The sequence below is a fragment of the Lytechinus pictus genome, chromosome 6 (genome assembly GCF_037042905.1).
Source record: "Lytechinus pictus isolate F3 Inbred chromosome 6, Lp3.0, whole genome shotgun sequence".
Lineage (NCBI taxonomy): Eukaryota > Metazoa > Echinodermata > Echinoidea > Temnopleuroida > Toxopneustidae > Lytechinus > Lytechinus pictus.
This window is the reverse complement of record NC_087250.1, coordinates 18,912,483-18,984,571: the sequence shown is the minus strand read 5'-3', so window position 1 is coordinate 18,984,571 and position 72,089 is coordinate 18,912,483. Positions and strand designations below refer to the sequence as shown.

The 72,089-nt window shown below is 36.3% G+C and overlaps 2 protein-coding genes across 2 annotated transcripts; one reads left to right on the top strand and one right to left on the bottom strand.

Annotated features, from left to right (window-relative positions):
* The first annotated feature begins 36,012 nt into the window (after window positions 1-36,012).
* On the top strand, window positions 36,013-56,725 carry LOC129263185 (protein TsetseEP-like). Its single transcript, XM_064100461.1, has 6 exons — window positions 36,013-36,025; window positions 36,598-37,124; window positions 37,850-38,248; window positions 41,882-41,923; window positions 48,357-48,594; window positions 50,166-56,725. Exons 1-5 carry the CDS (start codon window positions 36,013-36,015, stop codon window positions 48,552-48,554), a joined length of 1,179 nt encoding a protein of 392 aa, XP_063956531.1. The 3' UTR covers window positions 48,555-48,594; window positions 50,166-56,725.
* A 1,060-nt stretch (window positions 56,726-57,785) lies between these two features.
* LOC129262863 (transforming growth factor-beta receptor-associated protein 1-like) lies at window positions 57,786-68,759 on the bottom strand. The gene is made up of 5 exons (XM_064100460.1): window positions 68,754-68,759; window positions 67,644-67,859; window positions 65,829-65,989; window positions 64,806-64,878; window positions 57,786-61,151 (listed from the first exon to the last, which is right to left on the bottom strand). Exons 1-5 carry the CDS (start codon window positions 68,757-68,759, stop codon window positions 60,813-60,815), a joined length of 795 nt encoding a protein of 264 aa, XP_063956530.1. The 3' UTR covers window positions 57,786-60,812.
* Window positions 68,760-72,089: the final 3,330 nt, after the last annotated feature.

The window sequence follows — 72,089 nt, the reverse complement described above, 5'->3', positions numbered from 1 at the left end:
AACAGGCCATTTTCATTGTATTAGAATAAACCAATGTCGAAAATTTCTTCTTCATTTCTGTAAACAGTGATGTACAGACAGGGGGGAGGGGGCTTGGGGGCTCTTGCCCCTCCAATTTTTTCACGACCAGGAAAAAAGGAGAAGGGTGAAATATGATATTATTTTCTGAAAATGACGTCAAAATCTATTGAAAAAATGGGATTTTTGTAATAAAATGTCAATTTTTGTTCCCTCACTTCGCTTTCTCTCAACTTAAAAAAAAAATTTACGCCACGCCATGGGTGGATATCCAAGGGGGATGTGTCCCCCCTACCCAATAGTAGGGGGACACAATATCAAATGTCCCCCTACTATTTTTGGTGTTTTATTACATGCATTCAAAATCGAAATAAAACATGTATTTTGGACGAGATGAACTTACTTTTTGTTGGTGGTAACCTTTTTATATATTTTTAATTGCTTGTCAAATTTTCCAGCCCCTGGTCCCCCTACATGTACCTTTGGAGAGAGATTTCCGCCCTTGCGCCATATGGCCCCTTCAATTTTTCTCAATTTTTTTTTGGCTCGATCATTATTACACCACTGTCTGTACATAAATAAATAGATTAATGAATGAATGAATTCTAATACTCGGAGTGTTTATGATGACTCTGTCTTCTTTGGTTTACGGGGGCTGGCTTTTATTGCAGAATATTCTATTTTTGCCCTAACCCAGGCCCTCAACTTGGAAAAAAGGGCGTTCCTGGACTGACAAAATTATCACTCATTGAAAGCCCTCCGTCCACGCGTTCTGCGATGTGTTGGTATGCTAAAACGTGTACGCCCATAATAGTTTGTTTGGCTTTTCGAGGTCATGTGATCAGTATATACTGTACATTGCCCATTGCATCCAACAACACACAAGGAACCCATTTATATTACGTACAACAAAGGTAATTGATTGGCAAGCGTGCGGTAAACGTACATGCAATTTCTGTGTACGGGACTGAGGCACCTGATCTAAACGGAGAAGTTGCGAAGGATCACTAAGCGGGTCTGCGACATTTCCACCTCATTTTTCGCTATTGCTTTTTGGCGAAAGAGGAAACAAAGTGTACTTCGTGTGGAAAAATATCACAGGATTCTCTCTAGGTGGAATATAGGAGGTGTCATTTTGAGAATTTCGTCGGAAAGTTGATCGAAGAAGGGGATCTCGAACGCGAAACTGAAACAAGCTGAAACCATGGATCCGCCCGGGAAGCCGAGGTTATGTGCGTTGGAACGCGGGACCGACGGGTACGGCTTCAATCTGCATGGGGAAAAGGGACAACATGGGCAGTATATACGTGCAGTTGATGAGGGTAAGTAAATTGTGATTATTGTGAAAATGAATTGTGGGACAAGTGACTGCACTGTTTGCCAAAGTTTGAAGTGGAAGTTATGAAAGTAATGAAGCAAATACCAAGGGCAAGCCAAGGCCAGCAGAGACAGAGTCGAGAGTCAAGTCAGACTCTGATCAGAATTTTATCATATTTTCTTTATTTGGAACAGGATAGCTTGTGTGAAAACAGAAAAATCAAAGTAACAAATCAACGAAAGTTCGAGAAAAATCGGACAAATAATGAGAAAGTTATGAGCATTTGAATATAGCGATCACTAATGCTATGGAGATCCTCGCATTGGCAATGCGACAAAGATGTGTGATGTCACTCATGAACAACTCTCCCCATTACTTTAGTATATATTTCACTTAAACTGCCTCTTTTATCACATCTATCAGTGGATCATGTGTTCTTTCTACAGGAGGGCATGTAATACAGATTTTTAAAGAATACATCATGGATAAAGAGTTTGTATCACCATTAGAAAAAGCAAAAAGATACATTTTGGGGGTATTTTATAGTCCATCATACTCATAGGGAAAGTTGTTCACATGTGACATCACACATCCTTGATGCATTGCCAATAGGAGGATCTCCATAGCATTAGTGATTGTAATATTCAAATGCTCATAACTTTCTCATTATTTGTCCGATTTTTCTCAAACTTTCTTAGTTCTTATTCTTTGATTTTTCTGTTTCGACACAAGCCTACTTGTTCCAAAGGTTTCATTCCCCTTTAAACTTATGAAGGGAGGGCGAGGCGAAGGGGAGATACATGTTCTTTAGATTAGAGAAGGGCAAGAGAGATTGGAAGGGGGGGGGGTTGTTGGTGAAGCAAGGGGTATTGTATTGCAGATATTCAGGGAGTCCTTTATAGACTAACGTGACTAAATTCATGTTAATTAATAGCTAGTCAACAACTTTATTTAATGAGTTATCTTTGCAAGAGGGTGTATCCAGGAGGCTCCTAGAGAGTAAAAATCATACTAACGTGTGCTTACTCTCCACGGAGCCAGGTATTGCGTCCCATTCATGTGCGTGTACCGTGAAAAAAATTAAATTTTCGCCCCCAAGATTTCTACTTTCCTTCTAAAAGATCTAGCCCTAAGTTATAAAATGGGATACAACTTCATTTCCGACATTTATACGACATTGATTTCATTTTTAAACAAGAATTCATTTAAAAAACAAGAAAAATATTATGAAAAGACAGGGAAAACCTGCCGCGATGTTTACGTCACCATCTTGTTTCTTTTTGTTCTTTGCCAAGCTACATGACGCATACATGTACCTCCGATATGCAAAAATTATTTATACAAGATTTATTCATAGATCACCCAAAAAATGCTTCTTCTACATGTATGTAATTTCTTCATCAATTTCAATTCTGTTTCCTCATTTTATGTGACCAATATAATTCACTACATTGTCAACTGGGCTGAAATTAAAATTGTGTTAAATTTTGATGCGAGATGCCGGATGAGCTCCACATCATTGATGTGCTAGTTTTGAGATGCTAGAGCCATTATTATAATTTTCGAAAGAGAAGAAAATATCATTTAGTAATAGTTTGATATATTTTTTAATGGTCATGCTGGACCAGTAAATATGGCTTTTTCTGAAAAGTTACAGGCCCAACAGCAAGTTTTTACCGGTACGTTATGGAACCGTTGGACTGGTGTCAGTGTCGCGCTGAAACGGATAACGGATAATCACTGCCTCAAAATGTGATTGAATTTTTGTTGTAAACTCAGATCTTATGATAATGATATATTGATAAATATGGATCTACTTTTTTTTATGGATTCATTGTTTACTTTTATAGTCATCTGGATGTGAGAGTTCAGAATCAGATGTTTAGCTGATTTCAGATTTTGTTGGTTTTGATTTTCAGCTTATTTTTGGCTTTCCTCTCTACAAAAGTATAGGAGCTCTTTCTATTTCAGACATTTTTTTTAACACTCTCCAGCTTTTTTTCAGATCTTTTTATTTGTGACCACTCACACCCCTGAGTCGGCCCACCTTTGCGCTTTGAAACACCCATAAAGGGCACCCTATAAATGTTAGCATTATTATCTATTATTACAATGTACAGTAGGGAATGCAATCTTCTATTATACCATGGAGCTACATGTACATGTACATGTATTAACAGTCGCATAGCTCCATGATTATACAAACATTAACAAGCCTATGTATGTACGTACATGTACATGTTCATGTAGGAGCTTTGTTGTTGGCAAGCTAAAACCTGCACTGAATTTGAAAGATCAACCAAAATGACCCAATATCATACTCTGTAGATACATGTATAATATTATTTTTTATCATATCATACACTGTACATGTACATATTACTTTTTAATCTTAAAGGTCCACCCCAGAAAAATGTTAATTTGAAGTCAAACAAGCATAATGCTGAAAATTTCATCAAAATCAGATGTAAAATAAGAAAGATATGACATTTTAAAGTTTCACTAATTTTTCACAAAACTGATATGCATTACATGTAATTCAGTCGCATGCAAATGAGACAGTCGATGATGTCCTTCGCTCACTATTTTTTTATTTTTTTATTGTTTGAATCATTCAATATTTCATTTTTTGCATTTCATAATAAGGACCAACTTGACCAAACCATATATTATTAAACAATGCTAGTTCCACAGGTTCAGGGAGGAATATATCATTGTTTCACTTGACAATGAGGAGAAAATTAGAATATTTCATAAGATAAAAAAGAAACAGTGAGTGGATGACATCATCAGTCCCTCATTTGCATACATTGTACATGTACATGTACCGACCAAGATTGTTTTGTAAAATTAAGCAAAACTTTAAAATGTCATAACTTTCTTATTTTAAAACCGATTTTGATGAAATTTTCAGTTTTATGCTTGTATACATGTAACTGTTTTGTGAAATTAAGTAACTTTATGTTGGGGTGGACTTGTCCTTTAAGTATGTAATGTAGATGTAGGCCTACAGTACATGTCTGTAAATGATTAGCATGTGCTTCAACTATAGTTGAAAGGGAAATCATGTTAGTTAATAATAAAGGCAGATTCTGAGCAATACATGTACACATGTTTAAAGAGAAATTCCAGTAGTTGCAGTAAACACTGATTTCATTAGAAAGTCTGTAAAACCAGGCTTAATTGTCAGTATATCATCGAGGATCTAGATCTGGTACAGTTACATAAACTGAACTTTGTGAAATCTTGAAATCTACGCTGAAAAATGTTCAGACTGAACTTCCCCCAACACAGATAAGCGCACGTGGGACAGTGTATAATTATTGCTTTGAGCGTCGGGCCCGACGCTCTACCCGAATCCTGTGCTTATTTGCTGATTTCTCAGCAATTACACAATTTCTTCCAGAATCTTTTGGCACATGCGTTTTATTTAAATACAAACAGACACTTTGGTGGTCATTTCATTGGATTCTGTATGAACTCATTTTGATATCGTTACCAAAAGTAGCATTTACCTTTAAACATGTGTACATGTATAATGCTTAGAGTCTGCCTTTATTATTAACTAACATGATTTCCCTTACAATTATAGTTGAAGCACATGCTAATCATTTACAGACATACATTGTAGGCCTACAGCTACATTTCTCTTTAATCAGAATACTTGAAATGATCACCAAACCGAAACCGAATTAGAGACCATGATAGTCCTGAAGAGAGCTTGATTTGTTTAGAAAACTGGTAAGTGGTACTTAGTTTTGAAATTCATACAATAATGGATATTGAAGCCTGGCCAGAAATGAAATGTAATGGACATGTATCATTTCAACATAAGGGCTTCCTATTACTGTACATAGACACATGATTGTAGTACAGTACCTACATGTATTTTACGTGTATGTACATGTACGTGGTATTGCTGTACAAGTATAATTCAAACTCAATTAAGCATATATAGCCTTTATTATAGGGGGAGTTCCCTATTTATTGTATTGGTGCTTCCCACTAGTTCTATAGATCTATACGGACTCCATGGATCTTTCAAATCAGGGATCACACTACTGTTTATGTGAAAGTCTAAAGTCTGGCTTTGGTCCTGGAATGGATATGTCATTCAGAATATAATCTCCATTTAAAGCTAAATGAAAGTAGTTGCAGTAAAACAGTAATTTTGTGAGAAAGTCTGTAAAACCAAGGTTAAGTATGACTATAATCATCGTGGATCTAGATCTGGTACAGTTACATAAACTGAACTTTGTGAAATCATAAAATCTAAGCTGAAATACGATCACACTGAAGATCGCCAACAAAGATACATGTAGGCACACGTTGGACAGTGTATTATTATTGCTGGTATAAAGACCCGACAGATGACCGAATCCGCGCTTATTTTGCTTATTTCTCAGCAATTACACAATTTCCTCCAGAATCCTTTGGCACATATTTTTTATTCATGAATACAAACAGACACTTGAGTGGTCATTATATTAGATTCTGTAAATGTAATAAGTCATTTTGAGATCGTTACAGAACTGGAATTTACCTTTAAAGCCCAATTCTCCATGATCCTAACGTACATGTATGAGGAAACTGTAGTTTTTAGAATAGTGTAATGTACATGTATGCAGGCCGACTTGTACTGATATTACATTGTATGTACAGTGTATGTCTTTAATTTACATGTAACCAGGCCTTTTATACTGAAATGACCATACATCAGGGGTGTCAGAGTTCAGATTTTTATCTGATTTCAGATTTTTTTTTTTCAGCTTAATTTCAGCTTATTTTTGGCCTTCCTCTGTACAAAAAGTATGGTCCGCTCTTTCTATTTCAGACTTTTTCAACACTCTTCAGCTTTTTTCAGATCTTTTTATTTGTGACCACTCACACCCCTGATACATGTAATTCTGAGTCTGTTTTATATTGATTCTTCAGCAATTTGTATGGGGGGGGGGTAGGGGGTGATGTATGTAGTTCTAGATCACAGCCCATTTGCTGAGAATAAGGCGCCTTAATATGTACATGTACATGTATGTTTTTAAAGGTTCCGTTTTTTTGTCTCACCTGCATAGCAGAGTGAGACTATAGGCGCCGCTTTTCCGACGGCGACGGCGACGGCGGCGGCGGCGTCAACACCAAATCTTAACCTGAGGTTAAGTTTTTGAAATGACAGCATAACTTAGAAAGTATATGGACCTAGTTCATGAAACTTGGACATAAGGTTAATCAAGTATTACTGAACATCCTGCCTGAGTTTCATGTCACATGACCAAGGTCAAAGGTCATTTAGGGTCAATGAACTTAGACCATGTTGGGGGAATCAACATCAAAATCTTAACCTAAGGTTAAGTTTTTGAAATGTCATCATAACTTAGAAAATATATGGACCTAGTTCATGAAACTTATACATAAGGTTAATCAAGTATCACTGAACATCCTGCATGAGTTTCACATCACATGACCAAGGTCAAAGGTCATTTAGGGTCAATGAACTTTGGCCGAATTGGGGGTATCTGTTGAATTACCATCATAACTTTGAAAGTTTATGGATCTGATTCATGAAACTTGGACATAATAGTAATCAAGTATTACTGAACATCCTGTGCAAATTTCAGGTCACATGATCAAGGTCAAAGGTCATTTAGGGTCAATGAACTTTGGCCAAATTGGGGTATTTGTTGAATTACAGCCATAAATTTGAAAGTGTGTTGGTCTAGTTCATAAAACTTGGACATAATAGTAATCAAGTATCACTGAACATCCTGTGCGAGTTTCAGGTCACATGATCAAGGTCAAAGGTCATGTAAGGTCAAAGAACTTTGGCCACGTTGGGGGTATTTGTTGAATTGCCATCATATCTCTATAAGTGTATTGGTCTAGTTCATAAAACGTGGAAATTAGAGTAACCAAGTATCACTGAACATCTTGTGCGAGTTATAGTAGTTTTCAAAATCAGCACTGCTGCTATATTGAATCGCGTGATGCAGGTGAGACGGCCAGAGGCATTCCACTTGTTTTACTGATAATTGATTACTGGGACTTTTCCAGGATTGTGAAATATAGAAGTGTATAAATAAATAAATGAATAAATCTCGACCAAATCTCAGATTAAATAAAAGAAACAGAAACAAAAGCAAAACAAAACAAACATTTGCACCTCCATAGACCATGGACCTAATAGGTCCATGCATAGACCAACCCACTACTGGTAGGCCATTACAGAGTAGGCTTTCATTATTTTCTCTTTAAAGGTACAAAACATAAATTATAGATTAGGTCTTTATACTCTATCGTAAAAGCTTTATGGAAACTAAGCTAATCACATACAGCGCTACACATACAATGTGCTGTGTGTTCCCGAGTAGGATTGTATTGCTATTGTATTGCTATTGTCTTCATGAAGGTAATCCCTCTCAGGTTCCAAAATAATCACTTCTTCAAGTGGGACTTTTCAATAGTAGTGTACTACTACCAACTGGGGGTACTATAGTAGTATGACCGACTGGAACATGCTGGTTGATGCTTACATGTATGTAGATGTCTGGGACTCTGAGTTCTACATTTACCTTCATGTTTTGTCTAGTGAAGTTCAGAAAAGTAATGATGCATGTACATGTAGGACCTACAATGTACAATTTTGGGCCTATAATTAGGCAACATCAAAACATTAGTTCTTTTCATGAAGAACTTGTTTTCAAAGTGTGAAATTCCTTTTATGAAGATAGGATTCAGTGAATGAAATAAATGTGTCACAGACTCGAGAGAGTAATTTAATTATTCATGCTGCTGTACATAATAATTATTGCATTATTCATGCCAAATCAGCAGGGGTCCGTTTCATAAAACTTGTTACAATAATAACAAATTTACAATAACAGTTATAAGCTATTGAAATCCTTCAATCTGAATGGCTGATAGTAAATTTGTCATGGAAATTGTGCATTTGTTATTATAACAAGTCTGAAACGCCCCAGAACCAACACTAACACTGAGACAGAATGACAGATCTCTATTATGCTTTTCACACTGTCCTTTTTTTTTCTTAACCCCGGGAAATGGGTGGGGCTAAGGGGGGCCTTAGCCCCACCAATTTCCCGGGGTTAAGCTTAGCCCACTTCGTTTTCACACTACGTTTTAGCAAAGTGGGCAAGCACGGTAAATAGTACGGTACTATCTGGCCCTGCAAAAAAGCAGGGTTAGCCGGTTTATTGCGGTGCTAGCACCACAATTGCGGTGCTAAGAGATGCAGTGTGAAACAAAACTGGGCTAAGGAAAAGTGGGGCTAAGCAATAGCCAATCACAGAAGTCAAAATTGCATGTTAATCACGCTCTGTATGGTAAAATCATCAATATTCATGAGCTGTGGGATAGTCCGGGGTTAAGGCGTTAACCCCGGCTAAAGCAGATAGTATTGGGTTAAGAAAGACCGTGTGAATCCAAAAAAAAGATAGTATGGGGTTAAGGAGAGTCCGGGGTTAAGGATAGTCCGGGGTTAAGGATAGTATAGGGTTAAGGAAATGCAATGTGAAAAGCATATATTTGTCATTGCCATTAATAGCCGCCCCTTTCCTTCTCTGAAAGGTAATGCTAAGCTTATTCAAGCATTCCATAACACTTTGTATTCTATTCTCCGTCTGTGATTGTTCAAACAATGTACCTTCAGATCCCATTGTTTGCTATTCTCAGTTTGTGACTGGAAAGTGTATAGTGTAAAAGTACATGGAAATGCCAAACCCTGACTTTATATCCCTTTTTTTGAACTACAGATGAACCCATCTATGATTGTAGCCACCTCACCTGTCTTGAGCGAAACCTGTTTTTAGTGGCCATCAAAATTGTCTTTCATTTGCAAAGGTTTAAAGGGGAAGTTCACCCTGACAAAAAGTTTATTGTAAAAATAGCTGAAAAAAAATAATGAAAAATATTGGCAAATGTTTGAGGAAAATCCATCAAAGAATAAAAAAAGTTATAAGAATTTTGATTATTTTATTTGTGACGTCAAACGCTGGCAGCTTTCCTACAATATCGACTGGTAACAAGGGCTCCTAAATAGAAAATAAAAACAAGTCATCACAAACCATTTAAAATTATGCATTTTATTATACATTCACAAACATATGAGGCAGCTGCTCGTTCATGATGTCACAAATCCAGAACTTCAAAGTCTAATAACTTTCTTAATATTAAATGGATTTTCCTCCAACCTTCACCAATATTTTTGGTTTTTCTGCTATTTTCACAACAAACTTTTGTCAGGGTGAACTTCCCCTTTAATACAGGATGTGTTGACTGCAGGCAGAAAATCATTTTTTTTTGTGTGGGGGCTTCTTTCACAACAGTGTTTAAAGGTCAAGTCCACCCCAGAAAAATGTTTATTTCAATAAAAAGATAAAATTCAAACTAGCAAAACACTGAGAATTTCATCAAAATCGGATGTAAAATAAGAAAGTTATGACATTTTAAAGTTTTGCTTATTTTTCACAAAACAGTGATATGCACAACTCAAATGAGACAGTCGATGATGTCCCTCACTCACTATTTCTTTTGTTTTTTATTGTTTGAATTATACAATATTTCCTTTTTTTTAGATTTGACAATAAGGACCAACTTGACTGAATCATAAAGTGTAAAACAATGCTCATTCCACATGTTCAGGGAGGAATTAATCGTTGTTTCACTTGACAATGAGGAGAAAAATAGAATATTCCCTATTTCATAAAATATAAAAGAAATAGTGAGTGGATGACGTCATCAGTCTCCTCATTTGCATACCCACCATGATGTGCATATTAAACTGTTTTGTGAAATTAAGTACAACTTTAAAATTTCATAACTTTCTTATTTTACATCCGATTTTGATGAATTTTCAGTGTTATGCTAATTGGATTTTTCTCTTTTCATTCAAATCAACTTTTTGTTGGGGTGGACTTGTCCTTAAACAAGTCTGTATAAATTTGCAGCACTGGATACATTAAGGTTTCACATTGCAACAAATGGGATTTTCAGGGTGCTTGTTTTATTTTCAAGGGCTCTTTTGAACATTTCTTTGGCAAAATCTCCCGAGCCCCTGGCCTGTGTATTTTTTCCGCTGGTTTACTTGACTGTCTACACTGCAAATATGCCGGTGTTAATTTAACACCAGCTTGGTATCTTAATCGGTCCACACCAGGGAGGTTTTGAAACAACTCCAGATACGAATCAAACCGATATTGTTTTTTTCTTGTGGTGTTGCTTAAATGCCAAATTGGTGTTAGCCTGATGCCATGAACCGGTGTTGTTTCAACACCTCTCTGATGTGGACCGATATAGATACCAGGCTGGTGTTAAATTAACACTGGCGTTTTTGCAGTGTACAAAGGCCATCCATTTTAATACATTTGGTCCTTTTTTTCTGTTTCCCTTGGATGAACAGGTTTGATTGTATAAAGAAATACTTTTATTTCAATATATTTCTTAAAGTGATGACTCCTGAGAACTGAGAAGACAGAATATCTTCTTTGCTCAAAGTTCAATGTTTAAAGGAGAATGAAACTCTTGGAGCAAGTTAGCTTTTGTGAAAGCAGAAAAATCAAACAATAATATCAACAAAAGTTTGAGTAAAATAGGACTAGCAATAGAAGAGTTATGAGCATTTGAATGTCGAGATCACTAATGCTATGGAGATCCTCCCATTGGCAATGCGACCAAGATCTATGATGTCACAGATGAACAACTCTCCCCTTTTGGACACTGAAAATATACCCCAAAACATCTCTTTTTGCTCATTCTAATCATATGACAAACGATTCATCAATGATATAATGTTGTGAAACCTCTGTACTTGTCCTCTCATAAAGAGAACACCTAACCTTGTGATAGACTCTATAAAAGTGAGAATATAAGTGAAATAAGTACTAAAGTAATGAGGGAGTTGTACGTGTGTGACATCACAGATCTTGGTCGCATTGCCAATGGGAGGATCTACATGGCATTAGTGATCTCAATATTCAAATGCTCATAACTTTCTTATTATTTATTCAATCTTCCTCAAACTTTCAACAATATGTTTCTTTGATTTTTCCCTTTGATATGGATTCAGCTGGTTTCAAGGGTTTCATTCTCCTTTAACCATTTTGAAGTGTGTGGTTTTAATTCATGCATTTTTTTAGAACTTGCTTGATTGTGATAGTATTAAGACAAACTATAGTATGTATAAATGTAGAATGCTATTAAACTAGTGAAATTATATGTGGACATCATCAGGTCCAAAATGTATATTCCAAAACAAATATAAAAAAAGGTTTAAAACAGCAAAACACTTTATAAATAGAAATATTGTCAGACAGACACGCAATATTGAGCTCATACATTGGAGTCCTTGAGAACACTATGCCTTTTCTTTTCTTGGTGTCTATTCCAAATAATTTACCTGCAACAAACAAATATTCTTCATATCAAGTAACATATTACATGTATTATTAGCTTCAACTTATTATTAAGATTGTTGTAATAAATTTCTTGCTGGTACATATATTTCATTATTACTACTGTATTGGATATACATGTAAATTTAACACCTCTCTAGTGTACAGTATTATGACATAAATTGGCCTGTAGGTATAGTGTGATACATTATCTGGGTTTTTTTTCTCTCTCTTTAGAGCTATATTACACATGGTCATTTTCAAATGTGTGTGACACGACAATTGGAGAGAGTTAAGGGCTCATATCTTTAAACTTAAAGGTTATGAATCAATCATGACTACCCTATTATGTACAATGCAGGACTGGCATGGGCCACTACCAGTTTGATTTGAATGCTACAATTTGTTTAGTAGATATGATTGAAAAATGATGCGTGAGTGACACGACAAATTTTGGACATGGGTTTCTGACCATTATCACTTATGATTGGATTCGTGCCCAAGTAGCTGTCCAGGAGTACTGTGAGTACCCATACATGTACGTAAATAGTGAACCTATCTAGCACATATAGTCAGAATCAATCAAACCTTCTCTATGGAAAATGGTGCCCTCCTATATACCGTGAGTGACACGACATCCAAAACGTGAGTGACACGACAAGTGCAAAAATACAACATTTATCTCAACAATGAAAGTATTTTTTGCATGATTTACAAGAGTTTAATCCCATCAACCAAAAAACAAGCTTAATTACATAACACCTGCCTTTTCAAAGTTGATAATGTGTCATCCTAATGATTTATTCTTGGTTTATGGTCATATTTGCCCATCAACTCACATTCCCTATACCATACCGCATTATTGTCACACTCGGGCTTCTACCACTCTCCTCTTTGGAGGAGGAGGCACTTGAAGGAGGTGTTATGTGGTCTTGGCATTGACATCAACTCAAACATTCTTTTTGTGGCCTGATTTCATTCAAAACTTTAACTCTTTATCTGTATTTGACAGTTTACGGGTTTACAATTCAGCATCCACAAATGATGGAATATTTTTTCCTTGTAAGAAAGGTATTCTCAATAGTCACTCGCACCATCTGGCATGGTTTGGTAGCCAATGATGTCATTTATGACTCCTTTTTCTTGAAATATTGGATTACAATATTATCCTCCTTAAATATTTTAGGCCTTGTCCAAATAGGACTTGGCAGCTTCAATGTCTTTTTTTGTACACTGTACCAAACCACAGTTACTTGGCTGCACACTTCAGATAGATAAATCTGTGAGAAACTTTAATAGGGATCAAGTTCAACTCATCAAGCATTGGTTTTCTCCTGAACACTGCTTGTATGTGGACCCCTCCAAAGGCACTGTACCAAAATTCAGAGTTATGATTTTTTTGCAGGAATCTTGCAAGCTGTTTTTCATTGCTAATTATCATATCTGATAATAAACCAAACCACGAGTAATACATGGAAAGCCACAAGGTGAAAGACGCATAGTTAGTACCTGATTCTTGCAAAAAGCCACAGCACAGTATGTTTAGTATTACCTACATGTACAACTTCATATCATTAGCCTTTCCTTTGATGAGCCCTTGGATGTTACACTGAAATTCAATTCAGCATCCCCAACCATCAAATACTCCCCCTATACCTCTATAAATTTTTCCCACGAGGTCCAGCTCAGTTCTAACCAGGGTACCCCCCAAGAAAAATTGATCTACATGAAAACAAGGCAACTCACCAAAGTTGCTTAAATGCAAATTTTTGGTCTTGGTTGGGACTTGTTGGTACCTACCTAATTTACTCTATCAATTTTTGTGTGTAATGCAAATCTGCTCCGAACCCACATTGGCCCGCTCACGGTAGTTTGCTGTGTAGACCCTAGTTCATCACTAGGGGTATGAATGGTGGCCGAACAAAGAATGATTTTGAACCAGGCATGTGCTCTTTAAATCTCAGTGTATTCTCACCTGAGATGTTCTTGCAAAAAATTTGTTTATTTCATGTCCTCGAACACATGCTTTGTGGCAAAAAAGGTTAATTTCAATTAATCAGAAGGAAAGAGGTTTTTCTGATTTTGAAAGAATGTTTGGTGTTCACAGAGATTTCTTCATACTCTTTTCTACCATAAGAATATTTTATCTATTTCTGCAAATTTCAAAATAAGATCCCTGACCTTGTTACAAGTAGCTTTAAACCTTTCTTAATTAGTAAAACAAAGAAATAACATTCCTAAAAAGATAGGTGAATGTTCTGCTCATTTCTGTAAATGGAGACAGGGAATGTTCAAGTCATACCTGACTAACTTGAACCATCGCCAAATCTTTATGCACTATAAATATGTTCATTACTATGTATAGTGGTTTTCTCTTGATATATTCATAATTTTGTGTTGATTGATTATGTTATATTCTTTTATCTCAGTACATCATTAAATATGAATTAGGATCCGAGTCTTCACACGAATGGAAAGTTATCAAGATTTTTGAAACTGAGGAAACCATGGAGAGGAAAGAAAATAGATGAACTCAACGTCAAATTCAATATTTCCATTGATAGGGGTGAAGTTGGGAAAATGGAAAAAAATATTAGCCTTTCATAGGCCTAAATGATGTCAGGAACAACATTTTGACTCCATCCCTGAATTTATCTTGTAAAATGCTTTAAAAATTATTCGATGTCCTTTTTTATACACAAAATGAGACCGTGAGTGACACGACATTTCATGAGTGACACGACATTGTGAGTGACACGACACAACTTTAACAGTTAATTATAGCTTAACCTTAACACTTTGGACCAAGTTACTTTATATACAATAAGGTATGGGAAAACTGTATTTGCTCCTGTACTGGGATAAATTAATTTTCAGAATACACATAACTAGAAAACTTTTTGTCTTTTAAACGTGAGTGACACGACATCCAGTTTTGAAAACTTTAAAGATCTACTTTTTTTCAGAAAAACACTTCAGATAATTTTTTTTTCTTATTTAGGAGTTAGATACAATACAGAACTTGTATCTTACCAACAAATACGCTTCTAATACAAATTTTATATTGTGATAGGCAATATGTGAATTTTAATGCAAAAATCAGCATTTTGTAACATTAAATTTCCCTTGCACTAAATTCACTGTATTTCCAGACAAAATTAATAATTTTATGTAACTGAAATGAAAAAACATACTTTGAGATGTCTAGTTTCAAAAACCATTGAAGCCTACTGATTTTGAGCAAGTTTTAATTTTCACCCCCATGTCCACTTATGTTTGAAAATGACCACATGTAAAGCACATAAATGTATAATTGCTGGTGGTAGTCTGCAGGCACAGTAAGAGTGCGAATTATAATGCAGGGTGTGAATAGTCTGCAAGCACAGACCCTGATTGAAACTTTGATCAACAAGTGTGTCTCCATGCAAAGCCTAGCACATGCGAAACTGTTGTTTCAATTCAGCGAGAGGGCCTCGAGTACACAAGGCATGAGTAGGCTGCACATTCAGACCCTTAACTCAAGTGAAGGGTTTGCACAGCAGACTACATATACAGTAGGGTCTGAAGTACATGTATACACATGTAGGAGACTAGATACACTCATTTACAGTACATGAAAGATAGGTACTGTGGCTACTTTTGACACTCCCACAGAGTTTTGAGTCTTTCCACCCTGCATGTACACGTACATGTAGACATTTTGTTCAAATTTGAGTCTGTGATTGCAGACTAGGCCTACAACCTTCCTGCCTGCTAGTACAGTGTACTGTACAGTATGTCTGCTGATTTGATATTTTTAATGGGTCTGTCACATCTGGGTCCCTTTTCTTAAATTAAAAGGACAAGTCCACCCCAACAAAAAGTTGATTTGAATAAAGAGAGAAAAATCCAACAAGCATAACACTGAAAATTTCATCAAAATCGGATGTAAAATAAGAAAGTTATGACATTTTGAAGTTTCGCTTTATTTCACAAAACATGTACATCCTGGTGGATATGCTAATCATAAATGAGGGGACTGACGACATCACCCACTCACTATTTCTTTTGTATTTCATCATATGAAATATGAAATATTTTGATTTTCGACATGTTTGTACCTGTTTAATTAAACCTAATTTCTTATGATAAAATACAAAAGAACAAGTGGGGATATGACATCATCAGTTGCTCATTGAATATTCATGAAGACACACCGACTTGTAGAACTGTTTCACCAGAATAATGCAAAATTTTAAAATATCATTGTTGTTCCTTGAGTGCAATTTTGATCAAATTTTCAGTGTTTTGTTTGTCTGATTTTTCTGTATCTGTTCAAATCATAGCCTGGAGTACCCCTTTAATGGACAATGAAGCCATGGGAACAGGTTCAGCTTGCGCGAAAACAGAAAAAAATCAAATAAACAAATCAATCAAAATCCAAGAAAAAAAATTGAACAAATTGAACTAAATGGTAAGAAAGTTATGAGCATCAGAAAGTTGAGATCACTTGTGATGTGGACAGTTGTCATCCTCAAATTGGCAATGCAACCAACATGTGCTACATACATCACATGGGGTGTGTTCAATGTCGGTTTCCAAATTTTAACGGCCACATGAAATGTGATTGAAAACGTGATTACAAAATGCAGATATGAGAAACAAAGGATGTATTCAGTATCCACCATTCCCGGTCGTAAAAGTAAACGTCTTTCAAATCATGATTCCGAGAAAAATTTAAACGTAGAAAAAGATGCATTTGTAAACGCGATCAGCTCAAATTTTTACGACCTTGAGCATTGTGAATGCGACATTGAACACAAACGAGTTTTGAAACGTTTTTTAATTTGCTCTCGCAGTGGAAGCCTACATGTACACAAACAGGTGCCAGAACTGACCTTTCTTGTGATGAGTCAAACTGCGCACTAAAGCCACGCTAACGAAAGCGGCAAATTTATTGACGATCAACATACATAAACAGCTTTGTATTTTCCTCCAATAGCTAAAAAAAATGGATTGACAAAAAATAGTGCATTAGATGTTTATTGCTTCAACTTCAAATAATATAAGGGAGACACGTATGAAATAATGATACAAAATATTATTTCATGTACATGTAAGAAGAGTAAAGTAGGGATGTGTGACATCAGCCCACATATTCATGATGACGTGCAGTCATGCATATAACTTTTCTCAAAATATTGCAACTATAAAAATTCAATAAATTTGTTATTTGTAATAAGATTTTTGATGAAATTTTTAGCATATTGCTCTGTGAAGTTTACTCTGTTTATTTAGATCAATATATAAATTTTCAGCCCGGAGTATCCCTTTAATACAGTCCATGTATATTCCATGTGACCTCACCTGACAAAAAGCAGACCTGGATATTATTTGAAGATACCCTAGTTGTAATATCATTAATATTCAAAGACACCTGAGGCTCATAGAGTAGTTGGGGGCTGGTGAAAGGGTATTAACAAACGGAAGAGAATAAAAAAAAGAGACAATGAATGATAAGTAGCCCTTTTTAATAGGATATCACAACATCCCTACATGTAGATCCTTGTTTAATTCTGATTTCGCTCCTGTATTTGACAGTCAATTTCAACTTTTTTCAAACCCATTTTTCTTTTATTTAAAAAATATATATCTCAAAGTGAGTTATAGCAAATTAGCAATACATGTTTAACTAAAAAAAGATGGGGTTTTCAAGTACATACACAAGTAGTGCTAGGGACAAGGATACATACATGTACAGTGGACATGTTTTTTTTTCCGAAGGGAGAGGAACTTTGTATCCAATTCTGAAGGTGGCTTCAATCAAAAGCCCTTTTTACTTTGAGAGGAAGATTTCATGAATGATAATTTGTCTATTGACTATAAGCCAATGAGATGTAAGGAATTCGGTAGCTTATAACAATAACAAATAGCGAAAATCAGCAAAGAGGATCTCCTCAATCCCCATCATCAGTTGATGTGTTTTTTTTTCTCAAAATCTTTCATTTTAACTAATATTTTTCATGAAATTCTCCTTAGAAATGGAAGCAGTCTGGCTAACACCAGCAGATCCATCGCAAGCACCCTATCTCATTACAGAAATATCCCATTTCAATGTTATTATCATAGACGCTGCAGGATGGTCCTAAAAACTCCTAATACCTTGGCTGTCTCATAAGCTTGTCCAGTGCACTGTGAAATCGATGATACGCTGTGGGATGAAAGTGCTTTAAAAGTACCTGTTCACATCTGAAAAAGCATCTGAAAAAGAAGCCTATCAAAATGGTTTATTTCCAATTCGTCCAATTGCCAACTCGTCTATTATCATTTTGTCTATCATCAGTTCGTCTACTCACCACATGGTCTACTTTCATTTTATAGTCTAATGCCATTCCGTCTAATACTCAGTTGGTCCAATAGCCATTTAGTACATTTACCATTTGGTCTAATTAAACTATTAAAGGTTTTAATTGAATGAAAAGAAAATGGGTATTAGACGAAATGGTGATTCAACAAAGTGATGTTGGACCAAATGGTTATTGGACCAAATGGTTGTTACACAAAATATTAATGGACGGAAATGGCATTAGATCTACTGAAGTTGGACCATGTGGTGAGTGGACAAGTTGGCAGTGGACGAATTGGCAATTTACATACATTTGTGTAGCTCATAAAAATAAGCTTTAAGGTAGGATGCTCGTTGTTCACTGTGAAATTGGTGATACCACAGCTCGAGTCTGTTCACATCTGAAATTCAATTCTAATTTAATGAAGGGATATAACTTAAGCATATTATATGAGTATTGGTTTGGGTTGGCTGTCCATTGCACTGTGAAATTGATGAAATTGGTGATACCATGGAAGTAGAAAGAATGGTGATACCATGGCTCAAACAATACCTGTTCACATCTCAAAAGAAATATCAAATTAAGGAAGGAAGACAACTATTTCTATATGTAGGCCTATTATATTAGTATTGGTCGTCCATTTTGCTGTGAAATAGGCATGATGGGGCTGAAAATACAGGTCTGTTCACATCTGAAAACAAACTTTATGCTCAGGGCTAAATATATATGATAGACACGCAGCTTGACATGATGATGGTCATCCGTTGCAATGTGAAATGTTGATACCTTTAGGCTAAAAGTGTGTAGAGGATACCTGTTCACATCTGAAAAGTAAACCGTAAGGAAGGGGCTCAATATAAGTGATATGATTAGAAAAGTTGAGGTTGGCTGTCCATCCAGGATATTATGTTGTTGGCAAAAATCGTGTATGTAGACTGAAATTCTAAAGAATGCCAGTTCACATCTGAAAAACAAACCTATCATTGGGTGAGTTCAATGTTGAAATTGGCTGTCCCGTACTCTGTGAAGAGTTAAGACCAAAGAGCCTAAATCACAAATAGGGCCGACCAGTTTGTATGCACTCTTTCTACTATCATATGCTTTTCACATTGCATTTCCTTAACCCCATACTATCCTTAACGGTTAACCCCGGACTATCCTTAACCCCATACTTTATTGTTTTGGATTCACACTGTCTTTCTTAACCCCATACTATCTGCCTAGCCGGGGTTAACGCCTTTATAACCCCGGACTATCCCACAGCTCATGAATATTGATGATTTTACCATTCAGAGCGTGATTAACGTGCAATTTCGACTTCTGTGATTGGCTATTGCTTAGCCCCACTTTTCCTTAGCCCAGTTTCGTTTCACACTGCATCTCTTAGCACCGCAATTGTGCTAGCACCACAATAAGCCGACTAACCCTGCTTTTTTGCAGGGCCAGATAGTACCGTACTATTTACCGTGCTAGCCCACTTTGCTAAAACGTAGAGTGAAAACAAAGTGGGCTAAGCTTAACCCCAGGAAATTGGTGGGGCTAAGGCCCCCCCTTAGCCCCACCAATTTCCTGGGGTTAAGGAAAAAAAGTACAGTGTGAAAAGCATATTTGTCAGATCTCTTGAAATGACCATGGGGGGTATTCTGAAAAGTCTCGTAAGTTTCCACTTAAGTTTCCTCATAAGTTACCCATTTAATGGAGCGCTAATGTACCTCCAAATTCGTATTCTGAAAACTCTATTAGCGCTCAATTAACTCCCTTTAGGCCACGCCCCTACTGAGCCGAATTAGCCAATCAAATGCGCTCTTACAACGTAAAATTTTCTCCCAGCGCGTAGTGTCTCTTCACTTTGCTGGCTTGCAGCGCAGCGCCCGGCTGCTGCAGGTGGACTGCACCACGATATTGATACAAAATTTTTTTGCTGAAAAATAATGCTAAAAGCATTTGCATCAGAGATTAACAGGAGGGTCATTATGTTGTTGAAGCTAACTGTTGTCTTTTCCCTTTCTCTCATTTATTGTACCTTTGTGATTTTCTCTTTTTTTTCGAACGCGTTCTGATGTAGCTTTCTTTGTTTTGTATTTTTAACAATATTTTATTTGCCTCTGTCTCGGGGTCATGATGGGGGGGGGGGGTTCTTCTTTAACTTAATTCCTACTTATTTTAAAAATAACATACTTTTCATTTTTATGAGAAATCTTCTTCAACAAAATGCTGATTTGAATAAAATGATTTTAACAATCAAACTAGCATAATCGTTAAAAAAGCCAAAATTTAATTGAAATTGGATGTACAAATGTTATGATATTTAAGATTTTATAGGTGGGGAAAACGATGGCATCCCTCACTATTTTTTTTCTTTTGTACCAAAGGGGTCAATGCTTATTTTTTCATTGTCGGAAACAAGGTTTGATTCCTACCTGAACATTGCTGCATCTATTGTTACTTGGCAATCTCATTATTGTCAAAATAATGTGCAAAAATACTTTATGATGCTTATAATAAAAGAAAATATAGAAAAATAATAGTCATATTTCCCCTATAAGTACACAATTTCTGTTTTCTTTTTCCTTCTTTTCTAATTTCTTTATTACCAAATATAGCCCCCATTCCTTATTTTACTTGTATAAATTGTGAATATTTTTTGATCAAATTTAAGCCTGAAACATATTGTTTAAAAGTCCGCCAAGTTTGGACACCCATACCACCTTCTTTCCCTTTATTCCCTTTGTATACCTTTCTCCTTTATTCTCTTGCTTCCTCCTAAATTTGGTCGCAGTATCAAACCGATTTGATGGTATTTATACGAAATGAAAGCCACATTTAGCAAGAGAAAATGAGACTTAATGGACCTCTTATCACCATTATCTTTCCCCACTGGAAAGTCCGCTAATTGAGCGCTAAGAGACTTTTCAGAATACCAAAAGTCTCGTAACTACTCAATTAAGTCTTCGCGCGGTCATAACGCGTACTGTTGCAAGTGCGCGCAACGCAACCCTGCCAAATAAGGAAAGGGGCACTTAAGTGACTTTTCAGAATACCAAAATGCTAATTGAGCGCTAATTGACCGCTAATTGAGCTTTCAGAATACCGCCCCATGTAATTGTGATTTTTTGGCATGGCCAGTCCCCCCCCCCAACAAACCCAAAACAATTTCATAAACCCAGTGAACAGATACACCCTTCACATGTATTGCTCCTTTATAGTGCATCGACTGAGGGACTCTGAAACCTTTGGCAGCCTCACCGTATAGTGCCCTGGGGATACTAAAGGAAGATTGTGATGGTTAGCAATTGAGAATCGAATGATTAATTGATGAGAGGGGGGGGGGGGGGGGGCTTGTTTCTTAATCTCGTAGCTTGTTCTCCAAGCCAATGGATGCTGTGTCTTTGGCTCAATGGATGAGTCTCTTGACTTTGAACCACACATGGTTCGAACCCCATGCACGGCACTCACGTCCTTAGGCAAGGCATTTATTTACATTTGCCACTCTCCACCCAGCTGTACGTGCGTAGTAAATTGGTTCCTGACATGAAGGAGTCCCTTGAATGCTCAAACACCTGATCAGGGTAGCCGTGCTAAATACATGTACAGTAAAGCCGGCTACATTGTATTAAAGGGCTACTCGGGGCTGAAAGTAATTGCATCTATACAATAAATATAGTAAAATTCACCAGGCAAAGTGCTGAAAATTTTCATCAAAATCTATTTGTCTGATTCATCAGTTAAAATCATATTATTTTCAGCCTTGGGTACCCCTTTTAGCACTACAGTATACAGTATGTACATCCAAATGTTGCATATTACTACGACTGCTGCTGCTGATTTATTTTAACAAACCCCTCAATAACTAAAAAATAATTCTTGGAGTTGGTATGTATTAAAACTTGCAAGGAATAATTTAATTCTTAATACAGTCCTTTCAAGAGGATGTGCATTGTGCAAAATCTTATTGGGACTTTAAAGGTAAAAGACAGTAGTTGCAGCAAACAATTGTTTCAAGAGAAGTCAAGGTTAATTGTCAAAATATCATACATCTAGATCTGGTACATGTACATTTTAATGTAAACTTTTAGTACTTATCTTTGTAAAAGCATGAAATCTTAGCTCAAAATGGATAATTCTGATGATCACTAACTCAGAAAAGCATATGTGGGACAGTGTATTAATTTTGCTTCGAAAAATGCCAGACATTTGAAGGAATTTTGTGCTTATTTTGCTCATTTTTTAGCAATTACGCATTTTCTTCCAGAGCTATTTGGCACATATTTCTTATTCATGCATACAAACACTTTGTTGGTCATTTCATTGGATTCTGTTCGAACTCGTTTTGAGATCATTACCACAACTGGTATATAAATAAAAACTCATGTTCATAATTCAGTGTTGAAAAGGAAGCTAGCAATAAGGTGCACTGTTCAAAACCTTGACCTTTACAGGCAGCGTAAAGAAGATCTGGTCAGTCAAGTGTGAAAGGGTATTATCCACAGTGCACTGGAAGTGTTCACACTGTAATATATTCCAGTTTGTAGGCATCTTTACAAACCTGACATTTTGTAAATCATATCCAAAGCATTGGTAAATGGTCAGTGATAAGAATACTAGAGTATATACTGGAAATGTATTGACCCTTGTACATTCCAATCATACAGAAATAGAGTGACCATTGATTTTTTTACTGGTCATTGATTATCTACAATGGTCAAGGATATGAATACTTGAGACAGTAGTGAGTAGGCCTGAATATTGTATTTCAATCTTACAAGGGTGAATAAAGTGACCATTGGTTTTTCTATCGGTGATTGAAATTAAAATTTTGAATTGTGGCCTTAATCTGAATACTGTACACGTATGGGTTTGCTTTCCTGGGTTCCTACCGTAAATTGAAGCGTACTTAATACTCTGGCTTCCTTTAATACAGAGACACAATATGATGTAAGTATGGAGGCATATACATGTAGATGTATATGTATATGTACAGTGTTGAAATGTGCAACTACATTTCTTTCCCCCAGAAACCAATTCCAAAAAATTCTTTGAATTATTCATTGGTATTTCTTGGAAAATTGTAAATTGCAGATTATGATACATTAGACTGCTGCAGTAGGCATATTGTCCAGAAATAATGGAATTCAGTACTTCACTTATTCTTGCCCCTCTTGAAAAAGCTGAAAACAAGATTAGTCTTAAATAGTCATAATGCGAGAGTCAAATGTACAAAAGTTTAGCATGTGAATTTTGATTCTTGTACATACATCATGAGTACATGTAGATACCCATTATGTCACAGGTTTTCTCAGATTTTCCTTGGGTTTTAAGTTTTCTAGAGGTTAGAATTATTTTTTGAAAAGCCAATATTTCCCGGGATTCAAGAAATTTCCCTCAAAGTGGTAATACTGATGATAGGCCTACATGTATACAATGTATCCTCAGATGCAAAGAGCTCAGAACTTGAACTGAAGTTTGCCATGGTATTTGTAATACATGTAGGTTTATGAGTTTTCCAACATTTCTTTTTTATGTCTGGCAGGTCTCTGTCAACAACTTTTGTCTTATGTACATGCAGGTGAATTTGACTGGGCCTAAAATGCTGTCTGCATTCTCGCTAACTTCTGTGAATGGAACAATGGCCTGACCATTGATTTAATTATAAGACGTCGAAGGCTGCTTGATTTCTTAACATGACTTTTCCAATAGCTTTTAAAAATTGGCATCATGCGGTGCCGTGCAGATTCGCTTTTCAATGGGTTCGCTTTATGAATTGAAATCAATATTGAATTCTTTGCTCACTGGAGCGAGCGTGGGTTTGGAATCACAGTTTTTATAGCATGACTGTTTGCAGGGGAAAATTTTGTGTTAAAGAAATACTGACATGTTTGTATACTTTGGCCCCTAAATGGGTATTTCTATGACTTGTAAGGACAGTTCCTTTATATCTATTCTATTTCTATTTATTGGCATACATTAAGCCCCACCAGACCTGCAGAGGGAGATAATAACAAAGAACCTTATTAATAAAACTGATCCTAACAGTATGTACTCCAAATGATATGGAATCGTTCTTGTCATGGTACTGGTAGTGATGGTACAATATAGTACATGTACAGGTATGTACATTGTACATGTACATTTATCCTCTTCACAGTATGCAAAAATGGGTGAAATTCAGCTGATGATAGAATGACTATGCTACCCTCCTTTAATAAATGCTGTTCAATCAAACGGACTGTGAACAGTGGTGCTCAAAAGTTAGTGAACCCCATCAGAAAATGAACATATCTAAAGTGTTCAAATTCTGCTTTGTTTTAGATATTTTACTTGTGCAATCAGGTGATAAAATATTACATTCAATAAAGTTTGTTTCTCCGGGCTTGCTGAAAATTGTAGTGTTGTTTACGTACGGTACTCTGCATGAAGGAGTGCATTTTGTGGTGGGGCCTGCTGCCTGCATAAATACCTCATTCACTCTGCCAGTAGGCTACTGTTCAATGATGTTTCATGAAGCAAAGATGTTTGTTGCTTTGTTCCATGTTTCTCTTTGAAATTCACAATTTTCTTCATGAAACATTGACTCCCCCTGGGGATTTTCTTCCAATTCATCTAATGCCAATTCGTCCAATTGGATCGTTGTGGCCCAGTGGATTAGTCTTCTGACTTTGAAACAGAGGGTCGTAAGTTCGAATCCCAGCCATGGCGTAAGTTCCTTCAGCAAGAAATTCATCCACATTGTGCTGCACTCAACCCAGGTGAGGTGAATGGGTACCTGGCAGGAATTTATTCCTTGAAATGCCACCGCGCTGTAAAAGGCTGCGGGGCTAAGGCCAGGGTAATAATATCCAAGTCCTTCGGAAGCGCATAGGGACGTTATGGCATAATGTGATATGCGCTATACAAGAACTGCGTTATTATTATTATGATTACCAACTCATCTACTATCATTTGGTCTACCATCAGTTTGTCCACTATCCACATGGTCTAATGGCCAAATTCGCCCACTCACCATTTTGTCTAATAACCAGTTGGCCCAATAGCCATTTAGTTCATATACCATTTGTTCTAATTGGACTAAGTGTTTATTTTTCAAACTGAATGAAAATAAAATGGATATTAGACCAACTGGTTATGAGACGAAATGGTCATAGACAAAATGGTGATAAAAGAAGTGATGATTGGACCAAATGGTTGTTTGACGAAATGTTGATGGACGGAATGGCATTAGACTAAAAATGAAAGTAGACCATGTGGTGAGTGGACGAGTTGGCAGTAGACGAATTGGCAATTTACCCCCCCCCCCCGGGAGGTTTTCATAAAAAAGTGTATTCAGAGATTTCACTGACCATTTTGTTTTGAGCCAATTTCGGATAATTTGCAGTACAATCACCATGTACACGCACAGGTGTAGCTTTAATATAATGATAAACATAGTCAAGAAAACTACTTGTTGCTTCAAAAGTTCATGAAGGGGAGCTTTTCATAAAAAAGATCAGTCTGTGATTGTCACTGACACCAGTCACCTGTTATAAGCTATTGAAATCCAGGCATCTGATTGGCTCATGAACAACAAATGACTAAAAATCACTGACTGTAACTGTATGAACCTCCCCCACCCCATATCTCTCATTCACTTTTTGATTGACACCCACTTGCTGAGTAGTCTGCAGGCACAGACTCCTTGGTTTCCGCCATTCGCATACATGTAATATGTTATGCAGAGTCTGAAGTAGTGAGACTAGATTCACTATGTACTGTGGCGGGTTCTACCATATTTGGTAGAATCCGAGAGTTTGGCGTCTAGTCTTTACTCTAGACATGGTACAGTATGTAATTGGTCAAAGTGTCAAATGTGAGTCTGTGCTTGCAGACTACTTGCTGACTGACTGATGCATTTGAGGGCTGGTCTTTATGACACAGAATTAGACACAAAAGTACATTTTGTTTTCTATATTTCTGACCTTCCCGAGTGCCAGAATGACAAAGTCCTGTTTGTTCTGCTCAATTACACCCCGTTGGCTCTGTAGACACAGTAGTTTGATATGAGAACAAAATGTATTTTAATTCCCATTATCCCTTGTTGGAAGAATAATTGTGTAGTTGATACATGTACATGTAGTTTGATTAAGGAAACGTTTGAAAGAAATATGGGATGATATTGTTTCCTTATAATCATATGATGATCTCCCCCTTTATATTAAAGCTAAATGAACGTAGTTGCAGTAAAACACTGATTTCGTGAGAAAGTCTGTAAAACCAAGGTAAAGTATTGATATATCATCGTGGATCTAGATCTGGTACAGTTACATAAACTGAACTTTGTGAAATCATAATATCTAGCTAAAAAACGATCACACTGAAGATCGCCAACACAGATAGGCACACGTTGGACAGTGTATTATTATTGCTGGAATAAAGACCCGACGGAAGTGACCGAATCCGCGTTTATTTTGTTTATTTCTCAGCAATTACACAATTTCTTCCAGAATCCTTTGGCACATATTTTTTATTCATACAAACAGACACTTTGGTGATCATTATATTAAATTCTGTAAAAAGTCATTTTGAGATCGTTCCCACAACTGGAACTTATCTTTAAACTTGAAATAAAGAAATTGATAATTATCAATACCTTGATGATACCTGATTTAAACTGATTATTTTACAAATGAAACTTAACTCCACTGAATCTCTATAATGACTATACATGTAGATCTATTTTTATTAATACTGCAAGTTTAAGTTCCTCCATTGACTGACCAAAATTGAAAGTAAAGTAGATTACAGTATACATGTATGTCTATGATGATAGCGCAGTTCTTGTATAGTGCATACTATAGTGCATCCCAATCACATTACCCGGTATGTCATAACGTCCCTATGCGCTTTATAGGACTTGGATATTATTACCCTTGCTTTTTAAATAGCCCTGCAGCCTTTTACAGCGTGGTGGCATTTCAAGGTATAAATTCCTGCCAGGTACCCATTCATCTCACCTGGGTTGAGCGCAGCACAACGTGGATGAATTTCTTGCTGAAGGAAATTACGCCATGGCTGGGATTCGAACCCACGACCCTCTGTTTCAAAGTCAGAAGACTAATCCACTGGGCCACAAATCTCCACATGTGTCACTTACAAAAGTTGATTGTGTTTTGTTGTGAAAAAATATAACTGTATGTGTTATATTTCTTTATTTTGTTATTTGTAATTGTGTTTTATACATGTTGTATTTTTTTATTTTTAACACTTTTTATTCAGTGTAGGCTACATGTATGGATATCATTTTATGTGCAGTGTACGTACCGCATAATAATACTTTGGTTTAACCCACCAAATTAATGAGAAATATAGAGGTACCATAGGCTATGTATATCATACATGTATTATTTTAAAGTACATAGAGTCACTAGAGTGTACTTTTACATACTGTATGTCCGAAGGCATGATATTGAATCGGTTGAAGCGCTTCTCACTTTCCTTTGATGGGTTGTCCCAGCCCTGACCATGATCACACGGTTCATACCATAATCTGCTTTATAAACCAGATTGAATTTCCTGCGATGATTTCCTGTTCATTTTCAGCCCTCCCATCTTCTCATCTCCGCAGCAGACGGGTCATCTTTTTTGTTCTTTCAGGGATCGCATCACTTGGGTAGATCAAAGCTGATGTACTCCAGTCAAAAGGGATTTGGTAGCATTGCGGAAGCTTTATTTTATTACCTGTAATTTACAGTGTACCAGGGACAGTAATATCATTTGCTCCTAATACTACATTTAGCCTGTTCTGATAATGATGACTATTATGATGATGGTGTCGTGACGATTTGGATGATGGGGATGATGATGATGACTGTAGATGATAAATGATGGTGATAAAATGATGACGATGATGATGATGGTGGTGGTGGTGGTGGTGATGGAGATGAATGAAGAGGATAATTATATGTGTATCCCGTAACTATAACTCTTTCATAATTCAAAACAATGCCAGAACATGCAATTATAATGTCCACTCTTCAAATATAAGTTCAAAGAGAATTTATCTAGAGATCAAGAACAAATTTATATTAAAGGAAAGAGTGAAAGAAAAATCAAAGGAAAGGGAAGAGAAGACATGATATAAAATTTAAAATGGGATGAGATGAATGGAGTCAAGAAAATAAGGGAGGAAGGGGGGGGGGGTTAAAAACAAGGGAACATGGTCAACATACACGTATGTACATGGAGAAAAGTCATTTTTAGTCATAATCAGAAAGGCATTTTTAACACACACACAAAAGTACAATAGTGGTCTAATTGTTGTTTCATGTAGGCATGTACCTGTACAATTGTATGTTGATTGTGGAGGTTGTAATTGTTTGTTTTGGTGTGTTTATACACAATTGCTGTCTTTGTAGCTAAATTTGTGTTTTTATAGGAGTAAAGGCACATCAATGACTCCTGGCTTGTAATATATAATTACACACACATGCATGAAGGCACATGTCATGGGGAGAGTTTCATGAGAAGTTTAGTCAGTGATTATCACTGTCTAATTAACTCTCAGCCAATCAGATGCAAGGATTTCAGTAGCTTGTAACACCTTGTTTCATGAACCTTGTTGATCTGTAACTCACTGTTCTTTGGCAATGTGAATGACCCTTAGACTTTAGTTGAAGTAGGCATATTATGGTGGCGTTATGGCTCATTTAATGTGAATGAATGCGCTATTCATCGAAAATCTTCCGGGTCTCGGTGTTGAAATTATAGGTCTATTCGGATTCAACTTTATCAGAGTCACTCATTGCTTTCCCATGGCCTGGCATAGGAAACAAGATGGAAAAACAAATTGTCTTTTAATATCCATTGAATAAAATATTTGAATTTGGAATATTTTGTAACATGAATAATTATTCTTTAATATAGGCCTGTATTGTACTGTTTACATGTGTATGGCAGAAAAAACAGTCTCATACATTTTATAATGGCAAAGACCGATATTCAAATTACTGTTCCCGAACATTAACAATGCATGAATGTTCTGAGTATTAATGCATGATCTGAAAACACAAACTTGTACTGTTGAAGGTTTGTGTCACAATATAGTTAAAGGAAACCAAAACCCAAGAAGAGAAGCAATTTTACTAGAAAGAGTAAAACAAGAGGAACAATTTTAAACAAGTTTAACAAAAATTAAAGGAACCAGAACTTTAGACCAGAGTTTGAATCAAACCCGAATACGGGGCAACATGCAAGTACTGTACATATATACATTTATGATGTGCTATATTTCATTTTTGTCCTAATATATGCCTCGTAATCCTTAGGGCCGTCCGTGCTTCGTTCGATTAGTATCACGCCAAGAGTCGTAATGACTGTAAATTACATTGCATGCAGAGACATTCTGCTCCAAAACTTTTATTGACCTTTCAAAACTCCTAATGGGGAGGATATTAGAGGCCAATTAATCATATTTTTATGAATAGTGAAAGATCCGCATGCATTTATAACTCAAAGGGGGAAATGTTACCAAACAATAATATTGGTTTTATGGTAGTGCAAGCATATTAAAATGGAGACTGGTAAAAGGGAAAGACACAGTGTACTATGTATGTAGCATACATTGAGAAGATAGCACGTTGTTTAAGCCTGGTACTCTAACAAAGAGTTGTTCTAACTTTTAAACTATTGTTTTTCATAACTTGTTGTAATAAAAAAAACTTTGAACAATATATGTTCAAACAATGTGCTTGCTATTTTAAACAGTGTTTTAACGGTAAATTGCCAATTCGTCCACTGCCAACTTGTCCACTCACCACATGGTCTACCTTCATTTAGTCTGATGCCATTCCGTCCATCAACATTTCGTCTAACAACCATTTGGCCCAACAACCATTTGGTCCAATCATCACTTCGTCTAATCACCATTTCGTCTATTACCATTTCATCTAATAACCAGTTGGTCTAATACCCATTTTCTTTACATTCATTTTGCACAATTAACACTTTAGTTTCCATATACCAAATGGTATATGGACTAACTGGCTATTGGACCAACTGGTTATTAGACGGAATGGCATTAGACGAAATGAAAGTAGACCATGTGGTGAGTAGACGAACTGATGATAGACCAAATGGTAGTACAGTAGTCCACTAGTAGACGAGTTGGCAATTGGACAAATTGCAAATAAAACGTTTTTTAAAACTTAAGTGTTTCTTTAAGTAATAAGTTCAGGGATAAAGATGCTTATAAAGTTTTTTAAAAAACCTGTGATCAAAAATAGTTGTGGATGTTTTAATGTTTCTGACCTACATGTATACATGTATAATGATATGGATGATAAAGAATTCCAACTTCAAAGTTGCAAAGGTTTTTTCTTCAAAATACGCAGAGTGAAAAAAGTCAAATACAGAGTAGGCACTAGGCCCATACTTTTGATTTTTCTTACACTCTCAATTCCAAGAATTTAAATTATTCAGATCGGCTGTGAATAGTGACCAGCCATATTTCAAATTTCATTTTAAATCTTCAGGATTATAAGTTCAAATCTTTTAGATTTATATTTAAATCAACGCGGTTTAAATCTCAATCTAATATTCGGCAGGGTACTATATGCACAGGCATCACAGCCGATCTGGATTTATTTAAAATCCTTGGAATTTATAGTGTACATCCAGATCATGGATCCCAATACTCCATGATGATAAACTAACTTGTTGAGACTAAACAATAAGCCAGTTCGTAGTTCCATTTTGCGCATGATCAGAAGATTCTGCGCATGATCAGAGAAAGGTCATTTGTACTAAAGTGGCATGGTGGTTTAAAATTTAATAAGATAAGCATCAACTTTGGTGTCTTGATTATTCATATATTCTGTTCAATTGTGTTTTTCATTTGCATCCACAAAGAACAAAAATGTGTCCACGACTGGTATTTCACTGCAGTTTGCCAAGTACATTGTACAACATGCTAATATGCATTCAAAGTAGAAATGCAACAAATACCTTCATGGAGTCTTCAATGGTGTGCTTTTCTAGTCATATAATTCAATTTCTTCATCCTGCTATGTAAGGCATGCATATCCTGCTTTGAAATCTGCCTATCATAATGAAATAAATGAAAGGTCATTTGATTTTAAAATTGTCCCTGATGTAACTACGAACTGGTCTATTGCCAAGTGATTAGCAAGTTAGAAACGTCTTTGAACTTTGACCTTGTCTTGTTGAATCAAAGGCGTGTAAAGGTACATTAGGTGGTTTCAGACCGCCTCGAAGTTCGCCAGTTCCAGGTATTCTCTGATCGGGAAATTTACCCCGATCAGAAAATACCAGGTATTTTGGCGGTCTGAAAGCAAACTACGCGTAATATCCCCGAAAGAAAATACCCGATAAATAGTAGGTACTTGGCGAAATTACGAGAAATTTCGCGGGGATTTTTCCAAGGTCGTGGGTATTTTGGCGGTCTGAAAGCAAATTACGGGAACTTTTAGCCCAGCGTGTCGTTGGGTACGGCGCCGTGCATGGGTTGCTGCTGGGCTAGTGATTTTGAATTTCGCGCCTTGCTGCTTATCAGACCATACTGCGCATGCTCGTAACTTCAGGAACTTATCCCGAAGGGTATGTTTCAGGGCGGTGTGAATGCAGGAATAATTAATGGGTATTTTTCAGCCTAAAAAAGTTCTCGTAATTTAACGGGGATTCTTGTGATCGAGGCGGTTTGAAACCACCTATTGTGTATTTGTTCTGTGACTTGAAATTTAGACTTCTATTGTGAGCGATTAACCATGTATGAATAAGCGAAAATACAGCAATACAATGTGAAAGCCTACATAAACATATTTGCAAATGATTGATGTGTAGTGATCATTTATATTGGTATTGTAAGAACATTCTAATGGGGACTGGAGTGAGCAAGGGTGTGTTCAGTGTCGGTTTCCAAATTTAAACGGAAACATGGATCATGATTGAAAACTCAATTATGAAACATAGAACACAAATACGATCAGCGGCGCACTGTTCAGTGTCGAAAATATAAAGCCGTTTATATTCTGATTGTCTTTAAATTTCCCGCTTTGGTTTAATAGCGCAGTTTGACCCATCACAATATAGGTCCGTTCTTGCACCTGTTTGTGTAGGCTTCCTCTGCGAGATTAAATTTAAACACGTTTCAAAACTCAATTGTGTTCAATGTCGCATTCGCGATGCTCAATGTCATAAAATTTGAGCTGATCGCGTTTACAAACGCATCTCTTTCAATTTCAATTTTCCTCTGAATCTTGATTTGAAAGACGTTTACTTTTACGACCGGGAATAGGGGACTTTGAACACACCCTTTGTTTCTCATTATATCCATGTTTTGTAACCAAGTTTTGAACCATGATTCATGTTGCTGTTTATATTTCGAAACCGACAATGAACACACCCCAAGAGAACGAGGGGTGTATGCAGAAGGAGGTCAATGTGTGGCCACATGCAAGCAACAGTGTAGTTCATTGAATGGAACATGCTAAACTTTGAAAAAAATATAAAACAGATTTTTAATATGCTCTTACACCTCTATGCCGTAATTCTTAAAATGAAAATGATGTTTCACCAATGCATGCATAATCGGCAGCGAATCAGAGATACCTGTACATCATACTACAGCTCCCCTGGTCAAAGTAGTCAACAGTTTTACACTTTTGTAAAAAAAAGTTTACCTACATCAATCAATACATGTTGTACTGTACATACATTTAAAGGTCAAGTCCACCCCAGAAAAAAGTTGATTTAAATAAATAGAGAAATATCAAACATGGTTAACGCTGAAAACTTAATCAAAATCGGATGTAAAATAAGAAATTTATGACATTTTAAAGTTTCGCTTATTTTTCACAAAACAGTTCTATGCTCAACTCAGTGATATGCAAATGAGAGAGTCGATGATGTCACCCACTCACTATTTCTTTTGTTTTTTATTGTTTGAATAATACAATATTTCAAATTTTATTAATTCGACAATTAGGACCCCCTTGCTTGAACCACAAAATGTTAAAATAATGGAATTACATGTGTTCAGGGAGGAATGAAACTTTGTTTCATATGACAATAACGAGAAAATAAAAATATTTCACATTTTATATAATAAAATACAAAAGAAATAGTGAGTGGATGATGTCATCGGTCCCCTCATTTGCATGGCGACCAGGATGTGCATATAACTGTTTTGAAAAATTAAGTGAAACTTTAAAATGTTATAACTTTCTTATTTTACATCCAATTTTGATGAAATTTTCAGTGTTATGCTTGTTTGATTTTTCTCTTTCTATTCAAATCAGCTTTTTGTTGGGGTGGACTTGTCCTTTAACATACATGTACCCCCCAAACACATCATTCGTTTTTTGACCTTCAAACTACTGGTGCAGTACGTGTATACATATTGGGCCTATCCTGTTTACAATTTCAATAGTAGGATGAGGGTCGAAGGTCCTGTTTGTTTTTATTTGTTTATTTGTAGCAGAATATCAAATAAACGACTATCACCACATTGAGCCTACATTGTAAAAAACGCCTATTAGTTTGTAATCCTTATAGAGAAAGCACTTTGTTCTCATACATTTACAATGGGACAGTGTGGTAAATTACAAGGGTGATGAACATTACAGGGTGGATGGATTGTTGGTAAGAACAAGGCAATTGTTCTGGAAAGATTACAATTGCGTTTTGTTTGTTCAAATCACAATTCACAATGTTAATCACATATGAATTTATACAAAAGTTGTAGGCTTACATAATAGGCTGTGCAAGGTTAATACTGTAACTTACAAGGAAACCCTTCTGTCAACCCCGAATAAATAAAAAATGAGGGCACAACCTAGCTGCCATATGGGGGCAAAATTTCAAAAATTTGCAAGCTAGCAAAATGCACATATTTTGACCGTTTTAAAATACAAATCTAATTTTGTGATAAGTTATTAATATTCAGAATATTATATATGTAAATGTACAATATCATATTTCACCTTTATTCTCATCTCCTTTCTCTTTTTCATGACTTCTATTTTCTATTTTGTCTTAATCATGGAACTTTTTTTTTTTGGGGGGGGGGGTGCTTGGGGACTTGGAGTCCTGTAAAACCACCCCCTCCATCTACACGGCAATTGCCTGTGCATGTTGTATGTAGACCCTATTTTAGTTCAGTGTGTAGTGAGAATACACATTCAGTATGAACAAGGCCATTGTGAGCTTGGTATTCATTACACAAGTCAGTGCAATGAGATCCAAGTCAAACAGTATTCATTACTTGCTGAAGGGGCTGTGTTCTCACTTTGGGGATTAAACACAATACTGCATTGTTATGAAGAGAAATCCATCCCTTGACCTACTTGCGCTTCGTGCAAATACGGATTAAAGAGGAAGTTCACTCTGACACCAAGTTAATTCTAGTAACAGAAAAAAATGTAATGGTGGCAAATGATAATTCATTTGCCTAAACCTGGTTTTGAATATTTATTGGAAAATAAATCATGCACTTGCGGATGCCAATAAGTTTAATTCAATTCATTAATTTTTGTTACCACATGTACTAAAGTTGTACATCAAACAAACATTTGCCATCGATAATAAATGTACATGTTTATTTTGTACAAAATTTACTGTGTAGTCACGAGGAGTTTACCCTGCTACATTAATGGAACATTTGAAGCCTTTGATAATTTGGTAGAGTGACATTAATTGCAGGTATTGATATTGTATATTAGCACTAATAATGGCACAAAAGACGTTATAATAAAGATGGGAATGGATTTTGAGTGTACACACACACCTGCACTCAAGTGTGCTCATTTGCACACATGAAACGCTACCTCTATTACCGTGTTTACACTTAATCGGCATTTGAATCAGCTCGCGGTTCTGAACCGCGAGCCGATTCAGCATCGGCTTTTTCATAGCGTGTAAACGCGAGCAACTTGAATGGGCTCGCGGTTCAGAACCGGCAATTTGCACCACCAAAGTAGTAGGTTCTGAACCGCGAGCCGATGCAGAATCGGCTTTTTATTACGTGTAAACAGAAAGCCGATTCTGCACCGGCAATTTGTGCGCATTTCAATTACTTTACCATTGTGACGTAATTGTAAGCGCACTGATCCAGCGTTGTCTTTATTATGACGTATATTGTAGGTATGCGTATCATTTCAGGTTTTTGCATCGTCTCGCGGTTCCTAACTGCGAGCTGTAACAACGTGTAAACGCAATCCAAATGCCGATTCTGCATCGGCATTTGGTTCTGAACCAATTGCCGATTAAGTGTAAACATGGTATATGTTGTACAGTACATGTACATTGTATATGTATGTCGGCCTCGGCCTACATATAGAGTTTAGGTTTTCACCTACAGATCATTTCCGACAATATGTAGATGTGTTTTTATGGGGACCTATTTATATACTGTACGACTACAGTGTGTTTAGATAAAATTGAAAGAATCTCTATTCTCTAGGACAGACTATCCAAGTATACGGTACAAACATACAATATATTCTGGAAATTAATTATTGGCAATGATTGCAAAGGAATTCCAATAAAATTCCTGAAGTTGTGGTTTTCTTTTTATTTGTGCTTATGCCTTTTTTCCTCTCAAATTTAAACTTATTTACATATTAATGAACTGGCAGGCTCCTTACAGAGTACTACATAATTTTGAAAATCCTGTTTTTGGACACTTTATACCTTTTTTTAATTATCACTTGTAGACTCTGTCCATGTATATTGACACAGCTTTGGTTGATGGTTATTTCCCTATTGACATTGCACTAATAAAGCCAGCAATTAAAACTGCACCTCACCCAAACTTGTCATACAATGTATATTGAATCTGGTCAATGGGGGGGGGGGGTATAATTGTTATACTGTAATTACATAGGGATACAAAACTAGAGAAAAATCTCATCACCAGCATGACGCTGAAATTCTCATTAAAAATTAAATATGAAATGAAATGGGACCCACAGGTATCTGTAATCATCTCCCCTTGATCTTCTCTCTTCTCTCTCCCCAGGGTCCAGTTTCATGAAAACTTGTCAACATTTGCAAGATTTCTATAACAAATTAACTATCAGCCAATCAGGGTGAAGGAAAGTTTCATGAAACAGACCCCAGGCCTCAAATTTATCCAGGGTCATCCAAAGCCATGCCCTCAGAAACAGGCTTGCTGCCCTTCCAAATATTTTTATATCAAAGGCCAAAATAAGTGCCCTTTTTGCCTGTGGCCTTGGTGTCATATGGTAATCCAGTGAATGTGTCCCATTGAAAGTATATTTTACTATTGATGCTCTCTTTTAATGGCTTTGGATGCTCTCTAAAGCGAGCACCACTTTCCCTTTTCCTTTATTAAAGTGGCCTTTTTGAAAAGTGGCCTTGCCCCTTTGAATCCTGTAATAATTTGAGCCCCGTTCCTCTATCTCTGTTCTTTTGTCTGTCTCATGTTTTCTATGGATCTTGTCTGAAGCCAAGCACAATCACATTCTACACTCATGATTACCTTCTTTCCAATATATCTTTGTTTCAATCTTCTGTCCTTCAGGATCACCAGCCGAACTAGCCGGCCTGCAAACAGGAGACAGAGTCATCGAAGTAGATGGCACCAACATCGAACGCGAAACACACACACAGGTTGTTGCCCGCATCAAGGCCGGCGGCGGCTCCACCAGCCTACTCGTCGTTGATAGAGAACTTGATGCATACTGCAGACGGAATGGCATCACAATAAAAGAGAGTATGGCGGAAAGGGGCGTGCAGGAGTCGCCACGGTTAAACGGTGACCACCTAGAAGTTCAGGGGGAGGTGCACATTATGAATGGGAATGCCAAGGATATGATGGGTGACCATGATGTCATTGAGGTAAATGTGGAAGCTCAGGAGGAATCGGCACCAGATAGACAAGAGGAGATAGAAGAGGAGCATCAGTATTCTGAGATTCAAAGACGGGAGGAGGAAGAGGAGGTCGTAGAGGAGCAATCAGAAAATGAAGAAATAGAAGATGAAGAGAGGAGAGAAGTAGAAGTCGAAGTAGTCCAGGCAGAAGAGGTCAATGTGGAAGAAAGCATTCCAGTAAGTAGATTATAGTATAAATGGGGTTCCACAAGGATGTTTTTGTGCACCTTTGAGTTTCTTTGTAAGCTGTAGTTATTGAGGATAGTCTTTTTTTTGTGTGTGCCAAAGCCTGAATTTAGGCCTTGGTAAATTGTTTCTAAGTCATTGGAATGTGTGCAAGCTTTTACCCAAGGAATTCTCCCCTAAAGCCAACTACTTTACACTTCAGATTCTGTGTTCTCATCTGGTGTTGGTCACAATATTTTGTCAGGCAAAAATCATGAAATTTTCATGGGTCATATCTATTCATAATTGCCTGGTTGCCACCCAAGTGTGCCAGCACTTCAAGGAATTGATATTCTTCTTGCCAGGATTGCATAGATCTACTGCACTTTGGTTGATTCCATGACATTTGCTACAGCAACAATCGCTCCAGTCTAAATTCTACACACTAATCGAATGACCAACTTCAACCGTGGGTTTATCACTATACCCTACTCTTAACCTATCATAAAACCCTATTGCAACCCTAACCCTAGCCCTATATCCTAGACAAAATTAAACCCGGAACAATTGTCGCAGGAGCAAATGTTGTGTCACCCTTTGGTCAAGTGCAATGTTGCTTTAAAAAAAAATTAATGTCACATCTGGGGATTAGAGTCAGACCATATGCATTTCAACTTGAAAGTGTCAAGAAAAATAAGTTTTATTTTCAATGAATTTCTTATGACCTTGATGATCAGGCTCCACCCATAGATCGTGATGAAGAGCCAGAAGTCAACATTCCTGAGCCAGAACCTGAACCAATCTTAGAAGCAGCCACCGTTCCTGATGTGGAATCTGCCCCACCCTTTGATGACGAAACAGACACCCCTGCTTTCACAGAGGAGGAGCCAGAGCGCCAACCGACACCTGAACCGGTCAGAGAGCCAACGCCGGAACCAGTTCGAGAGCCAACGCCAGAGCCTGTTCGAGAGCCTACGCCTGAGCCTGTTCGAGAGCCAACGCCTGAGCCTGTTCGAGAGCCAACACCAGAACCAGTCCGAGAGCCGACACCGGAACCGGTCCGAGAGCCGACACCGGAACCGGTTCGAGAGCCGACACCAGAACCAGAGCCCAAGCCCTCTCATCAACCTACCAGGGTATGTATACATTCTTTGGTTCATACTTTTATGTTTGCTGAAATCAAGAGCACTATCTGAACTTGATCTATTCACCATTTCTTGAAAGATTCTATGGTTCCGTATCTTTTACGTCAGTGACCAATGCTTCAAAGTTTTGGTACCTATTTCATATAGACAATAAATGTATATTTGTCATTCTTGTAACTTCAATAGAAACCTTGATTGTGATTGGCTGCTGAGCCCTGTTACCATGATGGTAGTTACAAGTTTTATATAGTTAAACCTTTCATGAAGCAGGCCCCTGGACTTTGAGCAAAGCTTGAAGATCTTAATTCAGACCTAACCCTACAAATCCTACATTATCCAAACGAATACACATTTAATATAGCCCCTTACAAAGCACTGCACACACACACACACACACTTCTGCATGTTTTGGCCACTAAAACAATAATTCACCACCTCAGAATGATAAGCTTTTATTAAAGTCCATGTAATCCATTGTCCTCATGATAGCAAATAGACAGGGTTCCCAGCCCATCAGGGAAATCAGGGAAAATTATTTTACTTTTTTCCAGTCAGGGAAAAATCAGGGAATTTGACAAGAAATACCTCAAATCAGGGAAAAATGCCTCAAATGAGGGAAAAATCATGGAATTTTGATCGGCCCTAAAGTCGAACAGTCAGACGGCAGGTCCCAAGAAAGTGGCTTCTTTCATCCAAGTGATATTCATAATTTGAGATGTTTTGCATATTTAATGAGCTTGATGCGGACCAAAACACCTCTTTTCATTCGGTCATTGCTGCTCTACTTGTGCATCGAATTTCATGAATTTGGTATCATTGTAAAGAAGAAGAATCATTCTTTCAGGTCATGTGTTTGAATTTATTCAAAGATTTTGTAATATAGGTTAAAATTTTGATCTAAAATATGCTACAAAATAATTATTTTCACCTGACAAAAGCTGCTATTTTCACACTTTATTTTTGTTTGAGCCCAAATGATTTTTAGATCATAATAAAGCTGAATATGTATGCTTTAAAATGATATAGGTTTTAAAATAAGAATTGGTTTAATCGGGTCAAGATCACACTTTTCATTTGCCAAGTACATAAAGCAGCTTGAAAACAAGAATACTGCACTCTGATTGGTCAAAGAGACCACACACTGGCAAATTCCAATGGTTCCAGTGCCTGGGTTCATGGGAAGGTCACACTTCCCATGTGGTAATCTCCTCAAATACCCTGCGCCTGTTGTTCTGTGAACCTTATCCAGCCAATCAGAACTCTGGATTTCATGCAACTACAAAATTTCAGAAATCTCGTCTTGTACCTTTGTGGGAAAAGTGTGATCTTGACCCGATTAAAAGGTGCCGCATATCAAGAGTGGCATTGTGAGAAAGTACAGAAGTTCAGCTTTATGGTGATATAGATATCATTGAGGCTCAAAATAAAAAGTTTTGCACAATTTGCAAAAGAAAACAGAGGAAGAAAATCTAGTTTTGAGGCACATTTTCAGGCCAGAAATTTACTTTTTTAGGCCAGAAATTTACTTTTTTAACAAAATATTGTATATAAAATAAATGACCAATATGAAAGAGTAACATTTACTCTATCTGATGGTGCAATAATATTTCATTTAACTTGAGGTTAAAACAGGTAAATTCTTAGAGAAAGAAAATCTCACGAATTACGAGATTTTGCAAGGAGAAGGATTCAGCCACGAGATGATTTGGATGAATCTGGCCTTTTTGCTCATTAGCATAGGGACCTGCGGTCTGACTGCGAAAGCATGATAGTTGGTCAGACTCTGTTATATTTTGTTGAATATTGAAACAACATCCATTGAATGACTGGTTATTGTGATAATAATTAGTTTCACATTATTGTTTTTATACTGAAAATCCAAGTAATTCACTGCAACAACTTAGAAACACATGCGAAAGTGGGAATGGGTTTAAATAATTATCAGGGAATTTTTAAACTTCATCAGGGAACAATCAGGGAATTTTGTTTTCTTGAAAAGCTGGGAACCCGGATAGATGCGATTTTTGGCTTCCTTGAACTGGTCAACCATGGACCTATTAGAAATGGACATTCAATGCGTTGAGTCAGAAAATGCTTTTCAATCAAAATGCTTTCAATTTCGAGCAGCAAAATCGAAAAACAGATGATTTTGTGACATGAAATGCTTTATTATTTGATCCGCACACTTCCACACACATATAATGACCCCAATAACATGAAGAGATAAACAATCTATAATAATAATAATCCGCTTTTATATAGCGCTTAATACATCGGAACGACGTGTCTATAAAATAAAGCACTATACAGATATATTAATACCCCGGTCATCAGATTCAATCAGTCATTCCTGCACACAATGTGTGCACATCCTCCACTCCATGGGGAGTATTCCAGTCAGTCGCCGGTGAGGCGCACACAGTACTGGCCAGGTTACAATGACTTTCACATCCTACCAGGTACCCATTTAGCACCTGGGTCGAGAGTGGCAAACTGTGGATTAACGCCTTGCCAAAGGACGCCAGACCGTGGTGGGATTCGAACACACGACCCTCTGTTTACAAGGCGAGAGTCAGAACCACTACACCACGGCTCCTCCACGATCTCTACGATGTCTCTACTATGTCTACACGATGTGAGCCATGTATCTCTGGAATATTAGGAGGAAACTTGGAAAAATTGAATTATTATTAATCAACAATCAATCACAATATTGCCTCTATCTTAAAATATGCATACATTTTCCCAAATAAAACACATGGAACTAAGCTTCCCAAAGGTAAGCCAGGACTGCACATTGATTTTCCAGGATTTAAGAGATTTATCATCAGCTACGCATAGAGTTTGTGAAGTATCAATATTTAAAAACGAACTGCTTCTTTCAACACATGGCTTATTTGACGGCGGACCTCACCATGAACAAAGAAGCTGAATATGAAGAGAATAATATTCGGAGGACAATGTCAGTTGCATGCCAGTGAATGCATTAAAGGACAAATCCACCCCAACAAAAAGTTGATTTGAATAAAAAGAGAAAAATCCAAAAAGAATAACACTGAAAATTTCATTGAAATCGGATGTGAAATAAGAAAGTTATGACACTTTAAAGTTTTGCTTAATTTCACTAAACAGTTCTATTCACATCCTGGTTGGTATGCAAATGAGGAGATTGTTGACGTCATCCACTCACTATTTCTTTTGTATTTTATTATATGAAATATGAAATATTAAAATTTTCTCCTCATTGCCAAGTGAAACAACGATTAATTCCTCCCTGAACTTGTGTAGCTAGCATTGTACAATACTATATGGTTCAGTCAAGTTGGTCCTAATTGTAAAATCTGCAAAAACTGAAAAATTGTATAATTCAAATAATTAAAAATAAAAGAAATAGTGAGTGATGGACATCATCGACTGGCTCATTTGCATGTCACTGAGTTGTGCATATCACTGTTTTATGAAAAACAAACAAAACTTTCAAATTCATAACTTTCTTATTTTACATCCGATTTTGATTAAGTTTTCAGCGTTATGCTAGTTTGATTTTTCTCTATGTATTCAAATCAACCTTTTTTAGGAGTGGACTTGACCTTTAACTAACCAATGAATGTCCATCTCTCATAGGTCCAAGGGTCAACAGAGGATGCCACCTTGACTACAGTACAGGTAGATGATTCCATAGTTTTCCAGCTAAGGACATTTCACCTACACATCACAATGTATCACCATCAAGGACACTGGCCCGTATTCTGAAGTCGGGTTTAACTTAAACTCAGGATTAAAGTTGTGGTTTAAGTATGGCGAGCCAATTGTTACATAAATCACTAACAGTAGAGATATCATACTTCAGCTCATTTGACTCTCAAATCATTCATAATTGTCTAGGAAGTATAAAAAGATTATTGGCTTCACCATCGATGAATCAGGAAAGAGCACAGTAAACATAAGAAACATACAACTGAATAACAAATTTGATACTTTTGGCTTCCCATACTTAAACCACAACTTTTAAACCTGAGTTTAACTTAAACCCGACTCCAGAATACGGGCCACTGTTGCACAAAAGTTACTATAATCATAAAACTTTGCCATCCAATGGTAACTACCATGGTAACATGGCTCATCAGCCAATTAAAATTAAGGATTCCATGAAAGATACCATTGGATGGCAAAGTTACCATAATGGTAACTTTGGTAAATACGTCTACTGCCAACTCGTCCACTCCCCACATGGTCTACCTTCATTTTAATAGTCTAATGCCATTCCGTCCATCAACGCTTCGTCTAACAACCATTTGGTCCAGTCATCACTTCATCTAATCACCAGTTGTCTATGACCATTTCGTCTCGTAACCAGTTGGTCTAATATCCATTTTATTTTCATTCATTTCGCCCAATTAACACTTAGTCCAATTAGACCAAGTGGTATATGGACTAAATGGCTACTGGTTATCAGACAAAATGGTGTGTGGATGAAATGGCAATTAGACCAAATGGATAGTGGACGAACTGATGGTAGACGAGTTGGCAATCAGACAAATTGGCAGTATACCATTTGAAAATAAACCGGTAACTTTTATGCAACAGGGACCTGTAACATCAACTTAAGCGATTGATCCTGGTTCTGAATTGATTGTAGTTGTATGATCAATCGTAGGATTCAGCTTCATGATCAGTCATTACATGTATGTTTTAGAGTCCAGCTCTCATACATGTATAATTCCATGAAATCACTTCATATTGAGCTGCTTCAAGTTGGAGTTTGGATCAGGGTGACCAGGCTTCCAGGATTTCAAGGGACAATCCCGTATTTCAGTAATTGGTCCCCCGCCCCGTATGACCCTGCCCGGGATGCCCTTTAGTCCCATATTTCAGGACTTTGAACACATTTGTGTGAGAATATTCAAGCATTAATTTTTTTTCTCGTATGCATAGTAGGAAAAAATGTGAAATATGATATCGACTATCTATCATGTCGAAGTCTAACATTTTTGTCTAAATAATAGGTCAAAATTTTTACTCGCATCTTTCGTTCGCTTGCAGCTGTTTAGAAATTTTTGCCCCTTATGCCATGTTTAACCCTCTGAAAAAGTTTTGGATCACTACGCGACTGATTTGACTTGACATGTCTTTATTTCGACTTTCCAAATCTGGTCACCCTGGTTTGGATAGCAAACATTCCAAGTTTACCAGTTATTCCTACTGGATCAAATTGAGCAGGAGATGCATGTTGGCATGCCTTGAAATTGGCGAGCGCCATCGTTGATAAAAAAAATCAGTCAAATGCTATCCCATTGTAACAATGCATCGTGTTTGCGTTTGATTTGTCATTCATAATACATGGTCCTTGTAACCCTTGTATCCTTTATAGCTCGATAGCTCTTTTCTCCTATGAGCTATGAATAAAATATTACATTTTCATTTTATGTTTCACTGTTCTGACATTGCATTCTTTGATGAGACTTAGAAGTCTTGACGTCCCTGATAAAAGAAGAAACACATTTCCGTCTATAATTCATCCTTATTAGTTATTGTGCCTACTCAAAATTATCACTATGATTGAGCTTGCTTAAATTGTAATAACTGCATGACAATTCTGGTTCCTTTTTCCATACTGTACATGTTTACAAATTGGGAGAAACATGAGGGCTTCATCTAACAAAGCATTGCGATTGATCTGATCAATCTCGACTTTGGAATTCCATAGATGCAGAGCTGCCAAGTAGTACGATTTTTCCGTATTTAGTACGTTTTTGCAACCAAAATACGGCAGTACGTTTTTTCTTTAAAAAATATGTTTTTTGTATTTTTTTTTTAATTTTTTTTTACCAAATCGAAGTTTATTGAGAAAAATCATCTCTTTATGTCTCTATTTCATAAAACGTACACAAATATGGTTATTAGATCAATGTAATTTCAGGTAACTTGTTTTTTTTTCAATCATTTTGTAAAAATCAGGGTGAGATATACACAAGTTTCAATGTTTTTTTTTTCATCTTCAAGAGCAGTGCACATTTTAGTTTGCATGCAGCTTGAGCGCCGTGATGGGCAAGTGCGCCAAGCATTTTACTATGAAATACACTTTTTTGGGGAAAAATACAAAATATTTATCTCACACGGTAAAATACTGATTTTGGGGGATAAGTATACTGAAAATGCAAAATACAACTTGGCAGCTCTGTAGATGCGATTGATCAGGGCCGCGTTTCACAAAGAGTTACGGTTGATCCAATCAATCGTAACTTTATGGAAATCCATCAGTGTCATAACTTTTTCTACAGGAACTTTGCAAAATGTCTTTTGTAAACAAAGGCGAACTCACAAAAATGTCAAGAAAACAATGATTTTATGTAAATATGCATCATATCTAGGAAATATTTTGAACAAAAATGCATTTTAGATGTTGACGTTGCTGGCTTTCTATAGTTGAGATTGATCAAATCAATCGCAACTCTTTATAAGACTGGGCCCTGATTAATATCATCTATGGGAAGCCATGGATGTCATAATTCTTTGTACATGCGAATGTACATGTACACACTGTCCTCTTGGAAATATATGAGAAGCACCCTGAACATGTGTGAAAGATGATGTAAGAACTAGAATAAGAAAAACGTACAAACGACTCGCACAAACATAATATTCGGTTAAGTGGATTTTCGTAGTTCAGATCCATCAGAATAAATCTCAATTTCTTTGTTATATGGGGCTCTCATATAGATGCTCATACTGCAGCATGCTCTTTCATTTCTGATTGTTTTCTTAATATTGTTAACTTAATATTCATGTATATTTAATTTAAGTTTAAAGGTAATATATTGATTTTTTTCTCCCTTTCTCTACTCTTTCCCTTTATATACATACTGTGCATGCATCATTCAGTGTTGTTGTTCCTTTAAAAAGAAGAAATTCCTCACCCGAAGACCGGTTATTAAGGCTATATTCATCACACTGACTGTCATCGTATTAGCTTCATTGTTGTCAAAAATCATGTTTATGAAAGATTTTCTAGAACACACTTCAACACACACTATGGATGATCACCATGAATAACATGATAATGATCCCGTACCATAAAGACTTTCATTTTAATAACAAAGGCACAGTTTCTGTCCCAAGTTTACTATCAGCCAATCAAATTGAAGGTTTTCAGTAGCTTTTAACTACTGTTATTGCACATTTGTTATTACAGACTCATTGTGTTCAGAAAAAGATATAGTAGAGAAATGGAACCAGATTACAATTGCATGAATTTGGATAGTATTCTTTCAGAAAATGTAGTCATACTTTTGGATTGAGAGAAATAATCCATTTCATTCATGTATTCATTGTATGTGTGTGGTTCTGCCGGCCTGGAATCCCCATTAATTTATTTGTATTTTGTACGATATTTGTGTATTCATGTATTCATGCGTTGTTTGTATGCTTGTCATTTTAGGCTCCATACCAAAAGTTTGATTGAGCGTCTTTCACTCGGGAAACCCACAACCATCTTTATATTTTTTGTTTCAATGAAGAGTAAATAAAAACAGTGAAATTTACATGAATGTATGTAATTTAGAATGATCCATACATTATTGAATCATGGGTGATCCTCTTTTTCATCATCATCTTAGACAAATCAGTGGGCAATGGGGACAGCTGCTTTGAAACGATGCTAGTCTGCGAGCACAGACTCAAATTTTGCACTTTAACCAGACTACCATGTCTAGAATGAAGACTAGACTCCAAACTCTCTGTCTGTGTTAGATGCAGTGCAAAGTGAAGCTAGTCTCACTAATTCAGACTCTGCAATATGCACCATGCAAATTGCAAAAACCAAAGTTTAAGGTCTGTGCCTGCAGACTAAGAAGTTGCAGAGTACCCATTTACACTGTACCTGTTCCAAATTGTTGTTTTATTTTTGATAAAAATGGGAATGAGCAATTTGAAGAACTTGCAGAATTTCTGCATGAAACTTGTACATGTACATTGTATGTGTACATGGCACTGACTATAATTGATGTGGTTATGATTAAAAGCCATCGGAGGCCCGTAACACAAAGCTTAGCAATCATCGTATAAAATTTTTCTACGATTGATTGCATTGACTACAATGTACAATCAATCGTGAAAATCAAGCGTACGATCAATCACTATCCTTTGTTTTACAGGACCAAGGACTATCAATCAGATTTATTTGTTTATTAATAATTTGGTTTTGAGGTGGGATTACAATGTAGTCTCTTCATTATTGTTTTTGTGTCTTTTAATTTGATACAAAGTTGGTTTATGGGTAAACACAGCTTCGTTTACAAGGAAACAAATAAATTTCCATATTCATTTTGATTATTAGTTTACCAAGGTTATTTGTTTGGAACATTTTAGTGATCCGCATACATGTATGTGTGACAAGCGAGTATGACATTGTTGGTCCAGCAGTTTTATTTGCGTATCATTTGTGAACACGATTCAATGAATTCTTTGCGGTATAGAAAAGGGAAATTTCATGGTTCCCCTTTATCGGTATTCATACTGTAGCTCATAAATAGAAAATAATTATATTGGTTTATTATTGTACTGTATGTGTATTCATGATGAAGGGAAGAGGTATATTTCTGAAGGTATGATTTTCTGGGAAACATTTTATTTTTATTTGGGTGTGAAAAATACACAAATTATATCAATAGATACAGTATTAAAGGGGAATGAAACCTTTGGAACAAGTAGGCTTGTGTCGAAACAGAAAAATCAAAGAATAATAAACAAAGAAAGTTTGAGAAAAATTGGACAAATAATGAGTAAGTTATGAGCATTTGAATATTGTAATCACTAATGCTATGGAGATCTTCCCATTGGCAATGCAACAAGGATGTGTAATGTCACATGTGAACAACTTTCCCTTTGATGGACTATAAAATACCCCTAAAATGTTTCTTTTTGCTTTTTCTTATGATGATACAAACTCTTTATCCATGATGTATTCTTTAAAAATCTGTATTACATGCCCTCCTATAGAAAGAATATATGCTCTACTGATAGATGTGAAATAAGGGGCAGTTTAAGTGAAATATATACTAAAGTAATGGGAGAGTTGTTCATTGTAAGTGACATCACACATCTTTGTCGCATTGCCAATGTGAGGATCTCCATATCATTAGTGATTTATTCAAATGCTCATAACTTTCTCATTATTTGTCCAATTTTTCTCAAACTTTCGTTGATCTGTTTCTTTGATTTTTCTGTTTTCACACAACCTATCTTGTTCCAAAGATTTCATTCTCCTTTAAAGTTAATAGTAAAAGACCCTCCCTGTCTCCATTCCTATGTGAAATGTCATGGTTCAAATGGTGGTGGTGGATTTGGGTGGTAATTTCTTTTTGGGTAGGGGTAGAGATTTATGAAAAGCTGAAGTTTTTTACCCCCGAGCTTGCTATTACTACGGTTGGAAGAGGTATAGGTAAGTTTAACATCCTTCCACCCCCCCCCCCCCATTTAGCCCCGAAAGCAAATGATGAAAGAAGAAGCTCCGAGTACCGGACAAATGTGCAAATTAACCGGAGAAAGTACGGATTAATTTTCAGAGTATAATTGATGAACAACAACTACAATAATAATTTAATAATAGTTATGGTATTAATGATACAGAATGATCATGGTATTATTACTCCTACACTACTACTACTAGTACTACTGCTACTACTACTACTACTACTACTACTCCTACTATTACTACTACTACTACTACTACTACTACTACTACTGGTACTACTACTTCTACTGCTGCTTCTGCTGCTGCTGCTGCTGCTACTACTACTACTACTACTACTACTACTACTACTACTACTACTACTACTACTACTACTACTACTACTACTACTACTACTACTACTACTACTTCTACTACTACTACTTCAGCTACTACTTCTAATATTACCACTACAACTACTACTACTACTACTACTATTTCTACTACTCCTATCATTATTGCTACATGTACTACAACTCATAATAATGATGCTGATACTGGTGATGATGCTGGTGTCACCATATATTATTGACTGATTACGTTAAAACACTTCAAATAATTTTATTATTATTTTTTTCTTCTCCCGTGTAGACTGAGTCTATGCCTCCAGCCAGACCCGCCGCCCCACCCACCACGAGGCAAGCTAGTCTGAACATCGATAGCAACAAGTCCGGGCTGGAGCTGTCTACGATGGAAAAGGCAAGGATACTGGCCGCAGGAAGGAAGAAGAAGAAGCAGGCGTCGGCCAAAAACTGGGAGGATAAATTTGCAGCGTTCAACAATCTATAGGGCGCCGGTTTGCAGTGGTTTCAATTGTACTCTGTAACAGGTTAGCACTTGAAGTATTCCAAGGTTTACCAAAGTGATGGTGTCACAAAGAAAACTCTTTTCTGCATTTCAGTGATTTACGCATCATATATTGGCAGAGCATGATAAGAAACCTCCACTACCAAATTTTGGTTGGATTTGGTCCATGGCGCCCAAGATGGTCCTGTATTCCTACATAGCCCCATTGAAATTAGTGCCAATAGGCCTGGTGGGTGTTTCATAAGTTGTTTGTATAAAGTTACAAGAAAATTTGCAAGTGACCGGTGAGCCTCTCTTAGGAGCTAAATCCACACTATTGAAAATTTGGTTCACATAATTTACCTCAAGAAAGGATCAACAGGCATTTGTAAAGTTGCTCGTAACTTATAATATAATATAGGGTATTTATATTGCGCACATATCCACCTTGTTAGGTGCTCAAGGCGCTCCTATTTTACCCGGCTAAGCTAGGCGTTCATAGTGCAAACAGCTTTTTTTTAAGGAATTACTTCCTACCGGTACCCATTTACCTCACCTAGGTTGAGTGCAGCACATTGTGGATCAGTTTCTTGCCGAAGGAAATTACGCCATGGCTGGGATTCGAACCCACGACCCTCTGTTTCAAAGTCCGAAGACTAATCCACTGGGCCACAACGCTCCACTTATACACTATACTTCTTTCACATTTCCCCTACAGCGAGTCAAAAACGGCCATTATAACATTTTTTGTACCAGCTACATATTGTAGGTTATTTGAATAAAAATGAATAAGACTATACTTTGGTCACAATTCCCCTACAGCGAGTCAAAAACGGCCGTTATAACATTTTTTGTACCAGCTACATATTGTAGGTTGTTTGAATAAAAATGAATAAGACGGCTTTTTTCGACTCGCCCTATGGCCGCCGTAGGGGAAATGTGACTGAGGTATTACGAACAGCTTTATGAAACACACACTCGGCTCTCAACCATGACAATTCATACTGGTTTATATGGGGTCTATTGTGTAATTGATTCGGGCATAACTCTGGCCATCATGATCCAATGTAAGGTTTCCCATCATGATCTACTGACATATAAATGAAAGTGCTGAAATGCACAAAAGATAATTGACAATGTCACATGTTGGTACTTACTCTCTTCTAAAAAAACATTTTCGAGGGGATATATTATTCATAAATGAAATTCATGAAATAAATTTTCACTTGGGATTACCTGTGAAAGCGATGTCATGTTGGAGAGCATGCCTAGTTATTTTGGCAAGATATTCTACAGATATTTTCAAGTTTTATAGAATTCATTTTTTTTCAGACCCCCAAACTAGTATGACTTACCACCAATATATCATATTTTGATAATTCTCAGCTTCTCTCAGGATTTCATATTCCTATTTTTGTTTAGTTTCATACTGTACACTCCAAAGGGAGATGCCTCTTTCCTTCATGTACATTTAAGCAAAAATCACCCCTAATAATAGAGAGGGTTAGATTACTTTGATAATTATATTTATGTACAGCATTTCACTATTTTGCATACATGTACTGTATGCCTTTATCTTTTCCTTTTTATTTTGTTTCATTGATTTCTTGATAGTATATATATAGGTGTATAACTTCATGCTTCCAATAATCCACTATGTGCTCACCACCGACTCTGCCTGCATCTTTTCCTGATAAGTCATGTGATCACTTGGTCACATGATCAGCTAAGGTCACCTGATGTGAAACCCAAGTCATGTGATCATCCCAGTTCATCTGATGTGAAATCAAGTCACATGATCATCCCAGGTCACCTGATGAGAAAGCCAAGTCATGTGATTATCCCAGGTCACCTGATGTGAAAGCCAAGTCATATGGTCATCCCAGGGCCTCTGATGAAAATCAAGTCATATTTCATTACGCTTAATGTGACAATCTAGTCACATACTTATCCCAGGTCACCTGATGTGAATATCAAGTCATGTGACAGTCTCAGATCACCAGCCATGAAAATCAAGTCATGTGATTATCCATGGTCACCTGATGGGAAAATCAAGTCATGTTTTCATCCCAGTTCATCTGATGTGAATATCAAGTCATGTTTTCATCCCAGTTCATCTGATATGGAAACCAAATCATGTGATCATCCATGGTCACCTGATGTGAAAATCAAGTCACATGGTCATCCCTGGTCACCTGATGTGAAAGCCAAGTCTTTTGATTGGTTGAAGCTGCATTTGAATGCATTATTTCATTCTCCTTAGGCTCCCAGATGACAAACGATCAATGTTACAGATCCATGATTTGCTATACTCTAGAACATTTCCCTTTGATAAAAAGCGCCCTCTTTTGTCAGAAGACCAGGTTCCTGTTCCATAAAGACTTGGTATAATAACAAATGCACAATTTCTATAACAAATTTACCATCAGCCAATCAGACAGAAGGATTTCAGTAGCTTTTAACTGTTATTGCAAATTTGTTACTAAAACAAGTTTTATGAAATGGGGGCCCAGTATATCATATTCAGATTACAACAGATAGGATTACAACTAGTACATATTATACATAATATCACAGTACTTACATGTAAAAGCATATGTTACTTGGTGTGAATTCTATATTTATAGTTGAGAACTATTTTACAGCGTATTTTATTCAAAGAAGATGTCAGAAATACACATCTATTTAGTTTTATTATGTAGAACTATGTATAAATGACTAGACTAGGGGTCAAATCCTTGTGAGGACATTCATAAGGCTTGTCTATGAAGGTGTATGTGTAGCGTGTAGCTCCCCTCTGTTTTACATGCATTTAAAGTGGTTACGAGGTGATTACTATTATATTATTACCAGATTAGATCATCCACTTGCAAATCTATTCAAGCTTTTCTTGTTGAGTGATACACTTTGCTGCTTTAGCCTTCATGTCAAAATTCTTGAATTAAATGCCCCGTACTTGGTCTGAACTTGGGTTTAATGTAAACCCTGGCCTAAAGTTCTGGTTGAAGTATGGATAGCCAATTGAGACAGAAATCTTCAACAGTACAGGCTCGATTCGCCAGCTCATCTCGTACTCCGGTCATTCATAACTATCTAGGAACGATTACTGAATTTGCTTTTCTTCGCCATTGTAGCATGAAGAAAGAGCACAATGAACATTAGAAAACAAACATTGTTAAACAAAATTTTGAAACTTTTTGGCTTTCCATAATTTTAGCACTGGGTTGGACCGCAGGCTATAAAGTTAAACTGGACGTAAGAATAATGGCCTTACCGTAGTCTGTGTACTGTATTTAATTTCATTGGCCCATATTCTGAAGTCAGATTTAACGTAGAACATGGTCGAACTCTGTGCTGAAGTTATGGAAAGCCAAAAATGTCAACATTTTCCTTACATTGTATGTTTCATATGTTTACTGTGCTCTTTCCTAACTCGTGAATGGTGAAGAAGCTATCATAATTATCCCTCCGAAATGAAAGAAAAATGAGCTGATAATGTTAAGCTCTACAGTCAGAGATTTCCTTCACAATTGGCTATCCTTAGTTATACCTTAATTTGAAACCACGGTCTGAATTAAACCCAGTTCAGAATGTGGGCCATAGTTTCCTATAACTTTCACTCTCTATGCTATTGAAATGTACATAAACCTTTGTGTAAAAGAAACCAGCAATGAAATAGATACGATTCTGTGTCAAAATAGCATTCCTTTCAATTTTCACCTCAATTTTTGTTTGAAATTCTAGTTTCCTTTAGTCTTTCCGAACCATTTGTTACATATCTACTTCGAGGAACGATGGCCTTCACATCGGTTTTTGTTTGATGTAATTCTAGTATGCTTTAGTTATTCTTTCTGTGCCATTTACATGTATATTGTCCAGTAATTGATCGACTTAGGTGGTTGTTTGACATAAAAAAGTCGGCTTATACACTGAACTTATACACGTAAGTCTGTGGGGGAAAGTTGGGACTTTTCTTTTCTTTCGATTAATACAAGTTTTCGAGTTGCACAAGGTCGACTTAAGCAGAGTCTACTCTATCTACAAATCTGCATAAAAAATGATGACTTTGTGTTTGTATTTGCCGCCACAGGTGATCGCATGCTGTTTGCATTTGGTGTAATTAGGAACTTGCATGAAACTGTAGAGGGCGCTACTGTAATATTTGCTCCCATGACTTTGGAAATGATACCTCTACTCAACAGACTTTGCTTCTGTTTGCCTAAAATTCTAACAACTTACTGAATTTTATGATTATCAGAATACAGGGGTAGTAAGCTCTCCTCAAATTTCATCGGTTTTTGACATTTTTGGGGGGGAATATTATCAGCCTATGAAATTAAGAAGTTAGGCATTTATATATTACAAATATATATGTTTTGCTTGACTTCTGAATGTTTTATAAAAAGTATTTGTGAAAAATCAAAAAATGCAGTTCTTTGTTTAGTTCCCCATACCCTTTTACTCAAGCAATAGTATAGCCATTTAGAAGGACATAGACTGCACTGTATATATGACATTTAGAACACAGTTTAAGCAATAGAAAAATATAATATTTACAGTCTATAGATGTAAAAACTATATTAAAACAATAAAATTCTTGAAATATATGTGTTAAATGTACGATTAAGTGTGATTTTTGATGCATGTAATTGTTTTGATTACAAAACAGAGTTGTATATGACAATACGAAGTTATAATTAATTATAGATATTTTTCTACAAATTCAAACTACTATGGATCATGAATAAGTACTATTTTTTCACCTTTGTTTTTTTGTTTCTTCCCTGCAGCCTTTATTAGTGTTAGATGAAATAATTTGAATGATTTCTTAATAATTAATTGCAGTACTCTGATATGTACTCACCTTTTTCTATCATGTATATGCAGATAGATCAGTTTTGTTGAAGCAGTAAATGTATCCAATATAATATAACATGTAACTTGTCCAATACAATATAAAGTGTGTTCTCATGTTTGATTTGAAAGGAAAGAAAAAGAAATAAAGTAAATGCATTAAATCTTACTATTTTGGAAACTTTGACATAATAGGTATTGAAATTACCGTGGAAACCTTGAATTCAATTGGCTTCATAGCACTGTTACCATGGTAATTACATGTACTATTATGGTAAAAGTAGCATAATGGTGAGTTTAGAATGCAACAGATGCTGAGTTTATATTGATGGTGCATTAAGAAATTATTATATATCTATTAGTAAAGGAGGGGGAGAAAACAATGATACTGGAATTAATTTTAATACATGTATGTTGATGCGTGGATATGTTAATTACCAAAGGCCTAAAATCACATTTTGTGTTGACAAAGGCATTGCACCAAATACAGTCATCATGAAGTGTCCAAATATACCACAGTAGGAAAAAAAAAAATCTTTTGAGTATTTGAACTACACTGTCGAATGTCTACAATCTTACAACATTGGTTTTATTCAGTTCCTTTGGTATTGTAATCTCATGGTATCAAACGGATTTAAAGTCAGTCACAAATAAAAATATGAATATGTATTGCACAAAATTTAATGGTAATATCCTCTGAATTCCTCCTTGTAAAAGCTGTGAGGAATGGATGTACTAGTACACGTAAGTTTATGAATTCTGACCGCTATTATGTAGTCCCTCTCGTAGCCGATGGGAAGATATTTGGGGGATATTACATTCCCGTGGCATAGCAAGTACTATTGCCCCCATTATTTGCTTTCAGAAATAGAGGGCGTCCTATCTCTGTAAATTTACGATTTCAGATTTGCATCGAGGGGTATTGTGTGGTGTAGTTCTTCCACAGGAATTGGCGTGTGATTAGTCATAAATTTCGCTGGCTTCTGATCACAGGGCTTTCAAGTGATTGGTCTTTTTGTCAGGGCCCTCAAGATTTTAACCCTTTCCGAAACGAAAGGTTGTGCAGATACAATGGCTGCATGTATTTGTAACAATGTGACTTACAATACGCTTTACAATCCGACTGTGCATATTTTCTGTGCAAGTCACATTTCTTGCTCTCTCAATATGATATATACATCATCTTTATAGGAATCATCATTACATTTGCCTTTGAAAATGAATATGTATGCATGATTAATTATTGTGTGTGAATGCAGTTTTATAAAAGGTGTCTTATTTCTTAAGTACTAATCATCAATCGCTACATCGATCATAAAATCGTGAATCCATATTGTGATATTTCATATAATTAAGACTATTGTACCAAGCTATGGAACAAGGTTTTGGTTCCGAGAATAGGTTACATTTCTGCAGAAAACCTGGAATAGGGATCGAAGTATGGTTTGCAGGCGGCATAAGTCTGTAGGTTGGAATTCATAAAGATGGTTTAAATTTAGACCGTGAACAATTCAGATTTTGTGAAAAAGGTACACTTTAATTTAGTGTTTTGACTTGGAATGAGCCATTGATTTTGGTTTAAAAAAAGTAGATGTGCTAGATTTACACTCCTGATCATGAATATTTGGATAATTGTGCTTTATTATTATGGTGCGAAATAATGGCAATTAAACATGAATTTCAGTGTTTTTTTTGTTTCAATAATTTTATATAAATCATTCTTTCTATTTGTAAAAATACCAGCATTTTGAATAAAAATTCAACATGGTTATCAATACTTAATGAGGAATAATTTCAAGCACAAGCATGTTCTATGCTTGTTGCTTGAAATATTGCTTCATTTATACATGTACGTATGATCGTTGTTTTTATTGGGACAGACATTTCACGCTTATTTTTCCAAAATGTTTTAGTTTGTTTGCTTTTGTTTAAGGGTGGCAATTATAGGAGGAAATTATTCATACGCAAAACCTGTATGTAAGTAAATAAAAATATTTATATATGAATTTATTGTTGGAGTGACCAAAAAGAAAAATTTTCGTGTGAAGAGTTTTCGTCATATTTAGCTAAATCCACTTTTTAATTTTTATTCAATTTGAGCCGTTAGATGTACATTCGGCATAGTTATTATTTGCTTTTACTCTTATCCTTGGAAGAATTTTTTTTTTCATTTTCTAAGTATTGAGAGTTTTTACATGATTGACTTTCTAATCTCACTATTTCATTAAAGGGGAATGAAACCTTTGGAACAAGTGTGCTTGTGTGGAAACAGAAAAATCAAAGAATAAGATCAACTGATCTTTGAATCTACTGATAGATGTGATAAAAGAGGCAGATTAAGTGAAATATATTGAAAAGTCATGGGAAAGTTGTTCACATGTGACATCACACATTTTTGTCGCATTGCCTATGGGAGGATCTACATTACGATAATGATCTGAACCTCAAATGCTCAACTTTCTTACTATCCAACTTTTCTCAAACTTTTGTTGATCTGTTTCTTAAATTTGTCTGTTTATGCACAAGCTATCTTGTTCCAAAGGTTTTATTTTCCTTTAATAACTGCTCACTAGCCAGCAAGAAAAATAGAAAATCATAAATTTTATTGCAATTATTCACAATATGCGATCTGTTTTAGGCCTTCCTTTTAAATGAAGTTTTTGTTTTCTCATGAACATGATGAATGACAGCTTAACCTTTTTTGCATGTACGTGTATGTATTTCTCAAATAGTCTTTAAAAAACTTAATGTCTTATACATGTGCTAGCATACTTACATGTATACCCAGATTGATGCATTGGTATTGTATATTTTATCTACACAATATCCATTAGATTTATAGTCTCTATAGCAGTTCATATTGGTGCATCAGGTCTTTGCATATATATCAGAAAATAGATGATTTCCACTTTTTATGTACAGTGATTAGTTTGACAAAAAGAGATTATGGCTGTAAATAACTTCTGAAAAATCTTATAAATGCATTTATTTTGTTATTATATAATGAAAGAAATAGTTTGTATGATTAACCTTGTATTTAGGCTATCTGAGGTTTGTAATTTTGTTGGGAAAATTTTTCATTTTTTCATTTGCTGATGACTTTTGCTGTTGTACACTTCTACATGTACTTGGCCCTTTTTAATTGCACATCAAATGAATGCATTTAACATATTGATGCATATGTACAGAATACATCACCATGAAATAGTGAATTTACCTTCAATAATTCTATCATTTTCTTTGATATTTTATCATCTTTAGGTTCTTCAATTGCTTCCTTTTCATTGCTATGATAATAAAATAAAATATATGAATCAAAACTTTTGATTATGGTGTGGTTTGTTATTGATTGTGGTGTGTGCGGACTAAATGGCCGACCCCCAAAAGAGCTCCAAAGTTAGTGAACCCCACCACAAAATGCACTCCTTCATGCCGAGTGTTGAATATAGACGACAACACTACAATGCTCACCTGACTTCCCAGTGAAATATCTAAAACATGGCAGAACTTATAACACTTTAACTCTTGAGGTGCCATATTATAATTTTTTGTCGAAATTAGTCGATTTTCTGTTTGAAGTTTAGGAAAATATGTTCAAGCCTTGCCTTGTGTAATTGACTGGAAATTAATCAACATACACAACACAAGAGGCTTTGTTGTTTTGAAAAAAGAGAAAATTGCACAAAAATGTGTCAGTGGCACGCTAAGGGTGAAATAAGTACATTTTCTGGTAGGGTTCATTAACTTTTGAGCACCACTGTATGTGAAACATTCTTGATATGATCTGTTGCTGTGAAATAATTGCGATACTCCCAATTTATCATGGCTTTTAATATAAAGTCAAAGGAAAATATGGGCCAGGTGTACAAAAAAAAGGGTTGATTATTTCATGGTATTTTCCTCGGAGAGAGTGTATGCATGGTAGATGTCATCCTTAAAGGGGAATCCAGCCCAAATAAAAAAAATCATCTGATGAAAAAAAATGAGACAAGTAAATGGAAAGTTTTGATAAAATCGGACAAACTATGAGAAAGTTCTGAATTTTTAATATAAAGTGACAGGTTATGTCACAGAATTTTCCTCAGGGAGGTGTATGTATGTTGGATATCATCCTTTATATAAATAGCGCCATCTATCTAGAAATTCAGAGGCGCTCTATTTTTATTACCCTGGATTTAGCTTTGCTTCCCAAGGTCAAGATATATTTTTCAGATTAAGAGCAACTCTTCAATGGACAAGGCTCAGTGATTTCTTCATAACAAGTTGCCATGGGATGATGAATCAATGCTATGGCAGATATATGCTTATTCTTGCTCTCTGAAAATGCCATTTGAGAGAGAGGAAATACAAAAAAAAAATCAGACACTTGAAAAAAATACATATAGTCTTTGTCATTTATTTAGACATAATTCTTTAAATGAAGTATTCCTCCACATTCTGTAAAGAACCCCATATTCCCAAGTAGTATAAATATATGTATTAACATCTAAACATAAGATACATTTCTATGTATGAGTTGCATGGAAAACAAAATAATTGAACAATAAATTTAGGACCCAAATTAACAAAAGAGGTTACACTAAGAGGGTACAAAACCCACTCATATATTTTCAAGTTCACTAACTGTGACCTGCCTTCCCCAAACCAACAAGTAGTCGACCAAAATGAATATCGAGATATTTATGGAGCTTGAAAAATTCACTTCCTAAGCTTTAAAAATGATATATAATTTGTTAACATTGACCAACAATAACCATCACAAGTACTTGATTGAATGCAGAGGAAACTCAGCGAGAGTTGCAAAAGATAGGGAGAAAACAAGGTTTGAAGTTTGGGGTTCACTCAAGCATAAGATCTCCACACTGTAATCTTGGAAACTTCCAAAGTGTCCAAAAATCTCTTGTATCCTTTCTTTTATTCAATTTCATTACCTCAAATTTTTTAAGTATGAAGAAGAAAAATTGCTCTTGCAGCTAAGCATATTTTTGGTATTTGGAGACTGAATTACTATTTTCGCTTTTTGCAGAAAACCTTACCTGGCGACTTATTGGTTGTGGGATGGTAGGTTACAAATGATGTGCACGAGTTCCCCAAGTGCGCACCTGCACATCCTCCATTATTGGATTATTATCAGTGTTAACACACTTAAAAAAAACTATGCAGCCGTTTAAACGTCTTTTGTGAATTTGGGTCTTAGATATTAAATATGAATAAGTTGGTAATCTACACCGCTTTCCCATCCATTAAGTACATCTTTTTAATCCCCCAATATATTTCTTTCCTATTCCAGTATATATTAACCCTTTGAACCCTGAATTGTTTAGGATGGTCATGACCCTTACCCTGCATTATTTGCAGATATCAAGATTATCGGCAAATGAAGAAAAACATGACATTTGAAATAAATGATCTCCTATTCTCATGATTCAAGTCCAACCATGCCAGCAGCACCTTACTCCGCTGGTACCGGTACCTGACCTGGCCCAGACCTGCCAACCTCTGGGAATGAAAAATTGTATTCTGTGATAAAAATGTGTATTTTTCCCCAAAAAGTGTATTTCATAATAAAATGTGTGGCACACTCGCTCATCGCTGCGCTCAAGCTGCATGCAAGCTAAAATGCGCACTGCTCTTGCAGATGAAAAAAACAAACATTTAAACATGTTTTTTACGTACTGCCGTATTTTGGTTGCAAAAACGTACTAAATACGCCAAAAACATACTGGTTGGCAGGTCTGCTGGCCCAGCTGATGTTGTGCAGCTTATCGTACAAACAATAATCTCAAATTTTGTCTCAAAATCATTGGTTTGACGGAATTAATATTTATAAATAGCTTACGCATAGTCCATATACGACTTGCCATGTATTATCGCACGAGCCTCCTTTGTAGGGTAGTATATTTGGGTCATTTTTTGTGCTAAAACCTTACAAATGAAAGCCAATCGTTGACGAAATTACAAATTGAAGTTATCCACTGAATATCTCTAAAATGACATTTTTAGAAGGTCACCTGATATCTAAAACTCTTGCTTTTTTAATCACATGACTTGAAGCCGGTATTCCGGCTTTTAGGGTACATGCGCGTTCGTGGTTCAGGTTCAAAGGGTTAAGAGGAAAAGAAAATAAACAATGGGCTCAAAGGTTTTTTTTCTCATTTGAAAAAAAAAACCCATACATGTATGTATTTCAAAACATATAGAAATCTGTTAAGTGTTTCATGGAACAATGTCAGTTATTTTTCAATGAAAAAAAATTGCTCTGAGCAAGTCAGATGCAAAAATGTTGGAAGGTTTAATAGCAAGTAAAAATCATTGACTGTATTTTTTTAAAGTCCATTTTTGATCATATGATTTCCCATCACCAGGCCTGCTTATTCGGTGGTTTCACAATACGGTGCACCATCTATTGGTTGCAACGTACAGGCCAATTTCCAACTATGGGGTCAACAGGTGGAGGCAGCGCAAGGTGCTAGTGTACTGTAATGTGACTGCGATGCTTCAAAAACGAAAACCATATGGCAAAAGCAGAGGAAGAATTCACCAAAAACGGTCTAAATATGCAGCAAATTTCTCTCCCACCTATTGGATCCTGGTAAGCAGCATAATATCATGCACGCCAGCCAAGCCACGTCGGCCACCGCAGCATAATCACATACATGCACTAGTGCGTGCTCAACAGATGTCGACTTTTTACCATGATGCATTGCAAATTTTGGCCTGTCCCTTACAACCGATAAGTGGCGCACCGTATTGTGAATCCACCGAATTATCAGACTTTGACTTTCAAGTCAAAGGTAGTTGGTTATTCTTGATAACACATTTAAATATACCGGTACTAAAAAATAACGCGTTTTATAATTTATGAAAATAGTCTGGTCAAGAAACTTGTAAATACACACATTTTTCACTAAAATGCATGTATCAATTGCACTTTGATGTGATTACTGTTAATAATATTTACATAAAGAAACTTACATCTGGTCATCTAGAATGCCAATTTTCAATGTTCATAACATTGGAATTTTGTAAATTTTATCTATAATAAGCCTATACCAATATCTAAATTTATACATAGAACTAAGAAAGGACATATTGGTTGTTGAAGTCCAATATTGAACTAGAAAATATGATATACTTTCGGCAGTTTGTGTTGAGCTCTGGTGTTGAATAATATCTGCTGACCCAAGCATCTTATCGGCAATTTTTGCTGACAAATTTGTTCCAAGTCAATATGATGCAGGAATTTTAAAAGCTTTGAACAGTTTTAAAAGCTTAAAAGAGTTCTTTTAAAAGCTTAAAACAGTGAAAACTCCTGACCATTTGTGCAAAATAAAATCCTCCTAACCTACAAAGTGGAACATTCAGAGTTCACAGTCTCACAGAGCACTTGTATCGGGTCAACCTTCATCACGTCGACTCCTTCCGCGTACTGAACAGCCTTCCCGTCACCGGACACACCGCTTTATTCCTCGCGCACTGCGTATGCGTGATGACCCCGTTCGGATACCGCACAAACGTTGGCTCGCTGAACGGCCTCTGGCAGACTTGACACGTCTGATCCTCGTTCATTGGAATGAGGCAGCGGCTGTTGTGGACGATCTCGCTTCGTAGGTGTAGGTTCTCGCTCCGGGTCAGGGTGTGTTCCACGCGGGACATTCGGCTGCCGTGAGTGCTGGAGCGGATCGCCTCGGAGAGGAAGCGAGAGATGAGACCGACGGACCAGGTCTCGGGTAAAAGTTGCAGAACCTGAAACAATTTTTAAAATAATACAATCAAATTAGAGAAATTAATGTACTTGCAACAGGAGAACTGTGCTATCTTTCAATCTTACAGATAAATGCCAGTTGTGACGATAGCAAAATGTGTTTGCACAGAATCCCATCAAATGACAACCCAAGATTCTCTCTGTATAAATGAAAAAAAATAGTTGCCAAAGACTCATGGAAAATAAAGTTTAACTGCGGAGAAATTAGCAAAACAAGTATGAAATTGTAATTAATGGTAAAACTTAAAGGTTTTTTATGTTGTAGTTGCTCTTTATGCCTTGAATTTTTGGTCTCAGAGAGATCATAGCCTGCATTGATCTAAAACTTATGGTTTTTAATCTGCATTTGCCATTTTACCTGCATGAAACCACAAATGTAGTGCATACTTTCCAAGTTCTCACCTGAATTTTTTAACATTGTAATTAAAAAAAGTTGGATATGGCTTAAAATGTTTGAATTGTTTACAATATATACAATCTGTACAATCATACAATCAATAACACAAGATCTTGTCAATGTATGTATGCAAGCAAGTCACATAATGATAATAAGTTTATGATGAGCCATGATGCTATTAAACTAATGCTTGTGAAACCCTCAATTTTCCAGTATACATATAATTTGAAGATGCTAACTATTTTTTGTATCAATCTAAAATTGAGTTTAAACAGAATCAAATAAAATGACTACCCAAGTATTGTGGGTATGAATAAAAAGAATGTGTCCCAAATTATTCTTGTAAAAATGTATAATTGCCGAAGAAAAAATCAACAAAAATAAGCATGGCATTCCAGCAAAGTGTTGGGTCTTTTTCCAATAAAACAGGTTTTTATTTCATATCATACACATCACAACTGTTGGCACGCACACACACATTCATATAACCTACATGTAGTACTGAATTGGAATAGTGGCATGCATATTGGGAGAATTTACCAGAAACATTGCTTGTGTAGATAAATAGCTTGGTCTTAAAATGTACCTCTCATAACCATCAATAATTTAGAGAATAAATACATGTATGCCTATAACCTCATATGTATAGACAGGCCTCTACAAAAAAAAAATTCATCACTTGCCCTGTTGGGCAAGTGATAAAAAAATTCACTTGCCCGATAGAAAAAACTGCTTGCCCGATTTTTTTTCAAAAATTCTTTTGCTCTTAAGTATTCTTTTCTGTCCTGGCTGAACTCGATTTACTGGCGCTGCCCATGGCATTTCTTGACTCTTGTTCAAGTTGTTCTGGTCGCCGATCACGACGACAAAAGTCGCCTATTTTAGTCTGATGACTCATTGTTTATTTGGTTTGAAGTTGAAGCCGAGTCCTGGCCAGGGTGACCAGATTTCACAAAATGAAATACGGGACAATCGACAAAAAAAAAGATCAAGAAAGAAGGCTACACAGTGTTAGACTTGTGAAAAAAGTACAGAATTGGAAGGGAGGGTGAACGAAAGAATGAAGGAGAGAAAGAAAAGAGATGAATTGAGAAGAAAGAAAGAAAAAATGAAGGGGAAAATGAAGGAAATAATAAAAATATAAGAAACTTCTAATAAAAGGATGAGAGAATAAAAATAGATAAAAAGGTTTCTGTCATTCTTTGAATTGAATATAGAAAGAAAAAAAAAAGAAAAGGGAAGATGTATAAATGTGTGAAAGTCAAAACAAAGAAGAGAAAAACAAAGAAGAGAAAGTAAGAAAAAAGGAGGAGGAAAGAAAATTTTCCTTCATTCTTGGAAAGAAAGAAACAAAGAAAGAAGAAAACAGGAAGGAAGGAAGAAAGGGAAAGAAAGTATTTAGGGAAAAGAATGAGGACAAAATGATATATAATGAAAGAAAGGAGGGAAGAATGAAGGGAGGCCAGAATGAAAAAAAAAGAAATAATGGAAGGAGAGATAGAACGTAAATAAAAATGAGTGGAAGGGAGAAGGTATGAAGGAAACAAAAAAAAGGAAATGTAATAAAGAAGGCAAGTAGGAGAAAGAAGGAAAGAAAGAAAATGAACAGAGAGAGAGAGAAAGGATCAGGAAAATAAAAATAGATACATGTATGTAACAAAAAAGGGCAAGAAGGAAAAATTAAGATAGAAGGATAGAAAAGAAAGAAAGAGGAAAAAGTTCAAACTTTAAGCAAATAAAAACAATCCAATCATATAACAAAAATCCTAATGATATTTGGTGGTTTTTTATATATTTTTAAAATAAAAAAAAAACTAAAATGTTTTAGAAATGAATAAAATACGGGACGTCTGGTCCTGGCCGAGTCAGTCCGAAGCTTGCATGCATTCAGCGCGATCTAGCTCGAGACTCGGCTGGCTTGATCGCTCGTGTACGTCCGTACATGCGCTCAGAGGGCGACAGAGGGGTTTCCCCAGCTAGCTTCGTTGATTAGTAGCGCATGCGCACATTGTAGTTTAGAAAGTAAGATGGCAGCCTCCAACGAACGGGACCGCTGGCGATAAATTGGCGCCTTTTGTCGGTAAATTGGCGCTGATTTGACATGTTTCCACTGTTTTTTTACTGGTATGACATTGTATGAGAGATAATTGGCCGATAATTGCAATTTATCAAAAAATTATTAAACTTTACTGTCAATTCATCTTTTTCATTTTCAAAACAACCACTTGCCCGATCGGGCAATTGACTTTGAGAAATGCTTGCCCGCACGTCATTTTCACTTGCCCCGGGCAAGTGGGTTTGTCGCGCCCTGTATAGAAACTAAAATTTCTCTACAGGAAAGAACTTGTTTACAGCTACTTGATTTCATAACTATTGCAGTATGAATGTAATGAGTAGTGATTTAAGGTGTCACCGTTAAAGTGGGTTTATATTACAAGACTACGTTGTCGAGATTGATGCGTTATGGGTTAGGATACTGGCCAGGTGGGAGTTTCATAAAGTTGTTCGTAAGTTAAGAGCGACTTTAAGAATGACTGGTGATCCTTTCTTACGCACTTCGTAATCACCAATGAACATTAATGGTGAATATAATTTACCAAAAGAAAGGATCACCAGTCGCTTGTAACTTAAAAAGCTTTATGGAATGGCCCCACGATATGAGTAGCTGATGAGGACTCGAGGTGGCTCCTGGTTCGTATTTGCTTTAAAGACTTTCTCATGATATCAATATTCGCCGTAACTACAGGTTCTAAGCTTTAAAAGCATTTCCCAAACATCTCTAAGCTGAAATTAATTGATTAGAGCATGATTATGCATCAAAAAGGTTCTGCTATAAATTTGGCAAAAAACAAAAGGTCCTTTTTCTTTTCAAACCAGGATTTCGTTTTCATTTGTAATTGTTAGCAATGATATAAAGAATATTTATACAAAAAAAATTTGCATTCTAGAAGCTTTTTTTAGTGAATTAGAGCAATAAGTATGATTTATGCAAAAATTAGCAGAATTCATATAAAAAAATAAATATTTCTTTTGGAAAAATTAACCATACAGCCTTGTAGATGACATCTCACACTATTATCATGCCAATTTTCACGGCATTCTCGCGATTGGCAGCCGAGATCTCAAGGGGTATTGATTCAACCCTCCCCCGGTTTTCTAACACCAAAAAAGCCCGGCCTGGTATAGCGTTAAAAGCATTTCCCAAACCTCTATAAATCATCATGATGAGTGAACTTACCCTGACTGTGTCAAAATCAGCGTCCGGACTGTTCAGTAGATTCATAGCAGGAGCAAGAAGAGAATCCTTTTTACTGCATTAACAAAAAGAAATAAAATGGAAATGAAAGATTTTATTGTTTCAAATAGAAATCTGAAATAGAGATACTCAGGAATTTCATTTTGGTCAATTGATCGTGGGCCCGGCGGTCACTAAGCAGCGCCTACACATGTATATCCCTTCAGTGCTGAACACAAAACAGGTAAGCAGCAGCTCCCATCTTATAATGCCTTTTAGTCTGATGCAACCGGTACATTAACTCCTGGTTGTTACACGGATGCTCTACCAACTCAGCCAACACAAGGGTTAAAATAATGATAGTAATAATATAAAACATTTATAAAGTGCTTAATACAATGCTTCTAAGTGCTGCATACTACAGTATTAAGCTGATTTTACCACAGCTACCCTGAATAGGTGCTCAAGCCTCCTTGGAATTGCTTCCTACCATTTACCCATTTAGTACGCCTGGGGGGAGTGTGTGGAATAGGAGATAGGCGGCTTGCTAAAAGGAAAGGAGTGATGCAGAAGGACTATTTATTTTTCAAAGATTTTCACGCCAATACTTTATCATTTGACATCAACATGTCACCGAATACTATATGAGCTCTGTGTTGTATACTTGTGTGTGTATATTTAAACATACTCACATTTTCTAATGCAGATTTTCATCATTCACGATTGCTTTATCATATGTTTTAAACGTGTCACTGGAATATATATAAGGTTTCAGTTGTATACTTATGTGTGTAAATAAAACAATTTACTATAAAAAAAAAGACTTTTACAACTGGCAATTGCTTTGCCATATATTTTGACTGTGGCACAAAATATTACATACATATTAAGCTCTCCATTGTATACTTGTGCATGTATATGTAAACACTTGCATTTTCATTCTTCTCCCACTTTTGAAGAATGCAAAATCTGCATTCTAGGAAACAGAGGCATTTGGACTAGGCCCTTGGTGATGCTAGTACTCACCCTTCCATCGGGTCCAGGTACACAGTGAGTAGGAGCTGGAACAGTCTCCTCCTGTAGGCCTGGTCCTGGTCCTTGGAATTAACCACACAGTAGTTCTCTGCTGCTCCGTAGTCCTGGAGTTTGTGAACCAGGATCCGAAGAGCTTTGTCGTGCTCCTCGAGCTGAACGGTCAGAAAAGACGAGCAAAATAACAATAAACACATTGTAATGATGAAAATGATAGTGACAACATGATTATCATCATGATTATGATGATTTGGTACCTGCTTCATAGTGAGATATACCTGGGCCCGGTCTTACAAAGAGTTACAATTGATCCGATCAATTGCAACTATGGACGGCCAGCAACGTCAACATCTATTATACATGTTTGTTCAAAACATTTTTTAGCTATGATGTATATTCATGCATTCATTGTTTTCTTGAAAATTCATTGCGCTTCTCTTTGCATACAAAGGACATGGTGCAAATTTTTCGTAGAAAAAATTTATGACACTGATGGATTTCCATAGAGTTATGATTGATCGGATCAATCGTAACTCTTTATAAGACGGGGCCCATGATGTAACTTTGCTATTATGGTAACTACCACTGGAACAGAGCTCATCGACCAATCACAATCATTTCAACAATACACAATGCCAAGTCTATGGAGTCATTCAAAGTCAACCTTAAGACACATATCTATTCTCATCATATTTCAAATAACACTCCCCCCCTCCTTCTGAGTAATAATTCCCTCTGCGCCTCTGATTAGGAAACTAGATAGAAGGTGCACTCTAAACGCTATATACTATTATTATTATTATTATTACACTTTCCTCATTTAAGAAATCTCTCAAAACATACCTATTCTCATTTTCTGTACGGTTTCCATATAATGTTCATAATTTGACAGTTATTTTTCTTGTGTTTTATACTGCCAATTCATGTTTCTGCTATTCTTTCTTTCTTTCTTTAATGCGCTTTGTATCTGATGGCGCTAGTATAAATGAAGTGAATTTTAATTATTTACGTTTCAAAGGTAGTTGCCATAATGGCGATGTTACCATACTTGTAACTCTTTACCAAATGGGCCCCTGATGAGAATTGCAACTTGTTTGAAGGTGAGGGGGAAAGCAGGAAAGTGATGATGATAGGGATGATTATAGAAAAGTGATGATTACACTGATGATGATGGTGATGATGATGATGAAGATGATGACACTGATGATGATGATGATGATGATGATGAAGATGATGACACTGATGATGATGATGATGGTGATGATGACACTGATGATGATGACACTGATGATGATGATGATGAAAATGACATTGATGATGATGATGATGATGACACAGATGATGATGATGACACTGATGATGATGATGATGGCACTGATGATGATGATACTGATGATGACACTGATGATGATGACACTGATGATGATGAAGCAGTCCAAAAGCTCTCTCAGCTATGCCTCATAATAGAATTATTCCAAGGTACCTTGTGCTATAATTTATACGAGTGCCCTCACTGACATGCATCATTTTTGTATATATCTTTCCATAGAGTACTATACATTCTACACACGTAGTGCCCATAATTCTTACGCCCTCACTGATGTGTATTTACATGTATTTGAATATTCATAACTTTCTATACAGTATTGGGCATTCTGTATACATAGTGTGCATAATTCTTACTAAAGCCCTTGATGTGTAATATTTGCATTATATAGTACATTTCTATGGAGTATTGGATATTCTGCATATACGCAGTGCGTATAATTGTTACTAATGCCCTTGATGACGTGCATTATTTGTTATTACCTTTCCATAGAGTATTGCACATTCTGCGTACATATCCGTCTCCTTGACCTTCCCCAGGATGAGCTGGACCCGATAGATGGAAGAGTCCTGGAGTAAATGCCGCAGCTTGGACCGAGCCAGGTCCAGGTCTAATCGAGGTACTGTGTCTGGACTAGCCTTCATCTTCAGGACCTGGTCCAAGTACAGCACGGCTAGATGAGTGTGGTACTTCTCTTTCTGTAAGAAGGACAAAAAACAATGACATTAGGCTAAGTATAAATCCAACCAGTTGAGGTGAATTAGTATCAGGCACTATTAATTCCAAAAATGCACCAAGCGCCTTTAAACACCTGGACCCTGTTGCACAAAACTGGTGCCAGAGTTTTCTTTTTACAGCAAAAAGCAGGAACTACAGATAAAGAAAAATGTCCATTGGCAAGGCGTCAATCCACACTTTGCCACTCTCCACCCAGGTGTTAAATAGGTACCTGGTAGGATGTAAAAATCTATATGGGCAATTCCATGCTAAAAAAATCAGCCGTTTTCACAACGCTTTTCAACCTGTTGTCCAAACAAACGAGGAGCTTCAATTTGTCTGGTGGTAATATGAAAGTACTACTGGATAGTCGTGTAAAAATATAACAACCAAAAAACATATGTTTTCCATTGGTGAATTAGGGGTGAAAATATTGCGCATCGTACAGGACATTTGCGGGTCCCGTACGACACACATCATTTTCACCTTTAATTCACCCGTACTCAATCATTTTTGGTTGGGTACTACCCACTTTAACTTTATCATTGACAAAAAGAAAGTTTTATTGCCCATGGAATCACCCACACATGCAGTATGCCTGGCAATTGAGTCTTAGAACTCTTGTTGGAATGATCCCAAGGGAGTGGAGAGAGTGCAGAAACTCATCTATTATACAGAGATCTACGAATATCATATACATTTTCCCATGCAAAATATTGAGTCTCTACAGACTACACATCTTGCATAATAAACTTGTAATGCTTGAGAATCAAGTACAAGTCAAAATTCACAGTAGGCCTATAGCTAATAGTTCTAGTTTAACTATATACTATAGCTATAGGTTCTAGAGATGTTGAAATGAATTTGACAAATACCGGCATGTACACACATTGTATACTGGGGGAAGAAGGGGGGGGGGGGTACTAGAATTATAACATGATACCTATGTGCCGCGCCAACTCGAAAAAAGAGGGCTCTGGAACTAGATCTTGGTCTTAAAATTAGGGTCTCCGGAGCGGCTCTTGGATCAACGATTGCTAAAAATGCAATGCTCTGGAATGGACTGCATAAAACACGGGGGTCTCCGGAAATCATTAGATCGTTGGCGAATTCGGTAAAGAACGCGAGCACGTACGTCTTGCTAGATTCATACTATGGATTCGGGCCAGCGTAAGCTAGCTGCGGGCGCGTGGAGCTTCGGCGGGCAGACACAAGGGCTCGCCGCTCTGACCGACTGAATAGATCATGACAGGCACTCTCTGGAGCGAGAAATTACAAATTTGAGGGTCCCTGGAATGGGCAAAATTGGGAATCTCTATATATGGCTGCCTAAATTAGTGATGCTCTGGAATGGAAATTTAGGCTGAAAAAGGGGATCTCAACCGCGGCACATGCATATCATACATTTATACTGAGTACCCCCCACCCCAGGATCGTATACAAAGGAAACTGAAAATCTGTATTTGGCAATACCTATTGTGAATGTGTATTGATTACTCATAGAAGGAAAACTCAAAGACCAAAAAGATGTATATGAAATGTCTCCCTCTCTAACTGTAATTTTGGAAGTGTGACTAAAATCCTAAGCTCTGAACAGTCACAGATTTCAAAGACGTCATAAAACGAGATTAATAGAAGTTCAATAAAACTTTCCTTGGCTTCAAGCTGAATGGTACCAAAAATTATTAATATATTTTTTCAAAGTCAAGATAAGAAGTTTAATCGCCCATTATATTTGAGCATTTTTAATTTAAAATATATGAAATTGAAAGAAATGTCAACTATAGATCTCCTAGCTTGAAATGAACCCTATTTTCAAAGTTTTACATTGTGTTGGTGGGTATAGGCCTACAGTCAGTGAAAATAAGATATTTCAGACATAGATGACTAAAAATTAATTTGTTACTTGATGCCTGCATGGTTGTCATTACGTCAAACCCTTGTTTGGGAGACGACCGCTGCTCAGATCTGAACTGGGGTTTTATATCCGTTTCGAATAGCCTCATGAGAGGATCCAAGATATTTCATTTCCAAGCACTATCAACCTCTGTATCGCCCGATATACAAAAGTTTCACCTCCGAAGGCAAGCCTGAGCATTGAGCCAGGGTTAGACAACGCCCAGCAGCTGTGATATTAAGTAAGAGCAGCTCTGCCTGTAGTAGGCACTTCGGAATGAAATTATTGTATTTTATATGTAATCAGGTTTTCAAAGGCATATTGTATTTACATTGTAGAAATCCAATGTTGATTTGTTTTCGATTTCGAACGAAGTAAATCAGACCCGAAGTAAGGAAACTATTAAAGAGAATAAAAATGACGTCATGCGCTGGTGAGCAGCTTGCTGGAATCGTCACGCTGCGTATGTAAAAAAGAAAGATAGCAAGCCGAAGGAAGGAAGAACAACATTGAGAAACAAAAAGAAATGTAAAGGAAAAGTACAAGGAAATGAAAGGAGAATCAAAACATAAAAGGAGATATATATAGAGAGAGAGACAGAAAGAGAGAATCTTTAGGTGTAGAAAAGGGTTAAAGGTGGAAGAGAGAATAAATGAGGAAAGAAATTAAGAAAAGAAAGAAAAAAAAAAAAGAAAGCCGAAAGAAGGCCGGAGACAGATACACGCATCCAGTTTCGTACATGTATACGCTTTGCGTGTGCATGGCCGCCTGATGTGACCATGGTTAAGTTCTTTTTCGGACCCATCAAGGTCAAGAAACACATGTTTAGATACTTAAATAACTGGGGTGATTTTATTAGGTTTTTTATGCTTCGAAACTGGTGGGTGTTTCATAAAGCTGTTCGTAAGTTAAGAACAACTTTAAGAACGACTGGTTATCTTTTCTTGTGGAAAATGGTATATTCATTGGCAATGGTTAAGCGCGTAAGAAAGGTTCACCAGTCATTCTTAAAGTCGCTCTCAACTTACAAACAGCTTTATGAAACGGCCCCCAGGGGTATATCTCCTCTAATAATGATTTCGTGTCATGTCAATTAAAAACAAATACATTTTAAATATGTTCCCATTATATATTCCATATATTCATTATCAATAAAAAAAAGATCATTATATTACAGAAGTGAGCCTCTTTGTACCAACTGGCTCATTTTTTTACCATGTCCTCGTATTAATAAAAACATTTTGTGTCAGATCTGAACTCGTGGTGTTTTGGGAGCAGTGGCTTCATAAAGACATGCAACAACATGTAGGCTAATATATTTCCGCCTTCATGCACTACTAACAATTAAATAAAGCAGTAATTTTTATTTCGCCCAAGTTGCTAAGTTGATAACAAAATAAAAAAAAGCCCCATCAGATAACTTGCTATCCATAACCCCTCAACCATGACCCCCGTATTGTCTAATGGAACCTTCCACCCACAGCTATCCTTGACATGGGACAAAGGCATCTACCACGGACCGGTGCACTTCATTGTGGGTGGGGAAATGACTTCCCACATGGTCACCTAAGCAAAGAGGGACAGGAATGCATCATAACAACTCTTTACACAGACAACCATTGAAACTAATTAACCAAAATCAAATAAACACCCTATTGAGTTAGACTTAATCTGTGATTTCGTCTCATCAGTTATAAAGTTGACCTTGGTAAAAAAATAAATGCTTTAGGTATCACATTAAGTGCATCTTTTAAAGGTCAAGTCCACCCCAGAAAAATGTTGATTTGAATAAATAGAGAAAAATCAGACTTGCAAAACGCTGAAAATTTCATCAAAATCAGATGTAAAATAAGAAAGTTATGGCATTTTAAAGTTTCCCTTATTTTTTACAAAACAGTGATATGCACAACTCAGTGACATGCAAATGAGTCAGTCGATGATGTCCATCACTCACTATTTCTTTTGTTTTTTATTGTTTGAATTATACAATATTTCATGTTTTACAAATTTGACAATACAGACCAACTTGACTGAACCATATAATATTAAACAATGCTAATTCCACGTGTTTAGGAAGGAATTAATCGTTGTTTCACTTGGCAATGAGGAGAAAATTAGAATATTTCATATAATAAAATACAAAAGAAATAGTGAGTGGATGACATCATCAGTCTCCTCATTTGCATACCGACCAGGATGTGCATATAAATGTTTTGTGAAATTAAGCGAAACTTTAAAATGTCATAACTTTCTTATTTTACATCCGATTTTGATGAAATTTTCAGTGTTATGCTTGTTGGATTTTTCTCTTTTT

Excerpts from the sequence above, each read along its gene's own strand:
- LOC129263185 (XM_064100461.1), top strand. Across the intron at positions 38,249-41,881 it reads CCTCTCATCAACCTACCAGG|GTCCAAGGGTCAACAGAGGA; the intron begins GTATGTATACAT and ends CATCTCTCATAG. Across the intron at positions 41,924-48,356 it reads CCACCTTGACTACAGTACAG|ACTGAGTCTATGCCTCCAGC; the intron begins GTAGATGATTCC and ends TCTCCCGTGTAG.
- LOC129262863 (XM_064100460.1), bottom strand. Across the intron at positions 65,990-67,643 it reads GTGCAATACTCTATGGAAAG|CTCGAGGAGCACGACAAAGC; the intron begins GTAATAACAAAT and ends CTGACCGTTCAG. Across the intron at positions 64,879-65,828 it reads TACCTGGACCCGATGGAAGG|TAAAAAGGATTCTCTTCTTG; the intron begins GTGAGTACTAGC and ends TTGTTAATGCAG.